This window comes from Orbicella franksi, chromosome 5 (genome assembly GCF_964199315.1).
Source record: "Orbicella franksi chromosome 5, jaOrbFran1.1, whole genome shotgun sequence".
Lineage (NCBI taxonomy): Eukaryota > Metazoa > Cnidaria > Anthozoa > Scleractinia > Merulinidae > Orbicella > Orbicella franksi.
Genome location: NC_138149.1, coordinates 12,850,225 through 12,914,900, shown reverse-complemented (window position 1 = coordinate 12,914,900; position 64,676 = coordinate 12,850,225). Strand labels below are relative to the sequence as shown.

General features: G+C 38.4%; 5 protein-coding genes across 7 annotated transcripts; 2 read left to right on the top strand and 3 right to left on the bottom strand.

Moving 5' to 3' along the window:
* The first annotated feature begins 4,266 nt into the window (after positions 1–4,266).
* Positions 4,267–11,834, top strand: LOC145488499 (calaxin-like). The gene is made up of 7 exons (XM_081467379.1): positions 4,267–4,550; positions 5,825–5,959; positions 6,788–6,892; positions 7,670–7,755; positions 8,512–8,577; positions 8,841–8,945; positions 10,148–11,834. The coding sequence occupies exons 1-7, from the start codon at positions 4,484–4,486 to the stop codon at positions 10,193–10,195; spliced, it is 612 nt and encodes a 203-aa protein (XP_081323505.1). The 5' UTR covers positions 4,267–4,483; the 3' UTR covers positions 10,196–11,834.
* Positions 11,835–11,926: 92 nt separating this feature from the next.
* LOC145488500 (uncharacterized) lies at positions 11,927–16,962 on the bottom strand. The gene is made up of 5 exons (XM_081467380.1): positions 16,837–16,962; positions 15,932–16,046; positions 14,992–15,108; positions 14,041–14,119; positions 11,927–13,203 (listed from the first exon to the last, which is right to left on the bottom strand). Exons 1-5 carry the CDS (start codon positions 16,920–16,922, stop codon positions 13,112–13,114), a joined length of 489 nt encoding a protein of 162 aa, XP_081323506.1. The 5' UTR covers positions 16,923–16,962; the 3' UTR covers positions 11,927–13,111.
* A 98-nt stretch (positions 16,963–17,060) lies between these two features.
* LOC145488497 (glycylpeptide N-tetradecanoyltransferase 1-like) lies at positions 17,061–32,368 on the top strand. 2 transcript variants are annotated; one of them, XM_081467376.1, is made up of 12 exons: positions 17,061–17,445; positions 21,578–21,702; positions 22,416–22,507; positions 23,694–23,810; positions 24,586–24,756; positions 25,386–25,494; positions 26,922–26,993; positions 27,376–27,414; positions 27,589–27,648; positions 28,837–29,004; positions 29,737–29,874; positions 30,514–32,368. In XM_081467376.1, exons 1-12 carry the CDS (start codon positions 17,061–17,063, stop codon positions 30,532–30,534), a joined length of 1,497 nt encoding a protein of 498 aa, XP_081323502.1. In that variant the 3' UTR covers positions 30,535–32,368. The 2 variants fall into 2 exon arrangements, with proteins under 2 accessions (XP_081323502.1, XP_081323501.1); XM_081467375.1 differs by lacking the exon at positions 30,514–32,368 and having other exon boundaries at positions 29,737–30,459.
* Positions 32,369–33,795: 1,427 nt separating this feature from the next.
* Positions 33,796–42,463, bottom strand: LOC145488498 (uncharacterized). 2 transcript variants are annotated; one of them, XM_081467377.1, is made up of 3 exons: positions 41,989–42,463; positions 38,020–38,702; positions 33,796–36,675 (listed from the first exon to the last, which is right to left on the bottom strand). In XM_081467377.1, the coding sequence occupies exons 2-3, from the start codon at positions 38,534–38,536 to the stop codon at positions 35,870–35,872; spliced, it is 1,323 nt and encodes a 440-aa protein (XP_081323503.1). In that variant the 5' UTR covers positions 38,537–38,702; positions 41,989–42,463; the 3' UTR covers positions 33,796–35,869. The 2 variants fall into 2 exon arrangements, with proteins under 2 accessions (XP_081323503.1, XP_081323504.1); XM_081467378.1 differs by lacking the exon at positions 41,989–42,463 and having other exon boundaries at positions 38,020–40,352.
* A 6,659-nt stretch (positions 42,464–49,122) lies between these two features.
* Positions 49,123–50,446, bottom strand: LOC145488745 (carbohydrate sulfotransferase 5-like). The gene is made up of 2 exons (XM_081467665.1): positions 50,313–50,446; positions 49,123–50,228 (listed from the first exon to the last, which is right to left on the bottom strand). Exons 1-2 carry the CDS (start codon positions 50,444–50,446, stop codon positions 49,268–49,270), a joined length of 1,095 nt encoding a protein of 364 aa, XP_081323791.1. The 3' UTR covers positions 49,123–49,267.
* Positions 50,447–64,676: the final 14,230 nt, after the last annotated feature.

Sequence of the window (64,676 nt, the reverse complement as noted above, 5' to 3'; positions counted from 1 at the left end):
TAATAAAGTTTCAACCTTACTTGGAAACACTGCAGACTTTTTTTTCGCATACGGTAAGCGAAAACTGCTTTTTCAGCCGTTCGAAGTTGGCTGGTTAAGCCCAAAATTGGCGGCCATCTTGGCGCGGCCAAAACAGCCTAGTGACGTCACTGGTTGTATTACTCTCATGCCGCGCTGAAAAGTTAGAGTGATTATGGGAGAAGAGAATACTGTTCGAAGCCCCCCCAAAAAACATCTTAATGACATCTCAGAGCTGTAAAGCAGATAATAACAGTAGCCTTAGACATGAAGAGGTCAAGAGTAGATCCTGGGGCTTTTCAGTCCATTTAATTGGATATTTGCAGGATAGTTTATGTAAGCAAGCAAACGAGTGGGAGTTGTTAGATCGCAAAATGATCGGGACTCTTGGCGAAATGGCCAGCACTCAATTAAACAATATCTACACTCATAAAGTAAAAAAGACATGAAAACAAGAGAAAGCGGCTTTTGAAAATATTATCCGGAGTTCTGCTGCACGAATCGCAGCAACAACGCTTCGAGTTTTCGAGTCGCTTCGCTTCGAGGAAACCGGACGCTTTGTGAGTTTCACCGCGGACGAGATTGTGTCACAGTGACCTTTAGTCCAGTTGTATCTGCTACATCCTACAAGTTATCACAACAACAACAATTTAGGAAACCCTGTTCTTTTATATGAGGGAGCGAATTTAAACTATAAAGGTAAACTAAGCTGCCATAACCCTACAGGTTTGTTTTTAGGAAACGAGAGAAAGCGTGACAATGTCGGCCCCGAAAGGTCATATATGCAAATTGGTTCAAATTCTGTTTAATAAACCTTCGAAAGGAGTGTAAACTAGTGACGTTTTAACGAATTGCTTTGAACTTGGATACTATTAAATGAAGATCATAGACATAAGTATGTCCTAAAGAACTCAAAGTAATCCATCGGCCGTGAAATATTGCAATTGGGAGATACGTGCCAAAGAGAAGCGAAATTCCCGCTTTGTTTACACTGATACGTATGCGGCGATATGGCAAACCCCGCTGCGGATCACAATTTTCAAAGATACATTTTGTCTACCACAAGAACTCTCACTTATTAGTATCATAAAAAGATGCCCTCTGTGTGCAAAGAAGCACTCGACTCAAAGCTTGTGGACCGTTAATAACTTCGTGATTGTGCGGATGGCTGATGCGCTTGCGGCTTGTAATGCAGTAAAGTTGCCGAGGATATATTCGAACCTTGTTAATAGACCTTAGATCAACGTGAGAATCCAAATTTCAGAACCAGGCTGGAAACAGACGACGAAATATCGTGTTTAGGCTTCAGGACGTGATATAAAAGTTGCCACACTCGTCTTCGAAATATCCAATCGAGTACTCAAGATGTTCGAAAAGTATACTGAGCTGTTCTAATCTGTAGCATTTATTTTGGTGAATCTACACTCTTTGGCGCCCTCCAACGTTTATGATGTGTATTTCCTGTCAAGGCTGGACAGAAATTACAAGGTAGAGAGCTAGCAGGTATGACAATATGAAGAATAAACTTGCATAAATCAAGTGAAAACAAGAGAGAATCTATAGCGCTTCTCTCGTGAATACAACCAGTGACGTCACAAGGTCCTTAAACTCGGTTCCAGAGCCCGGACACAGTTTTGCTCCAAAACGTCGATTTCAGTAGCTAAAAAAAACACTTTCCGTTAGGATTTGACAGAAATAAAGTTCACCATTATTTTAAGCACGTTTGAAACTATAAACTGGGCAAATAAAAGAGAGTACGAAAATTTCGTTTCAGTGGCACTTTAAGCCTTCCTTTTTGTTTTCAACGGAGTAGACTGCAACCTTTTGTGCGGTAACAATAGTTTTTTTATGTGACAGTAGGCCGATCATATATAGCAATTGTGATTCATAGTACTATGCTCAAGCTGTGATGAATCTAGCATTAGTACTTGATTTAAATTTTGCCTGCCATGCATCTATGCTGAATAGAAAACTATATTGCTTACTTACTCTATCTACTCTGCAACTGAGAGGATCTTTTTAGGCATTTAGTCTGGAACAGATTTTCTCGGTATTGTACAGGGTAAGGGGTTAATATGGCCCAGCTGCACACCCCGCCTAATTTTTTAGCGAGTACCACCCTCCCCTCCATGATACGTTTCGGAATTGCCATGTCCCTAGACTAAATTTCTTACTATAGACCGTCTGTTAGCAGCAGGCTATATTAACACACACATGCTTGACATGCTTACACATACTATGGCATATTAGTAACTGATTCTGTATATTAGCAATTCTACTGAATAATCTAAGACAATAGATTGTTATGCAACGTAAAAACATCCAAATTTTCAATGTACTGATCACAGGCGGCCCAAGCTCAAGATGCGAGGAGTTATTATTTATTTATTTTTTTAATCTTAATGTGAACGTTCAGCGCGTGAAACGTGACATATTCACCGCCGACATCTATTATTACATAGCCACCGAGTTTGGTTACACGAAACGTGACCTTCGCCTTGCAGCATATGGTGGTGTTGTGTTACAACGGTTTGAATTTATAAAGGTTTGTATGGGGAAAAACGGTAATCGACATTAGAGCTGAAATTTAGATATTTTTGCAATAAAAATGACTTACCTCAATGCCTTGTTGTCTTTTCTATTGTCATCTCGCTTCTCAGCTCGATCCGAAGCCTCTTAACCGAGTTATCGCTTTTTGGTTTTCCTCTACTAAGAAAGAGTAAAGGCTACACAGTCGATTCTGGACTGACCCCCGCTCGAAGCGAAAAAAAAACAACACTGAAATCCCGCCAGCCGCCCCAATTCCTCCGCAGAATCATAGTACAGGGTTAAGCGCTCCTTTTCAGTTAAATTCCATGCCAAATTCATCTCCACGGCGCATGCTACAAAGCTCTAAATCGAAGAAAGCTGCCGGGACCACCCATGGCCACGGTCGAACAAATTGACCCTGACCGGGGGAAGGGAGTGCACAGTTCTCAATAAGCCAGGTACTTTGCTCCACGGTCCCCTAGGGACTGATTGGCTTGTCATAACAACCAGGAATGCTCCGTCGGCGGCCTGGATTAAAATCTACCCAGGGGACCGTCGAGCAAAGTACCTGGCTTGTCGAGAACTGTGCGCTCCCTTCCCCTGGTCAGGGTTAATTTGTTAGCCCGGCGTTCCGCTCGGGTTTCTAATGTGTCCATGGTTGGTCCCGGCAGCATGATCACTGATTCTGGATGGTTAGCTTTCTTCGATTCAGAGCTTTGTATCGTGAGCTGTAGAGATGAATTTGACTTGGGATTTAACTAAAAGGGAGCGCTTAACCCTGTACTATAATTCTGCGGAGGAATTGGGGCGGCTGGCGGGATTTCAGTGTTGTTTTTTTTCGCTTCGAGCGGGGGTCAGTCCAGAATCGACTGTGTAGCCTTTACTCTTTCTTAGTAGAGGAAAACCAAAAAGCGATAACTCGGTTAAGAGGCTTCGGATCGAGCTGAGAAGCGAGATGACAATAGAAAAGACAACAAGGCATTGAGGTAAGTCATTTTTATTGCAAAAATATCAAAATTTCAGCTATAATGTCGATTACCGTTTTTCCCCATACAAACCTTCATAAATTCAAACCGTTGTAACACAACACCACCATATGCTGCAAGGCGAAGGTCACGTTTCGCGTAACAAAACTCGGTGGTTATGTAATTGTAGATGTCGGCGGTAAATATGTCACGTTTCACGCGCTGAACGTTCGCACTCCTCGCATCGTGAGCTTGGGCAGCCTGTGGTAACGGCTACATGTTTAAAACACGAATTCAACGCGCACGCCATTTTACTAAATTATGTGAAGCTTATCTGATTTCTTTTAATATGTAACGAAGTGATTGGAAATCGTTATTTTGAAAAAAAAATGATTGAGTAATTCGATTATTCGCTCTTGATTTCTATTTAAACTGAATAGTCTCTCCGTCTAGGCTGGCAACAGTGTCCAGCACGCTGCTAACAGCAATACTTTGAAGTATGAATGCTACCTCTGTTTATCCAGTGATGTTACAAGAATGGTAACACAGTAATGCCCAATTATCAGTTAACCAGTTGCGGTCATTCTTTTTATAATAACAGGTCACCATAGCAATGATATAACCTGTTAAAAACACCCTTGATTTTAGCTTTAAGCGCTTACAATTCAAAAACGAGTTTGGTGACCCCCATTTTGAGTTATCGAATCGTGATAAGCATGATAAGATGCAATTTTTCTACAAAATTAAAAAAAAAAAAACTGTGAAGAATGTTAAGAGCCACCTTAACTTTTCGAAAATTTTTCACAACCGAAGAATTATTAGGAAATGGGAAAGAACTGGGTCATAGTTTGGCAACTGCGTGAGGTCTGGGCCCTAGGTACGTCACAAATACATAGCAACCACGTTGACCTTCTTCAATAATAAAGAAAGTAGGCTGTTGTTGGGTTGTAAAACATCTTAAACGCAGAGAAATGGCAAGCATCACGGCAAGAAGAAATCTGGACAAGAAAGCTGAAGAACTATTCAAAGAGACGCACTGTAAGTATTACAAGCGACTTTTGTTTCGCGTCTTCTCTGACTTCGATTGCTCGCGCCATTTTTCGAAACACCAACATCGATCGATGATTCGAGCTCATCTATGTCCATGTTTATGGGAGCTTCGTGGTATTTTTTGTATTACTGCCTCGTTTGTTTGAAAGGTCTTCCTAAAAGTTCTCTTTTAAATCGATCAGTTGAAGTTTTCGATTACAAGTTCGAGAACATGACAGCCGATAATTTGGCTCACATGGTGTACAGTAGCTGTGTGATGTAAGCTTATAATAAGCTTAAAATTGTCTCCTTTGGAGGCGGAGAGAGGACTGCCGATTTCTCTTCCATTTCTTTTAGTGTTTACAGTGATAATTGTTCTTATAGATTTCTCCACGGAAGTTGGTAGAAATGCATGATGAAGCTCAAAATGCGTTCCCAACTTGATTAATTGGCTCGTAAAGTCGTATGCAGAAGCTGCATGTTGTGCCCTACCGAATCTTCAAAACTTTGAAATGGTGTAGTGGAACCATTGGTTCAATGAATATTTTTTATAAGAAAAATTCCTGGTATAATGAACAACATTGAACTTCAGCCTGGTGAATTAAGTTAAAGTATCCAGGATGGAAAGGAACTCTGGGCCTGTAAAATGCAACTCACAATAAAAAATTAACACGAAGCCCAATGCAAAACTAAAAATCTACCCCAATATGTAGCAAACACATGTCATAACGTTATCGAATTCAAAATTTGAAACAGATTAACAGGGATGGAAATCCTTTTATCCTATTACCCTTTCATTATGATTGTAAAATGCTTTAATTTTTCTGTCATGGGGTTAAAGGATGGTTTGGTGCATGTGGCACTTGTGCTGTTTAACATTTGCAAGCTGCATACTACATTTTAGACAGGCCTATATAGCGCTCTGGTTAGCCTGAATATCACTCAGGTTAGCCTGAATAGTGGTCAGCAGGTTAGCTGTTTATGGTTAGCTGTTGGTGATGGAAATGGGAATGCGATATTAGTTAAGAAGTCTGCTGAGTCACAGTTCCCAGCATAATTTGTGCGTTGCTCATCCTTTTTTTCAAGGTGCATACTGTGTTGATCTTCAATTTGTTATCATAGTTATGATTAATTAATGGCAGTGAAAAAGGCAATGGTTACAGTTTCAATTGCTTGATTTTGAACAGCACAGTAAACCTGTTTTTTGTTCAGTGTTACAAATCATTACCTCTCATTTGGGCTGTTGTGAAAACTGATCAAGGTAATTTCAATTTTAATTTCAGTCACAAAAGATGAGGTAGCAAGCTTGTTAAGAATGTTTGAAGACCATGCCAAGCACGAAAAGATTGACAGGGGCACATTTAGAGATATATTGTATTACAATTTTGGACTGACAGAAGACATTCTCATGGACAGAGGTTAGTTCTTGATAGAGTAACATTAAGTGTCTCCTTCTAGGACAAGCCATACATGTGATTTATTAACCTCTATTTTCCTATTATGGGTGGCATGCTGGTCTTAAATGGATTGAGCGGTACCGGCCCTCCCTATTTTGGGTAAAAAAAAATAGCAGAAGGAAGAATAGTCGGCAGGGCAAGCAAACCCCCAAACCCAACCCCCCTTCCCCCACCCCCCTAGCTCAAGGTCTGGATCCACCAGTGGTATCACAGCAGCTGATCATTTATGTTTACAGCTTTCAAAATAAATGAAACAGATTATGCTATTGTTTGAGGATAAACTGTGATCATGCAAAAAAGATGTCAGAAGCAACAAACAAACACTAAGAGCCAGTCAAGCTGAAGACAAGTTACCAACATCAGCTAATGTAATTGCACTGAATTTAAATAATTTATTTATAAAAAGTTCAATATAATTTATTTAGTACAATACTATTAAAATATGAATCTAGACATGACAACTATACACATACATTACTTTCACCAATGGGATCAGGCAGAAGGGTCTTAGTCTATTTTTGACCAGTTAACAATAATTAGCATGGAAGTCACATTGATAAGAAAACTGCACTACTCACAGTAAAATCACTAGACATATTATTTTATATCTAGAAAGGAGTCTAGGAATTAGCTCACATAATTGATCAGTATTATTCTAGCAACAATAGCGCTGAGTCATTTCTGTTTTAATTTAGTCAAGCATGTGTTGCAAAGTGAATGTCAGTAGTTACTATGGCAACAATTTATAGTTTAATATAGCTGAATAAAAATGTCTCTTTTTGTTGACAGTGTTCAAAGTGTTTGATGAAGATAACGACAGCAATATTAATATGAAGGAATGGGTTTGTGGCTTCTCAAAGTTTCTTAGGGGAACAAATAAAGAAAAAATGGATTGTGAGTACTTGATTTAAGATAATGATATAATTATTGTTTGTTGAAACATACTTAGCTGACAGGAGTAGATTGTCTGGGTTTAAGTGCAAATAGATACTGGTAATTTTAACTGTCTAGTGTCTTTTTATGGAAACATTCTTTTCTACCAATGAATTACCACTGATTTCATTGATTGAAACAAAGCATGTGTAGACAGACTACTATTATTTATAAAAATACACAATTTATTTCATATAGTTTTACTTGGAATATTTGTGAATAATTTATAAGTTTAGCATGATTATTGCCAGTTTTGTACACTGGAATGCAAGGAAACTATACATTCAATAATTATCTGCAAATTATACTCTCTGCAAAGATATTGAGTAAGAGTCCACACCAATGGTTTGAATCCAGTTGAAGAAAAAAAGAAAGAAGGAGGGGAGGGAAGAAAGAGATGAAGGGAAGGAAGGGAGGATGGACAGATGAATGAATGGACAGAGGGACAGACAGACAGACAGACAGACAGACAGATTTACTGACACAGACAGGTAGACGGACAGACTGACAGATAGATAGACATACAAACATACATGTACTGACTGACAAACAAACAGATGGGCATGCAGACTGACAGGCAGACTGACAGACAGACTGACTGACTGACTGATAGTGTTTCACCAACACCAGTTAGGCAATTATCTTTGAACAGTGGTTTAAGATGATATTTTTTTCCCGGACAAGGGTTTATTAACTCTAGTCTGACAATCTTTAATTTGTTATTTTTCCTTCGTTTAGTTTGCTTTAACGTTTATGACCTCAATGGTAATGGTTATATACTAAGGGAAGAAATCCATCACATGCTAAAAGACTGCATGGTCAAGGTAAGTTAATATTAATTGCTTATCTATCAGATGCTATTTATAGCTTGTACATGGAACATGTTAAGAGCTTAAAGGGCAGCTTCGACTAGAAATAATTAAAGTATGGTTATCATGTGATTTCATTAGTGATCAAACTAAAAGAAAATGGTAACTGGAGAATTGCCAAGCCTCTTATATTATTGAAGAATTTAGACAACATCCTCAAAGATCTTGGTCAAGAATCTTCAGGATCTTTTTTGATTTTTGACAGCATCTTTAAAGACCTTGACCAAGATCCTTAACTTTGTAAGGACTGTAAAGGATCTTCAATGATTTTACTCAACCGTCTTGCCAAGATCTCCAATTATGGAGGATTCTTGCAAAGATGTTCATTCCAAGATGAGTACTTGTAAGATCTTTTGAGGATGATCTTTGGAAGATCCTAAGCTTATCTTAAAAGAACTTTTAATTTATTTAGTACAATAATGCAGGTCCTACAAAAGGTGTTGTAAGATCCTCAAAGATCCAGGGTTTTTACTAAAGAAATAAGAGCTAAAAAATTGAGAGGGTTTGGATGGAAATTTATAATTTCAATCATTACGTTAATTTCAATGCCATTTTAAAACTTACAATATTTTGCAGTACAGCCATAGCTCTAATAGACCTAATACTATCTGCAGTTGCAATGGGTGATTAGGATTTTGTGAGTGAGGTAATTTACAGCATCAATATATGTAAGTGTGACTAAGATGGGATCTGTTTGGTCTTTCCCCATAGTCATCCACAGAAGAAGATGCAGAGGAAAATGTGAAAGAACTTGTTGAGATAGTCATAAAGAAAATGGTGAATTTTTAGTCTATATATCATTTGGTTAAATTATTGTTAGACTTGTAAAATGAAACCTGCACTAGGGCACTTGCTTATTTTGAACAGTTTTGTTTGCCTCAACAAAAAGCTCATAAATAATTTATAATTATTTATATTTAGTTTCACTTTATACTGGTATATTACCCTGCTCAATGCAAGCATTGCTTAATATGGGCAATGAATACTTTTGTGTGAAACAAGTTACATATTCTCATATAATTTAGTTTATTCTGATTCAGGACTTTGATCATGACGGAAAGCTTTCGCCATTGGATTACACCACTGCTGTCACAAAAGAAAACCTCCTGCTGCAAGCATTTGGAAAATGTCTGCCGGGCCGTCAGGTATGTCTACCCCTGCTATTGTAAGAAGATCGTGTCTCTTAATTGAGGTAGAAAACTAACTTTGTTTTCATGTGAAAAAGAAAAAGAAAACTAAAAAAACAATGGACAGGTAAAAAAGTTGGAACAGGATGTCAAAGGTTAATTTAGCTGTCAAGCTACCAGTAGTTACAGTTTGGGGGGTGGGAGGGGGGTACTCAAAAATTTTTTATATAGAGAGACTCTGTCCTAAGTTCAAAACCGTTACCCGTTTTAACACATTTTTGACAGGAAAGATTTAACTTATTGCATAGAAAATGGTAGTGCCACCTAAACTTACCGTAAAATTACTGCATCTTTTCCCCAAACTGTCCACTAGAGCAACCCTGTCATAATTTATCAATTGTCTAATTTTTTTTGACTCAGCTATTAGGTGCATTTGTTTGAGATATTTTGAATGGCCCATTTAAATGCCTTAATGCCAGTTTTCCTTACCTTCAGTACATTTATTGTGAAATCTCCCACCTTTGTTATACCTTTGCTTCTACAGTAGCTGGAAAGAGGTTCCCATTTTGGACAAAGGCTCTCTATAGAGTATACAAAAAAGTACCTCCCAAGCCCCTGGGGTCACTCAGAGAGAAATGTAAAACACTCTTGACTTGTCTGAGCAATTCTTCGCTTATTTAATGACTGTTTGAATTTGAATGATTGTCAGAAATTCTGAAATCCAGTTGCCCTTTCCCTTGTAAAATAAGGACCAGGACCTTGGTGGGATCCCGCCACGATCTTGGCGGGAATCCCGCCAAGATCCCAGCGAGATTTTGGCCACCGGGATTTTTATTCCCAGTAGGATCCTGGCAAGATTCTCACCGGGACGCAAAATTCATGGTGGCCAAAATCTCACTTGGATCCTGGCGCGAATCTCGCAAAGACTCTCGCCGGAAAGCAAAACTCCCAGTGGCCAAAATCTCGCCGGGATCCTACCATGAATCCTGCCAGGAAAACGGGGCACCGCGGTGGGATCCCAGCGAAAGCCAGGAAATTTGGCAGGATCCCAGTACCTATTTTACAAGGGTAAGAAGCTTTGAAGCCAACAGACACCAACTGAGCACAAACAAGTTAGCACAAACACATTTATACAACATTTACTGAGATTTCCAGTCATGGAACATAAGTGAACATAATATTGGACCAAAATTAATTTTCTTTTAATTGTTCTCCTCCAGGAAGTGGATACATTTACGGACAAGTACATAAAAACTAGACAGTCCTGACTGATCCACCAACACAAGGTTGCTATAATTTCTACTCAGATAAACGACTTCATTCTTTTCTACGTTATGAACAACAGTATTGTTAGTCACAATCTGGCGATGCATGGCGTCAGTATCAGCTGACATCAGAATTGAACTGTGCACTAAGTGTAAAATATATTTAGGTATCCAGTTGTAAATAAGAAGTGAGTGGTTGGACACGATGTACGTGTTGTTTGATACTGTAAAATAAATACCGTCAGAAGGCCCATTTCAGATGAATAAAAATATAGGCAACTGAATTTCTGATCGTAGTCATTGTTGTCATTTATTATTTTGATCAAGATCATGAGAAGTTAAACAAAAGGCAGAAAACAACCTAACTGTGCTTCCCAGTCAACGCTTTACTTGCCAATTCAAGTCATTTTGGGGAACCTTGGCCACCAGGGGCCAATTTCTCGAAAGCCCCGGAAACTTTCTGGGCACATAAAGCCACTTTTATTTAATAATCTGATTTAAAACCATGCAGAGGGGTGTGTACGTCTGAAACGTCTTGTATGAAGGGAACCTCTGTTCATGTTACGAATATATGGATAAAACAGCTCTGTAATCAAAAGATTTAACCTTTTGCTATGGCTTTGCGGGTGCAGAAACTTTGCGTGACCTTCGAGAAGCAGGCCCCAGGTTTGGTCCGTATTCCTCTTTTGACTGCCTTCTGCCATGGCCGAGCCACTCTCTATAGCTATGGGGGCTTCAAAGAAGCTGGCGATGACTGGACACTTAAATACTATACCAGCATTTACTGGCACACTTCGAACAGATGAAAGGTAAAGTTTTCTCTGCTGCATGTTCTCTGTTGTGGGGTTCTGAAACATCTATCTCCCATCAGTCTAGACAAAGATACACTACTTTAAGAAAAGGTCTACTCTCAGACAATTTCAACAAAACGTTTTCAGTCAGAATGTTTTACAGCTATCAGTGAGAAAAAACTTGCAACTTCTCAGCTGACAGCAGAACTCAATGTTGCGACTGCTGGGGTCACCAGTGCGACCAATTCTTTTTACTTGCGACTTACTTTTCACGCTGTTCACTGAAATACTTTTACTGGCAACTAAATCTGAAAACTTAGGGACCAGCTGACACCAAGGTTTTTTCCTGAAAGTCTAGCCCTGTGACAGCTAAAATTTTATCTGATTCCAATCAGCTATCGGTTGACCCCATCCAAACCTTCTTTCAATCAACTTTTTCAACAACAAGAGTTCAATGGAATAATGCTTTGCTAACAAAAAGAATTTTAAAAATTGTAACAGATCTGAGGAGAATACTGCAGAGTAAAATGACAGAAAAAACAAGGCATTGCTTTGTAGCACAATTTTGTGCCAAGTCTGGAATTCTTGAAAGAGCATGGAAATCTACAACTTAGTTTTCTTGATCTGGAAAAGTGTGTTAAAGTAAACATTAAGCAGGTAAAATGGTGCAGAGACTGGACTTTTTTGCAACCAGAAGTGCATGATTCCTAACCGAAATCTTTGCCAGCTGGTTACATTTCAAGTAAATTTTGTCCTAGTCAGAATGTTCAATCACAGAATCTTGAGATCTACATTGTATCTCCAAGCTAATACCTCTCTCACTCTTGACTTGTGTCTGCATTGTATCAGGGTTACTGTGAATTTGCAGTGGATCTTGGTTGCATTTTGGGAACATCTCCTAGATGTGTGGGATATGTGTGTACCGATATCAACATGCTAGAAGAAAATTCAGTCTGTATTTATTTGTTCCGCAAGTCAAAGTAATTATTATTGTACAAATTGGTGCATAACTATTTTAATCATAGAAAAATAACTACACTATTCCTTTCCATTTTGTAATCTAACACAGAGTAACTAACTTATTAAAGTTTCAGACAAATTGTTCATCATGTCATTAGTGATCTACTGGTATTAACAGACACTTGATTCCTTTAGTATTAATAAAGCATGTCTCTATAATTTTGCAAGACATACAGTGAACCCCATTAACAGAGCCTTAGCTGTAGCAAGAACAGATGATGTCTGGAATATAAGTTCAAAAATCAGTAGCACTTGATAATTGAGTGCAAAGTGTATGAACTGGAACCAACACCTCTGTCCATACAAAAAGATGTATAGTTTGTAAAACTAGCTTTAACTGCATTTACCATACAAGAAATGTTTGCATTACAATAAAAGTGCATAGAACTTTCGCACATTCTAACAAAAAATGACACTACCTCAATGCTAGGACAGACAAAATATGCCAAAAATGTAAATATACTATGAAATTGTCAACCTCAACCTTTTGTGGGTGCAACTGCAGCTGAGCATATTTAAGCTGAAGTGGAATGCAGGAAATGTCTTTAAGATGCAATCATTAATACTAAATAAGAAACGCTCTGAAGATAAAAAATCTGAATATCTTTACTGTTAATCTTTAAGATTTTGTATATATATGTAGCAGTGACTTACTTAACAGTACCTATATTCTGGCAAGTTTAGAGTCAAGATGGACAGACTAATTATATTAATTTTTGGGGGTCTATTTTTGGCGCTGTTATAAACAAAAATGAGTCTTAACAACTTTGCAACTTTCTTTAGAGTTAAATTACTATGCCTTGCATATCTAAAGTTCAAGTCCTAATGATTGTGTTTTGGCTGCCATTAAATATCACAATTATGATGACAACCTCGAGCTAACGTGTACTCTGAGCTGATCGGTTCTTTGATTTTGATGTTACCAGAATCCTTTAACATGAGAAATTAGATTGTGATTGACATAAGCACATTAAGGCAATGTGTTACAATTGCTCTTAGCCAGTGAATCAATCATTATTTCTAATCGACAGGGGCTCTTTATTATGCATGTTTATCTAGTTTTGCAATTAATGCTCTACTCTTTCACCAGAACATTTTCATGCCTCAGTTAATATTTGTTGCAATTAGCCGAGGTGTACTGTGTGCAGATCTTATCATCTGTTTTTTCACTGTATTTTGGTAATTTGTCAAGTCCAGCACCTGTAAACAAATAAAACATTCATATTTTATAAATAAGTGTCACAATATTATTATGTTATCAGATAAATATTTAACTTAAAACAAGGACATGCAAAAAATTCCTAAGTCAGCCATTACGATGTACATTTAACATTTAAATCAGTATCCAAACCCCAGACTCGTACCCAGTTGCTATTTACTGATTTCAAAGAGAAAGCGGTCTGGATCAAGTGGAGCATGTGGGGAGTTATGGGAAAAGGCGGAAGAAAAATAGTGACGCTATGTTTTCTTCGACCCTTCCAATGACACCTTGCGCACCTTAATCCAACCTACTATCCAATGTTCTCTCCCCAAAACACGTAAATAGCGACTGGGTACAAGTCTCCCCAAACCCTTGGCAATTTAAATGTGGAGTATTTCAGTATTTGCTACCCTGGACAGGATACTAGAGGAAGTCCATAGCACGAGTCAACTATCGCACAGTAAATTGAGAGTGACTAATCAACCTAATTGTTTCAATCAGTATAAATCTACTAGTCGTTCAAACCTTAGTCTAAATCCTAGCTTCAAGGACACTTAAATAAAAACCACCATTTTGTTAAGAACTGCACTGTCACTGCTACTAGGCTATTCACTATCTACAACAGAATTACTAGACAGAGAGTAGGATATCCTCTAAGAGAAGAGCATTTGTGATAGATTGCTAGTACTGAAGGCAATTAATAATTATATCATTTAACATCATTTAATTTACATAATTGTACCAATTGATTGGTTGCAAAATGATGTCAAAAGTAAAATGAGAGTATTCATGTTCATGTTCAATTAGCATTCGGCAAGCACACTTTTATGTATTACCTGTGATCAAGTTATGAAGATTACAGTAGTTTGTGCCATAGTCCAGAAAAGCATACCACGTTTCAGAAGTCGAATAGCCCTGGAATAAAATTTGCATTTATTTAATTTGTTATAATTGTGCCTTTAACTCAAATTGAGAAATAAATTAAAACAGTTTTTATCAAAATAATGATTCAACATTGATTTATTTTTTGCAATGTACATTATATAAGTGTACATTGAGCACGTCACATACAATTTTAAGCACAAAATTATGCATTCTGAGAATTCAAAACTCTGACTCCAGCATTCACCACAGCAACGATTAATTTGTTCACGGTTTGGTCTCCACATAATTAATGAACAGGCAAAGTTTGAGAATATCATCTTTTGTATGGCTCGAGTCCTTGCATCTTTACCTGGATTTATTACCAATTCGACTGGCAGCCTTATAATCCTTAGAACTTTACATGGTAGTTTGTTGCAACAAACACTGAAACTAACGCTGCCAATTTAAACTAGATTCAAAACCAAAAATTTAACCAGGAAAATTAATTATGTTGACCATAGCCATCCTTTTTTCATCCTTTTTTCTTCTGAGACTCAAGAGTTTTGTAGGTTCCAGTTGCAACATTCCATTACTTGTTATACTACTTCAGTACTGATCATCTCTGTGCTGAGTGGTTTTTGTATGTTTGATCACAAAATTTGAAGATTCCTAGTAAGATCTTATCACTTAATTGTTGCTCTAGAAAGAAACATTTGATTTGATCTCAAAATCTAGGAAGCATCTTTCTGTATGGGGAGTCACAAAGTCTAATTTTCTGTGTTTAATGTTTTTCAGAGGCTAAAATCAGTCTAAAAAAGTATCGTGACACTAGTCTCATGACCCCAAAATTAAAAGCAGTGTGACCTGAACTCTATATTAAGCTGTCATCAAAGAAACAATTCAAGCCTGCAAGATGTCAATACCTGCACCATGCAAATCTCACTTCCATTTTTGCCAAATGTAAATGTGAGGTCATCTTTATAGTGTTTCACTGGTGTGGTATGGGTTGCGAAAATCTGATATTCAGTCACATTTTTCAGCTGAGTAGGAAAATATATTTAACAATCAGTAAATTAATTTGAATATTGTTATGAAGCAGGGGGACTCCTGGGAATTCTTGTGCCTGGATATATCCCTCTAGATGTACCCAGTCACAAAAAAATAGTTGAAGGCAGCACTGAGCTTGAGTATCCCATCACACCAGAGCTTATCCCTGGGGGAATTCCCATATAAAAAGAACAGGGGTGCTCCAAGAACTCCTAAGAGGTACCAAGATCCTGTTTTGTGGGCATGGCTTGAATTATCTTCGATCCTAAGAGGTGCCAATTCTAAAACAACACATTATCTCCTGTCATGTATTCTCGCCTCAATACCCTAAAAGGTGCTGCAAAAGCCCCCACTGTAGAACTTTTGAGGCTGAACAACCTAGGCTGTAAGAGGTACCAAAACTGTATTTTTAATCCCTAAAAGGTATGACGAGCACCCCCGTCCTTTTTATGTGGGAGTCCTCTGCCCCACCCCCTCCCACCCCCCAATCCGTGGAGCTTATCCTGTGCATGGTAAACATAGCATAATATGACAAGCTGTATTTCTATCCTGCCTCCCCTCAACTCCCCGCCTCCCTTCCTTCCCTAACCTAGATAGTACATATGGTAAAAAAAATATATTTGCAGGGCCACCCTGCTGACCCACCACTGACTGGCTTTGTGTGTCTGTGTTTTCAAATACTGTGTGTGCCTAATTTGCATTGAAAGAAGATACATCCAGACCTGAACTTTTGTCATCAGAGTATCAGTCCCTTATAAATCGAAAAAACATCACTGACAGTTATGGATAAAGATTTACTTTAATCAGTTGTCCTACCGTATACAGACATTTTTCACCAGGTTGACCGTCTGGACAGTTGTCATGTGATGTCCATTTGTGAATTTGATCCACAATAGCAGTTTTCACTTTATCACAATTCACTGCCCAAATCCTAAAACAAGATAATACAAGAGTTTTTCTTTCCCTAAAGCAAGACAAGAAGCATTTCTTCTTCCTTCATTCCATGTGGTATTCTAATCAAAGTCACCAAACATTTCAATTCAGTGTACCTCCAACAACATATTACAGTTCCCACAGGGCATCTAGAAATTGCGAGAGGGCAGACAATCTGTTTGATTTTCTTGTGAGGGGCACTTAGTAATTATATTACTGCCTTATAGGGTTTTCTTGCAAGTACCATGTTGAGCCCAGAATGCAAGTTTAGTTGTTACCTCTGCAGTACCACAGAAGGAACACAAAATTCTGGATGGATAAAGGGAGGGAGGAGGGGGAGGGGTTCAAAAGGCCCAAGATATTCTGGAGAGGGAGGGGATGGATAGTTAGATTTCTCAACCTTCCACTGTGATTGGGAAAAAGGCAGGAATCCCAACCTTTTCAAATCAAGATATTTGCAAGGGTTTGATTTATATTTATTACAACTTTATTTGCATAACAAAGATATAAATATCTACATGCAAATAGTGTGGCCAGCAGGGAAGGTCAGAACTTAATCCTCACGTTTTGGGTGCAGCTCTCTCCAATGATGAAGGTAACGTAGCAATATAGGATGAAAAGCATTCAGCCACAATGCTAAACAAACGGCATTCAATGAAATACATGAACTGAAGAGCAAAGTGTATCGCGTGAGCTATGCATGCATGAAAAACCAATGCAATTTAATTGCGTTACGTAACCTAATTGCAAGACTTGTATTTTCTTTCTATTCATTATGTAAATCTTACCAGTCTATTTTGCAAGACGCATGGAGTGGTCCTTGAATGGGTGTTGCAAAGTAAACCGCAACCAAGAGGACGAAAATACCTTTCATTTTCGCTCGTGAAGTGGAACAGACGACTGGAATTCACAAGACTCAACTGACGTTGTGACAGATTCACATGACATCATCACTATTTGGGCATGATGGGAAGGAATTGCTTGAGTGGAGACTGGGTCAGACACATGTGTCATGCTAAAGATGGCGGACGGCATTGGCAGGGACGAATCGCCAGAACAAATTGAGTCTCTAGACGAGCATAGAGGCGACAAGGAAGTCCCAGATCGCGAAATTAATGGCGATATCGAAGAAGAGCCTGCGAAAGGAAGCCTTCAACCAGCGTCTGGGGGCTCTAAGAAGAAAAAGAAGAAGAAGAAAAAGGGCGAAGTAGGAAGTGAAACTTCACCGGAGTCTTTACCTAGTTCGGCAGTAAACTTGCAAAGCTTACGGCAGCTGCAGAATTTACAGAAGAGTTTCGAACTTTTGCGAGCCGGGGAAGCGAAAGCCCCCAGGACGACAGAGGAGGCTTTGAAGAAGACATATCAATTTTGGGATACTCAACCAGTTCCCAAACTAGGTGGGTTTCGTTAGGTTTTGTTTCAACTCGTTTGCAGCTGGATTCCGAGTAATAATTGGATTTGATTTGTTGTTTTATTGATTAGCCTCTGCGCACATGCCTCATGTATAAGGAAGATGAGAGGTCAAGTCAATGCATGACACCCTTTTTGTATTCCAGACATGGTTTGTTTTTTTTTCCTTTTCGCGGACTTTAATTGGCTTTTTATTTTCTGTTTTGTTGCTAAGAACGTTTTTGACTGAAAGTTTGCTCGATCACAAATTACTAATTAAAATGTAGCTACCAAGTAGATCAGTTTTGAGATCATTGTTTTTCAAAAGCTTCCCTAGTGTCACAGTATCAATTCACATGGAACGAACATTGTTCAGTAATGTTGTTGAAAATAACTTTTTCCTTGTTGCCCACGTGGATGTGTACAATACAGTTTAGAGAAAGTTTATGGAATGGAGAACTTTACAGTTTCATTAAAACAGGTGATTGATTTTTCTTATTCAGCTTACAGAAAAAAATAACGCTAGTCTGTTGACAAACTTTTATTTCTTCCTATGAGTTATTTTTTTCAAGCGTGCAAGCAATGCAAGAAAATTAAACGAAAGGAAAAGGAAAATTGATTTGAATCTCAAGATTATTGTTTCCAGAGGAATAAAATGTGTCCTGGTATCCTAGGAGAATAATATAACAATAATTTTGTAATTATAGCCCAAAGCAGAGAAGATTATTTTGAGGGTCCCCTATACCTCTTCTGAAAACAGTTTCACGCAAAAGTAATTGGCATTTTCATGCATCATGAAAAATTCAAAAAACAGCTTCACATTCACAGAAAAAAGTAAGCAATCACGTTTCACGCGAAAATGCAAAGGCTAAATCAAATTCTAAATGCAAATTCTATTCATGTTTCACAAAACATACAAATACAATCATTACAAAAATGTATCTGGCAATACTGAAATGTACCACAGTAGATATAGCTGCACATGGCCATGTTTTGATAATTTCAGACTCTCTCGTCGTCAGCATGTCTAGATCTTTTGTGGATTGGGTATTATGCATGTACAGTGCAACCCCGTTAATACGGACACCAAGGGGACATGAACAGGTGATGACATGACAGGTTACAGGAACACTATCTATAAAGGTTGACAATGCAGACTGCAGCTAGGTCATGCACGAGGTCACCAAGCAATAAAGATGACAATATGAATAAAATATGCAAATGCTACCTTCGTGAAGACAAAAGAAAGAATCCAAAAGACATATTACACTTTGTTGACATATTTCAGTTATGACATCGAAGCGATGGCTGAGCAGACATCATTTAAGGCTGGATAGAGTGTGGATACTGACAGATTAACTCACCTTTTCCGCAGAACCCTCCATTTTCTGTCTTTTCTCGATCGGAATTGCGTGATACCCTGCGTGTGTGACACAGCGTGACAGACTAGATTCTAGGCCCTCCTGGTTCACTGTTGCTGTGGTTAGTTCTCAGTCTTCCATCCTCACACGTGTCGAGAGATGTCGAGAAAGGCAGGCCGTCACGCTTTTTACATCCAGTTTGGTGTAGTTTACGAGCTTTTATGAGACAAATCTCCAAAAATGTGAAAAATTATTCCCACGAAAGTCGATGGTTCACAAATCACGCGAAAGTAAATGCATTTTTCATGGATCACGAAAAAATAGAAAACCAGTTTCCTGAGGACGGAAAAATACAGATTCACGAATCACGGGAAAAAAATCCTCATTCATGCTTCACGCAAAGAAAAAACGCCCATTCACGCGTCACGAAAAAAGTAAAGGGGACCCTCTATTTTATATGATATTCCAGGGAGACCTGTATCCCAAGGATAATGTTATTATATTACAAGCTTGCAAGTAACAGTCGGTCATCGGACAATTGTCTGGTAAATTTGAAGTTTTGACAGGTAAAAGCTTAGCCTGGTTGGACACTCTGACCGGGCATTTCTGCTAAAATGAAAAATATTTTAACTGGAAATTTGTGGCGGAATATGGGACAAGTTATTTTGTTATACTGCCACGCAATACTAGGCCAAAAAGCTTTGTTGTCGGTTTTGTTTTTATTCCAATTCTGAGAATTTTCTCACGTGCAGTGCGCCATCTCGAATGTTATGTCGAATTGTAAACACATCACATCAGCGACACTATTCCTGCGTGCTAATTTACGCATTTTGCGGTGGCGTTGTGAAAGATTGTGAAGCCCCATTTAGTCTGAATTACGTTCGTCTGAAAAACTACTTAAAACTGAGGTCTTATGTAATTACTCGTTGTTTGTTACCACCAAGTGTTGTGGAATTAATTTTCAGTTGTAATACATTGACCCGATTAAAATATTATGGAAATTGAATACACGGCCCACATACTCACGTTTGTTTTATCCTAATGCAATCAATTTCAAGAACTTTGAAACCTCTAAAATGTAACCAAATGTTTTTCTAGTCTGTATGATCAAAACTCAGTTTAATTGTTAACACTTTATAGTATTTTATGTCTGTCAGTGTGGTTCAAATATAGTTTACCACAGACACGTTTTTGTGAAAAGCGTGAATGTACAAATTAGTCACGCTTTATAGTCACGAACACCTCCAATTCCACATTTTAAATAATTACGCAAATTTTTTATTCAATTGACCCTGAAAGCTTTCAGAGGAAACTTGCTTTCAGAAAAAGTCGAAGAATTCATTTCAGCCAATTTTCAAGTCTCTGAATGTTATTGTGACGTTTTATACTGACAAGCTGTCCACACAGGAGATTGCTTCATCGCTTTTCCCGTTTTCCCTAGATGTTGTGGGAAACTTGTTACGTTGGAAACGCTTGTGTGACTAGGGATATAAAAGTTTGTAAATTTGTCAATTTTCAACAGGTAAAATAATACCAGACGTAATGTGAAGGTCCCCTTGCTGGTGCTAGTACCGATTTTACACTTAGTTGACTTTTAAGCTATTCGAATTTGCAACCAATATTTTGGCGAAGAGTTTACACTGAAATACCAAAATGTCTCAAATGTCTCTTTTTAATTTCTAACGACAAACAATTTTTTTTGTCCGACCAGACTGGCTCTTTGTCAGGTCAAAACTTGTCTTTGTCCTGCAAATGATCTGCCTATAGACAAAAATTATTTGCAGGCTTGATATTATATTCCTGGTAGAACTCTATCCCAATGAGAATGTATTTTACCCTATCTCAGGAGGAGTTTTTTGCCCTGAGAATATTCTATCCCAAAGAAAATACATTGTATCCCAAGGAGAATACATTGTATCCCAAGTAGAAATATACATTGTATCCCAAGTAGAAATATATATTGTATCCCAAGGAGAATACATTGTATCCCAAGTAGAAATATACATTGTATCCCAAGGAGAAAAGGAATTAGCACATTATCACAGGGAATACATTGTATCTCAAGGAGAATAGATTGTGTTCCAAGGAGAATAGATTGTATCCCAAGGAGAATATATTGTATCCCAAGTAGAAATATACATTGTATCCCAAGTAGAAATATATATTGTATCCCAAGGAGAATACATTGTATCCCAAGTAGAAATATACATTGTATCCCAAGGAGAATACATTGTATCCCAAGTAGAAATATACATTATATCCTAAGGAGAATACATTGTATCCCAAGTAGAATATGTTGTACCAAGGAGAATACATTGTATCCCAAGTAGAATATGTTGTACCAAGGAGAATACATTGTATCCCAAGTAGAAATATACATTGTACCCCAAGGAGAATACATTGTATCCCAAGTAGAATATGTTGTACCAAGGAGAATACATTGTATATCCAGGGGAATGATTCAAGTTCAAGTTCATTTTGTTTACACTTATTGCAAATGCTGTAAAAAAATGTCTTTAAGAACGAAATTAGATTAAACTAGAAAAAAAGTGTTTAGTGGCCAAAGGAGCAACGCTTTCAAGTTGACAACTATCACAATAAACATGTTGAGGAGGATAATGCAATATGCATCCCAAGCTAAATTGAATCACAAAGGAAATTATAGTATTTTAAATGTGTGCAAAATGCATATCCCCTATACAATATTTGAATTAGTATCAATCATATTTAACTAATTAATAATGTTGTTGTAATTAATATACATTTTGTGTTGTGTTAGATGAAGATGTTAATGAGTGTGGCTGTATTGAAGATGACAAGCCCATTGAAGAGCTCAGGAGAGAGCCTTACACTCTCCCCCAGGGGTTTGTGTGGGATACCCTGGATATCAGTGATGAAAAAGTGGTTTGTACAGCTCTGTTTTTACTTATTTCTACGTTTATAATGTGGTAAAGATCATAGTTACGTCAATACACTCCTGAAATGGCTTTGCAAGAAACCACTGTCTGTAGGTAATTGCGCTATCAGGTATTTTAGGCACCATTTCCTCTAGGCATGTCTCAGAGAGAGAACTGGCCATCCAACTTCGTTCCCAGGGAGGTTAAGTGGAGTGTCAATCACAATCTGAGAACTTCAAAGCTAAGAAAAACTTTGCCTTGATGTTTCAACTGGTACTCATTATTTTAACTTGAGGTTTATATTTTAATGCAAAACTTGGACTCGAAACAACAACTTGAACTCATGAAATGGTCAGACTCTGGATCTCACAGGTGTTTAAGAACATTAAGAAAACAACCCTGAGAAAATATGTGCGCTGATTGGTGAAAAATTCAGTAATTCAATAGGAACACAGAATGAGCATGAGCTGGTGACGTAATGATGGCATAAGCAGTTCTCTTTGTTCCTATCAAGTTATAGAAACACTTGTGGAAGTTTGGGAGAGCTTGAAAAAGCTGTGGAAACATTTACCTGCCGGTTTGTGTTCCCACAACATTTCTTGGTCTCCCAAACTTCCACTGGTGTTTCTATGACTCGATGGAAACACGATACATATTTTCTATTTCTTAAGTGTTTAATTTATTTGTTTAAATTTTTTTATATATTTGTTTTTGTTGCAGTTAAAGGAGCTTTATACGTTACTGAATGAAAACTATGTGGAAGATGATGACAATATGTTTAGATTTGATTATTCCCCGGAATTTCTTTTGTGGTGAGTGCTGAATGTCGCAATTTCTTTTGGTTATTAATAATTATGAATCAAAATATATTGCCATGAGTAAATTGTGAATGCTTTAAAAGTGCAAAGCTAGGGATATAGACCATGTGCATATTATGACATTGTAAATTTTGAGGCTTTGTCTACATGCACAATTAACAATTATTCCACAAGTGTGCATTGGATATAAGAAGATAGATACATGTACATACTTCTTACTAACCAAGTTCGAGGTCCATACTGTAAGTTAGGGACCAAGGTTTTTCCTCTTCAATTAATGGCCCAAGCGCAAGGTACAGGAGAGTACATGTACGGCCCGCTAAATTGACCAATCACAGCGTGCATACTAACTGGGAGATATAATAATAGAAAATGATGTGCATAGTCTCAGGCTGGCTATAATCATCTGATATTCAACAAGTGTGAATGGAATATTTATTGTCGTATAAAAAATATCCCCAAACTATAGAAAAATCAAAATCAAAATACCCCAAAAATTATACAATCATATATTTAGGTTAAAACCATATTTTAGAGCATGGTGTACATGTACAGTAGTTGCACATGAATATACCATGATGACTAAGCCAATGAAATCTCTTGAATTGCATTTATCCAGTTTTTAACATTTTTCCATTATCTTGATTAAGCTTCTTGGGTAATTATTTCAAATTCATAAACATTTTCGCAACCCATGTTTCCCTTGTCTCCATGATTTTCTAAATTAAAATGAGTTTCTCTTGTGCTATTCATTTACATTCAATTACTGTAATTCCCTTTTTATGAGGGAGAGGGGGTGGATTTATTTAACTGTGATAATTTTGTGGCGGCACCTATTCAACCTGACATGCTTGGTGGAATTAAAGGGCAGTTATTAATTAATTTACAGAAATTAGCACCCCTCAGTTACATGATACTGTTTGTTCAGTTAAGGATACTCAACTCTTTTAACAAGTTTGACTTTCAATGATTTTTATTCTTGACAATGATGTTGGATACATCAAAATGTCAAATTACGTTACTCCTTATATTTCTTGTTAAACGCTTTAACAAGCAACTGCTGACCATTCGATCACTTAGTGTTATGTACATGTTAATAATTGATAATTTATAAAATGCCATAGATAATATATTTATTTATATATTTTAATAAATCTGAATGCTTTGTTACACCTTGCAGGGCTCTCAAGCCTCCTGGCTGGAAGCTTCAGTGGCACTGTGGTGTACGTGTGGCAAGTAACAAGAAGCTTGTGGGTTTCATAAGCGCTATCCCAGCTCACATCAGGGTCTATGATCAGTGAGTATGGGATTGGAAAATGTGTTATGTTTAGGACTGTTATAAAACCAAAAAATTACATAGTACCATTAAGATGCTAATGTAAGTATTTAAGGATGCACACTTACTCATGTGGTGAAAAACTCTCAGGGTTGATTAAAACTGTATTGATGGTACATTGTTCTGGCTTTTATTGAAAATTCTCCTTCGCAATTTCCATATTATATTTTATTGCCAAATGAGGCTTAATGCACCAATGAATCTACACAGCAAAATAGAGCATTGTTAAGTATTTTGGAGAAGAAGTACATGTACATGTATTGGATTATAACAATGGAAGTTTATTTCAATTCATCAAATTAGACGGCCAAGAAGTCTGCAACTGCCAATTTTGAAGTTTGGAATCTCTTTCTTAACATTATTTTTCTGTTTTATTAGTTGATATTCATCTTAATTTGGCAGGTTTTATTACTTTGGTTTATTTTTTCTCTGTCAAATTGTCCCTTTATTTTTAAATAGTGCTTACTCTAGGTTGTGTTTTCATCGTACAAAATTTTTGGAACTTTGGGTGAACTGACAGTTCTGTTCTACAATCGATCTATTCTGAGCAACAAAAAATAATTTTGTGTCGTAAAAAAGCCTTGAATGTCCTTCAATTTTGTTGTTCTAAATCTGTACTTGTAAACCATGGTTACTGGTAATCAGAGAGTGTTGTAGTTTTGTAGAAGATCTCAAGTGTGTCTGACTAATGCAACCCATTTGGTTACAAATTTGCACTCTCTCTCCCTCTCTCAAGGACTGTCCTGATGGTTGAAATTAACTTCCTTTGTGTTCACAAGAAACTTCGATCAAAAAGGGTAGCCCCTGTATTGATACGAGAGATCACAAGGAGGGTGAACTTGGAAGGAATCTTCCAGGCTGTTTACACTGCTGGCGTAGTGCTGCCCAAACCTGTGGCTTGTTGCCGGTGAGTACAACATTCTGAACTCCACATTAAATGGTTACTTAATCTAATTACCTAAATCACATTGTATTGCACTGCATGATGCAAAGAACTGCACATCACTATGCTCTTACTAATAAATGCTGGGAATGTGACTCCACCTGTAACAGGGATGCAGCTAAGGGCAGGCTGCTGGCTAACTTCACCTGCCTGGGCTGAAGAAAACTGATTGAAGTTGCTCATGACGGTTTTTAGAATTTTTTTCCTTGGGTAAACTTTGAAGCTGCCAAGGCCAGAAAAGCCAGCAGGGCTAGTTAATGAGCTGGCTTACATATAAGTAGTGCTTTTTTAGCTACATCCCTGTAGTAAAATGGTGTTGAACAGGCAATTGGCTTTTCACCTCCTGATTGGCTGTATTCTTCAGGCCATGTTATAAATTTTCATTTTGAAGCTGCCACATCATTTTGAAATATTCTTGCTGCCTCCTGAGCTTTCAAAAATCAGTCGCAAGAATCTTACGTCCCACAGTCTTTTGTGCTGTGTTCAATTCATTGTCAAAAATACGGTAGCATCTACAGTTATGTCTTACACTCTACATACATGTACATAATGTACATGTACATGTTCTGTAATTCTTTTGGTTTTTTTTTTAGGTACTGGCATCGGTCTCTTAACCCTAAGAAACTTGTAGATGTCAAGTTTTCTCATCTTAGTCGGAACATGACCATGCAGAGGACAGTGAAACTCTACAGATTGCCTGATGTGAGTCATTCAAGCAGAGATTTTTCATTACTGTTATGTAGCTAAGAAAACAGTCTCCCAGCTAAGATTTTCATTGAGCCGGTCACCATTTTTTTGTTTGTTTGTTTGTTTGTTTGCGGGAGATCTGGAACAAAATTTTCGTCCTCAATCTTTTGCAACACCTTGAATGCTGGCTATCAAGCTGTGTGTTTACAAGATAACACTGACTCAGTACACGGAAAGAGAACACGCTAAACAAGTGCTCAAAACAAGATTTTATTTCAATTACTTTACTTGTTATAGTGGCACCAATACTCAAGGTAGTAAGGAATTTATTCCAAACGTTTCATTCAGATGGTTCAATATGGTTCAGATATCAAATGATTGTAGGCGCGTAACCTAAAAACCGTTCATTGTCCTTTACTGAGTGATAGCCTGCCAAAGTCCAACCAGTGATCACCTCTTTGTCAGCTGGCGAATTTCACCTGCAGCTGGTGCTTAGCAACAAACCTGGCAATGCTGTTTTCTTCTGTCTAGATGACAGTACCCAAGTTTCAATAATGACCAACCTAGCTTTTTCAATAGACCTGTCAATGCTTGTTCGCAACTTCAAAGCACAATAATTGTTTATCAAAAACTCTAAATGCATGTTGTAAATTATAGAATCATCAAATCACTTAATAACCGAGGGCTTTTTACATTCCTGCAAGAGACTGATAAATTTCTATTACTTGTGAAGCCCTCGCAACATCATGAAGAGACTAGTAGGACTAATCTAAATGATGCTACAACATGAATTACACTCTATGTCATGTAATTCAAGCCTACTACAAGCATGCAGCTATCATGTATGGCTCTAAAAATGTCAGAAAATGTTTTAATTGAAATTTTTTAAAACATGATAAATAGAATGAATGAGAGAAAATCACATCAGCCTTAGCTGGTTTTCATATGGCTCGTCTGTCCAGGTCCAATCAGAGTTTAGAATTGTTGGCTGTTTTTTTAGGAGGGAGGAAAACTGGAGAACCCAGTAAAAAACCCTCCGAACAAGCCAAGAACCAACATCAAAATCGAGCCACATATGACACTGGGCTGGAATCAAGCCTGGGCCACATTGGTGGGAGGCAAGCCCTCCACTACTGCCCCATCCCTGCTCCAAATGTTGGAAAACCTGAGGACAATGGTAGCCTTATAAACCCTTAGCCCATAAAGTAATCAGTTGGTGGTACAGGACGTTACAGTGTGTCCTCTAAATCGGGAATTAGAGAGGTTGATAAGTTATCTGAGTTACATCCATCACAATGGAAACAAGCTGAATATGTGATCTGGTAGTTTCTGTTTGGGTTGACTCCTGTTGTGGGAACTTTGAAATTCTTTATTTTCTCAGCTTAGTTGTTGCCAAGTGGCTAGGAGTGATGAAGTGAATTTAATGTTTGATTATTTCACAGGCCACAAAGACTCAGCGCATTTTTGTACTTACAGCTGAGGATATGTCTTCTGCCTTTCAAAAGACAACAGAGGTAATGATTGTCTTAAGAACAACTTTTGATCAAACTGTATTTCTAAAAATTTTAGATATTAATTGATATATACACTGTAAATTGGTTCATTAACAAATTAAAGTGGGCATTTTATTCATCTGAGCTATTGGCAGTAGATGGCATCACAAATTGTCGATGTCACCTTTTTCTGTTGCCCATTGAATAGATTAATGACAATTGCAATTTACTTCTGAGATCTGAGCATGCAGGGCCTTCATAAAAAGTTCAGGCACATTATAAAGCTTCGTCTTTCCTCCAACTTACTCATGATGTAGACGTTAATGATGAACGGTTTTTTCTGTCACAGTTGTTGTAAAATTAATTATTTCTTTTCTTTTCTCTTTCATTTTATGCTGAGTAGTATTTGAAGAAGTTCAGCTTGGCACCGGAGTTCTCTGAGGTAATGACTCCATGACATCCTAAACAAATATTTTGTCGGTGAACCCGAGATTTATAGCAGAACATCAGCCTTGTCCTTGCATGATCTCTTTTTCTTGCTTGTAAAGTCCGTGACTGATTCCTCAATTCCTTTTATCACAATTGAGAGTGACTGAGATTTTTGCTTCCCTTGCAGGAGGAATTTAAACATTGGTTCACGCCACGCGAAGGCATTGTGGACTCTTTTGTTATCAAGGTACGTTTTGTTTCGAAGGCACCTTTTTGAGCCACGCGTGCTAGTAAATAAGTGGAAATGACACGGACATGAGGCACCTGGGCACTCAATCTCGTTTCCAAGGTTTCTCTTCCCAGGAAGAAGATAGACCCTGGGAACAAGGTTGCTATAGGCACTTACAAATTTGCGTGTGGGTTGTCAAGTGGTCTCACTGTATTTAACAAAACATAAAGTGTGCAGTGATATATTTAACCGTAAAGATGAGTTATCTGTTATTTAGGCGCATTTTTTTCAGAGTTCTTCAAGTCACCAGTACTTTGAATTAGCAAGTTGGTTTTATTTTCAATTGGTGAATGCAGTTGAATTGAAGGGTTAGAGTTTATACAGTGAGCTGTGATACAGTTACTCTCCTTTTCACATTCACTTTTTTCTTCTTTTTTTTTTCCGTTGGAGAGGGAATGCTTTTATTAAGCTGAAATGTGCACCATATTTGGACCAATCTGACTTACCAAAGTAACAATAATCTGAAAATGTACACATAATTAATTATTATCGAAAATTTTTTATGTATCATAATTAGCGATTATTCCATGAGCATGCGTTGGATATAAGCTGGTAGATAGCCAAAGAGGCGTGTAGCGCTGAGTTGAATATAATCATATCATAAAACGCTCTTAAAATAGGGAAAACTAAAATAAAATAGAAATGAGAACGCAGTCACGCGTACACTTACCATATTCGTAGAGCATGGTATGATGGCACATAACCCATGATGGCTAAGCCAATGAAAACTCTTGAATTGCATTATCCAATGATCCAGTTTTTAATAATTTCTATTTTTCAATCATCTTTACAAAGAAACTTGATAGTTTGGGTGCAACCAATTACGTATATTTAGTATAAATCTACTAGCATTCTATCACGAATGCCATTATTTTACTGGTTAATGCTACTCGCTATCTATTCTGTGACAGATTGCGAGTAGCCTAGCAGTGTGCGTTTGGTAACAAACTGACGGCCGCTTCTTTTCATTTTCGAAGTGTCTGTGAAGAGGGTTTAGATAAAGTTTTGAACGACTAGTAGATTTATACTTAAAAAGATTATTCGTTCTCGATTTCTATGCGTGATAGTTGACTCGGGCTGTGCCCTCGTTAACTATCAGGCGATAGTTAAATGGACAATTGTTAAATGGACATTTTGTGTTCACAGGACGAGGAAGGCCAAGTCACTGACATGATTAGTTTCTACACATTGCCATCAACAGTGATGCACCATCCCGTACACAAACAGCTCAAGGCAGCTTACTCATTTTACAATGTCTGTCACAAGACTCCGCTCATTGATCTCATGCAGGATGCTTTGATTTTGGCAAAACAGGTGAGCAGTAGGCCAACAGGCTGCTGTTTGTTGCTACCCTTTGTGGGCGGTAGCCTGCGAACAGGCTCCTGGCAAGGACGGAAAAAAGCAATTGGCGAGTGCGAAACAGATGAATGAGCGAAGCGATCGGGGCGGGACAGGGCTCACCCGGGAGCCTGTTTGAAGACTATGTGGGTGGTGGACTGAGGAACTGTGTCAGGCGTGGATTTTAGCCAAGTTTAGACATTGCAAGAAAATGGCCAACAAACTGAGTGAAATATAAAAGAACCATAACAAATGCAAAAGAAGGTACAGATGGCCAAAAATGGGAGAAGATTAAAACGGATGGCAATGTGGGTTGTTAAAAAAAGTGTTTGGCTGAACAGTGTCGAAAGTTAATCTCGCTTGTTTGTCGGCTTTAATTACAACGCCTGTGAGACATATTTGTTTGTAATGAAGATATGGTTTTGTCATTTAGATCCACAGAGGTCATTTCTTCTCGAGTATTTGGCAAAACTTAATAAAATATGCTAACTCAGCCGTGACACAGTCACTTTAAGGGTAGGACAGTGGATTGTAGCAAGTGCCAAGACCTTTCAAATTAAACCCTCCGCAGCTTTTTGTGTGCTACTGTTTACAATGTATTATGCTGGACAATGTGGTTCTATGTTATAAGTCTTTGAATGAAACCTTGTTGTGTCACCATTCAGATCAAATCTATTGAGCATTACAGGGTTGTCGTTTGACTTGCAGCGTGGCTTTGATGTGTTCAATGCCTTGGATCTGATGGAAAATAAAGAATTCTTAGAAAAGTTGAAGTTCGGCATCGGCGATGGAAATCTGCAGTACTACCTGTACAACTGGAAGTGTCCGTTCATGGAACCTGCAAAAGTGAGTCAAATAGCACTGGAGTCTATTCTGCACGCCTGTAATGCACGGCAATATGCGAGTCTCCAACGAGAGTTTTTGAGCTTTTAATTTGTGGGGTGGGATAGGCCGGAAGAAATCTGAGATTAAAGGGGGCGGAAACTCTACGGATTGTGGGGAATTCGAGAAGCAGAGAAAGATAATAATACCGAAAAAGCACCTGAAGGACGGACTTGCCAAGGAAAAAGCAATAACCGGAGTAAAGGGTATGGGAAGCGGGAAGTTAAGATCTCCCTGCCCCCCCCTCCAACCCCCCCTAGATCTCCATGTACCCCTCCCTCCTTGACTCCCCTAACTAAATGCCCCTTGCAACATGTCCTTAGCTTTAAATACTTGTTCTAGTTTGTTTTTGTTTTTGTTTTTGTTTTTGTTTTTGTTTTTGTTTTTGTTTTTGTTTTTGTTTTTGTTTTTGTTTTTGTTTTTGTTTTTGTTTTTGTTTTTGTTTTTGTTTTTTTTTTTCTTGAGAGTGATCTGTTTCACTTTGTTAGCTGAGAGCCAAGCTCAGTCTGTTGTTGGGGTTTCTTACTACGCAGATTTTCATGATTTTATTTTGAAGGAAAAAAAATTAACAAAGTCGTAACAGTGTTGTAATTCTGTCGCTAGGTTGGACTTGTTCTGCAGTAAATATGTTCTGAATCAACGCGACGTCTACATTTGACTGTCAGGAAATATAAACTTGAAGAATTATATCATAACATCCAAGGCTAACTGGATAATGAAGGACATTCCATGAAGAAAGTCACGAAGTAGGAGCTTGCTCGACGCAGGCCGTGCTGTGTTACTGTATTTCGACCCTAGTAATATGCCGGCTGGTGATTCAGAATGGACTTCAAGAAAACTGTATTGAATAGTAAAAATACGCTGCATCTAGGAACAAGGGAAGTATAACAGACCAAGGCGGACATTTTAAACAAAGAAAACCGTGTGGCTATGTGCGTTTATTACTTTCAATTTTTTTTTTAGATTGGAGCGATTTCAATTGAGTGTCATAAAACTAAAACCAAAGTTATGTCTCTGGCTAATCACAGTTGCACAGCCAATCCAGTGAACCAATCAAACGCGTTGCAAATACATGTGGCCGAAGCAAAGCGTGGGAAAACGCGTGCGAGCGAGTCACAATTGGTTTTGGTTGTACTCAGTTGCGATTGGATTGCAAAGTGGCGGGAGTTTTTTAAGCCAATCGCTTGGCGTAGTGACGCAAAACCAAAGCAAATGCCAATTGCATTCGACAGTCAAATGAAAACCGCTCTATTGGTGTAAAGGTATAAGATAGTTTTTTTTTTTTTTTTGCTTTTGTTTCGGTGACATCTAGGTGCTGTGTAGATTGTGATATAGGTTTTTAAAATTGAGTGTAAAGGTTTCGAATGAAAAGTGATGTACGATGAGCATTTTACGTTTACGGAAGGTGCTAGGCTATGCTGTGTTGTGGAGCTCAGATTTCTCGTTTTGTTATCAAAACTCAAAATTAGGTACGTAAACAAACAGAGAAATAGGGATGGTCAGAATTAGCCAAGGTAATGCAAAATTTCCGACGTCAAGAACAGCTGTCTCCAGCAGAAATCAAATTTAGGTTCATGTATTCTCTAGCGAGGATTTTTGTTATTACGCGAGTAAAACATTTTAAAGCTCAGATTCAGTACTTAAATAGGGAGCTTAAGCTAACCACGACGACTGCAACGAGAACGTCACCAAGCAAAAGGTTTAATGAGCAAAACAGTGGCTGTGTACATGGCCTACAAGTCTTTGTTCATTTCTTAGCTGTCCTCTGCAAAACAACAACGTGAAATAACCAAGTTCTGCGTCGTCTGAGGAACGCGGATGACGACGACTAATTTCTCGTATTTCCATTTGGAATTGAATGCTGTTACTGCATATTTAGCCTGAGCACGTTTTTAGAGCCATAGGCGTACTGAACAGATCTAGGCAATCGCGAATTTCGCTGATAAAATGTAAATGTATTTTTGACTAGGCGTCGTCCTCGTTGTTGCTTAAGCTCCCTATTAAAAAGAAAGGTAACACTCGCTTAAGGTAGCGTGACCTACTATGAGTTTGCGTGTCCTATTGTGACCAAGTGCGAGTCAACGTGACTTACTCTGGCTTAGCTTAACCAGTTGTGATTTTGCCCTGTTGTGATTTAAGCTACTGTTACTTACATGTGTACGTAGCGTGACATATTGTCTGTGGCTTTGTGTGATGTACTGTGACATAGCGTGAGTTACTGAGGTTAGTGGTTCTTTGGCTAAGCGTCACATCGGTTGTGGCTTAGCTTGTCATCGGCTGTGGCTAAGCGTGACATCGGCGTGGGTTAGCGTGACATCGGCTGTGGCTTTGCGTGACCTAGTCTCCTTCGAAATGCATCGTAATCGAGCTAACAAATTTACTCGACAGACATGCACTGACACAGAAACTGAGGACAAATCGTTCACATGCTAATTAATAAACGCTAGAAAAAAGAAAGAACACGCTATTTTAGGTGTCTGTAGAATATGAAAATGATTGATCCCTTCGACTTCGTCAATCTCTAAGGGAAAAGCCACGCTCGTATGGATCGTTTTCACTCACGTGGCCAGCAGCCATGCAAAAATATTGAAACAAAAGAAAGTGTTTAACATAAGAAAAGAGTTCGACTCCTACGGGGTTGGTTTGGTTCACCAACATGGCCGCCGTTTCATTGTTTTGGGACACCAATATGGCTGCCGTGACGTCATGCGAAAACACTATAACAGAAAAGAAGAGAAGACGAAAGTGTGGACCACATATATATGATATTGGCCGGCTGGGAGGTCCGTGTAGCGAAAAACTGTGACCGAGGTCTTCAAATTCTGATCGAGGCCGCAGGCTGAGGGCAGCATTTTCAAGTACGAGGTCACAGTTTTTCACTACGCGAACCGATGACAGACCCTGGGAACTAGGTTGAATCCCGGCCGCGCTTTCAGAGCGGTAAAACGTAATAAGCATTCGCGAGTTTTGGCTGCGCGCCAGGCTCCCAAAATCGAAGAAATGGCGGGAATTTCGTTCATCTTTTAAACAAAAGAAGTTACGAACTTTCTTTAATTTGCTTTTGTCATTTTTCTGGTAGGCAGCAACATTCTAGCGTCACTAATGGAAAACTGGTGTATTGTTTTCCTGGGGAATCAATTTTTTTCAGACAAACTTAACCTAAAGAAGGTTTCCGAACCCTGCATTTACCCGCGGTGGACACAGTTTTCCCACAAACACACTTTACATATTGCATCCAGATAAGCTTACATACATATAAGCAAGAGAGCCTCTCGGCAGGCAGGGGGGAAGACTTGTTCTCCTAAATTAACATTGAAATGCCGAAAAAAATTCGTGCTTGCTCAAGTATAAATAAATCAACCGAACGACATCCTCGCGTACCTTGGTACATGCCGCCGCTCTTTCCGACCATTGCGAAACCATTGCAACTTGCATTATTACCTGAGCCCGAAAGTGGGGCTAGGGATGCACAGAAAGCTCCGCAGTACGTTTTTCCGCCATGAAGGCCGCGCTAAGTACCAATCGGATTGCAAAATTCGTTACCATGCCTCTTAGAAAAGAAACTCAAGTATTCGCGCGTGAAGTGCGTAATTAAATAATGTAAATAACTCTGAATAATTTGCTTGCGGACAAGAGACAGGAGGAATGATTTTTTTTTCCTCACACGGTTGTGTTGTAGCAAATTATTCGCTGACAAAAGTAACGCGCCCCTCCACGTTCAGGTATTCTTTTAACCTGGTACCCAATTCTGACCGCGTTTATCTGGTCAATGTTGTGTTTCACGTATTCATGGCGGCAATTTCAAAATGGTATTTGAGTCTTATGGAGCTGCCAATTCCGTCAAGAAGCAAGGTATGTGCAATTTCATTTTACAGAACTGTTATTATTAAACACTTGCAATTAGGACGCAAATTGGCAGCGGAAGCCGTTGTCGCGGTACAATTTGAGCAATTTGCGAACGCCGACACATCGTGTCGACTCGACGTCTTTCCGACTTTGCTTGTTTTATAATACTAATGATGAGATATATTGACTAAGAATCGTTCAAAGCTCCTAGAAATAGAACGTAACGATAGAAAGCAACACCAGATACAGCTTCGTGAAATTTATTTCGTGATTTCGACATTATTTATCGGCAGAAAGTCCAAACAAACTCTTACTTTCTAAATTGTCTTATATGCAAAATTTAAACTTAGGACTTTCGGAGAAAAAGAGCCATCATAATAAATAATTAATGCTTACCTTGTTCGGTTCATATTAGGGAATGTTGGTGCCGGGTTTTAATTTTGTTTCTTTTTCAAGTTTATGGATCTCGTCTGTTATCAAATTACCTTGCAAAAAAAATGGACAAATATAACAACCGAACACGGCTAGTTCTCATGCTATGCACGCACTCGAAACTGAAAATATTCAAGGCCTTTAAAGCCGTGGATGAGTACATTGGTTCCTGAAGAACATATTTGCTGGGTGACTTATTGTGGGTGGAAAATTTGCCGACGAAAAAATTGCCCACAATATGGGAAAACTAGAAATGAGTAGTTCGTTTAGTGTGATCGTCCGGGTGAGTGCAGTTCTGAAAAGGACTATTGCTGGTGACCGTCACGTTTCGACGTGATTGGTCAGTATAGCCATGATGGTAGTGGCTGAAAGACTCGTGTAAAGTTTGTCATCAGTCATTGGTGGGTTTCGATCCGTCTATTGTTGGCCAAATAGGTCGGTTTTTAGTCCGTGTATTGTTAAGTCGGTCTGTTAGAAGTCCGTTTGTCGGTTTCGTTTCCGTCATGGATAAGTCGTTTGTAAGGCGCCGGTAGTTGTTGACAAGATCAAATGCTCCGACTGCCAGGCTTCCTACTTTGGTGAGACTGGCAGAAACCTTAACACGAGACTGACTGAACATAAACGAGCCACGAGAAATGGTAATGCCAACAATCACATTGCTGTACATCATCAACTGACAAACCACAGCATTGTCTGGGACTCTGCTCAGTGCTTAACCTACAGTACAAACAATTTTCAACCACTGACTCTGGAAAGCTGGTACACTAACTTAGAACAAACGCCTGTTAACAGATGTCAACAACTACCGGCGCCTTAATTACAAATGACTTATCCAAGGCGGAAACGAAACCGACAAACGGACTTCTAACAGACCGACTTAACAATACAAGGACTAAAAACCGACCTATTTGGCCAACAATAGACGGATCGAAACCCACCAATGACTGATGACAAACTTTACACGAGTCTTTCAGCCAATACCATCATGGCTATACTGACCAATCACGTTCAACGGACCAGACTTATAACATCATCGACTGTCAAACACTATTCACTTGACTCTGAAGATGACCTCTGCTCAGGTTGTCGAAACGTCAGTCACCAGCAACAGTTCTTTTCAGAACTACACTCACCCGGACGATCACACTATACGAACTACTGATACTCCTGGGTTCAAACCATTTACTATGAAACTAGAAATGACTTGAAAAAAAAACAACAAAACACAACAAAATGAAAACAAATCTTGCGGGTATCCTGGACTTAAATCTAAGCACATAATCTAGTATCAAATTTTATTAATGGTACTTTTTAAGTGGGTAGCGTCCTTGAAAAATTAGAATTTATCTTCTGGAATGTCCTTGAAAAGTCCTAGAAATTTAACTCCAAAAATAAGTTCGCAGCCTGATTTCAGTAACATGTATGTGTTTTATTTCTGTTGCGTTGATTGTAGTACACCTTTTCATGTTTGGTTAATTAATCTTAGTTATCTCAATACTGAGTAATTATAAACAGTCGATTGCTCGGGCTAAAACCCAGAAGAGCTAATGCCCGAAAAGTCGGCTTTCAAAAACTTGGCAGGGCGGGCATTCAAGTTCACATGGGTTAATTTTCACCTTTCTGTCGATGCAACACAGCAATTTCTTTACAATTCAATCTTGTTATTTATGACCTTCCTCGGTTATCGCAAACACGATGTAGTTCTATTCCATCCACCAATAGCTCTTGTAAAACAGAAATCACTAAATTCAGCTGACTGGAGACAATGTTCCCTCAGGGTTGGTTCCAGTACCAGTCCGACTAAACCGGCGACTAAGACGCCGGTACTGGGTCCGACCGAAAGAAAAGCGCGCGAAAAAGCCTTGCCTTTGACATCTTCGCTGCCTACCGCCATGAGAAAGGTGTTCAGGTACAAACTTCCCGCCAAAAGACCCACAATAAATATCAACAATAACACAACCCATACACTGTGAAGAAAGCGATACCATGAGGCAAAAGTTAAAAAGATAAACAAGCTCAAAAGCACTGTCGATAAAGTCCAAGTTTTCGTTATAACCGGCGTGCATTTGGAGTTCAACAGGAGCAGAAGAGTTATGTAGGATCTGCCGATGAATTCGCCGATCATAAACGCGCATGCGTAGTAAACAAAATGGTTCCTCGGGTCGAAAGGTGAGTTAGGGAAGGCCAGTGATGTGACGACGCCATTAAGGGTCAAAAACTCGGCGAAATATCCGAAGAAACATGCTATCATTAGCGGAAGATTTCGCCAGATTAAAGTTCTTTTTTCACTCCACATTGACTTTCCTTCCTCTTGTTCAGTCTTTAGATTAAGTGAAGTGTAAGCCACATCTTTGTGCGTTGTAGCGTCCTGTGCAGGTTTAAACTGCCTCTTTTCCAAGACAGCGTAAAAAGGAAAGATCACTACAGGCACCCAGGAGATGATAAGAAGAGTTGTTTCTGGAGGCACGCAAATTATGGTTGTCATTGCTGTGAAAAGGAAGGAGAAAGTTCATGATTTTATTATCATTTGAAATAAATAGTTGAATAGTTAAATCGCGTTCACGAGATGCTAGTCGTTTCTTGTTAGAGTTTGAAAATCGTGCTCACTTCCACAGAGGTACATAGTCTGGTAGCGGCTTAGAGGACGAATTTGAAAAATAAAACAGAGAAACAATAGGCAAGAAGACAAACTTTATATCAGTCATTCTTCAGAAATTTTTCAGTGCAGTGGTACCTAAAAATAGCCGACGGCACGCCTCAAATGATGGATTCTGGTGCATTTCAAGTTTTCGCTTTCATCATTTTCGCAGTTTTGTAGCGATATAAATTACATTACACTATGAATACGTAGCAATGGATGGCGCGAGATATAAAAATCTGAAGAAAATGTTTTACAAATGATCTTTTAACATCGATATTTCTTTTTTCTTTACTTTAAATTTTACTCGAGTTGTTGATTGATCAAACTTAAAGTGTTTAAATTTTTAGTTCCAGACTGAGGTCTTGAGGGTCCGTCTGCCCAGGAACTCATTTCGCCACAAGTCTCGCACTGAGAAAGATGTCACACTTCTGTTGTGCCACTACGCAACCAAACTGATTAAAGTTTACGGTCACTCTGGATTTCCATCTTCGTTTCCAATGTCTTTCCTCACTTAGTCATGCGTGGGGACTGGTAGGGACTTTATAACGCCACCTGCTAAATCACTGACGCGCTGCATCGACCCGCGAAATTCAGTATGTTTGGTTCGAAAACAGTAAGGTGGAAAATAAAAACACTATTAACAGAGCCCTGATCACGAGAATTGCATTGATCATCGATAGAGATGGCGAGTACAATAAAACAAAAAGATGGCAAGTTGACTGGAATTTGTAGGTCCTGATGTGCTTTTAAATTAGTCGAATGGAAAATCATTCTCGGCTTTTATCCTTAAAAGATAGCCAGATTCCTTGAGCAATATGCCAATTTTTGTTAAGCAGTTCAGTTTAAAGTCATGATATTAATTGAAACTTTTTCCGCTATGTGTGTGCTGATGCGAAACGGTTTAAAACCTAACAGATAAAAATATATGGTCAAAAAAAATTTATGCTTTTTTTTTACCTTGAAACGATAAAAACTAAACCGACCACCATGACTTACAACTGATCATGAACGATGATAATGTCTTTATGGCGCCAAACCGCGCACAACTTGAGCAGCTCAATCAAAAATTATGGGCAAGTTTCGTGCGTCAATAGAATGCAAAATATTTCAGCCATGACCGTACAATCTGAATTAGGCTTTTGGCGTCAAGATTTCGTTTAAAATCTCAACTTTTGTCAGTTATTTCTTACCTGCATAGTACAGAGGCCCAATGACAAATCCTATCCCTGTGCCCGTAGCATAAGAACTCATTGCGGCGTCGCTGTAAAGCGCTGTCATCGCCACGAACGTCACTTCTCCAATGGCTATTCCGGTTGAGACAACAATCACACCTGTTACACGAAGAACCACATGTTCGACCAAGGCGTATAGCAACACACCGGTGATACTCAGGAACACTATTGGTACCAAGAGAACTTCCTGCGCCAGCTTGAGAACGAAATATGGGAGAATGGAAGTGATGAAGGAGAAAGGTAGCGAGGCAGAGATTAAAACAACTGGAGTGGGAACCAACGTTTCTTCCAAGATGTCTTGAGATGCTGAAATTCCGATAGAGAAGAAAATTTGTAGGATGAAGCCAAACACGCCAAAGACATATGTATGAATCGTTTGCTCTCCTTCTTTAGAAGAGAACGCCTTTCTCTTGTTCGCTTGATCGCTCTGGAGATCCGTGGAGGACGAATCCAATGTTTCTGTGCCAAAATCCATCGTCGAAACTTTCTACGGTTTTCAGTTTATAATTCGCAATATTATTAATGAGTCTTCTTCAAGGTGTTTTTATCTTGTCGATCAGAACGAGATATTTTTCACCATCTTTGTAGCATCTGTCCAACACTGCAACCTCAAGCAATTTAATCCAGATTGGAGAATGCACCTGGAATATTAATTACGATTAGTATTTTTCACTGCACCTCTTTTCGTTCAGCGCCTCGAAGGCCCGACACTTCACAGCTATTGTGATCACTTGTTTAACGCTTCATTTGTTTATCCGCTGTTGCGTTCTACCGGTTATTTACGATTACGTTCACGGTACAATGCTTCCCTTCACCAAACACTTGATCACAATCTTTTCAAAAACACATGCTATAGGATTTCACTGAATTTCCATAGAAAAAGAGAGCTGATATCTTACGAATATTTCAGCACACTAAGATTTCCAATTACATATTATCTACCGTTGCTAGCCAGATCAAGACTATACCATTTCATTTCAGTTCAACGTACGACCCTGTGAGAATCACCTTAAATTTAGGTTTAAATGCTGATAACTCAGAAAGGAGTTGGGTAACCCACATTTGTGATCGCGCTGTTTCTTGTACACATTCTTTTGCGTCACGGAAATGCATGGCCCGGCCACAACTTCTGTATCATTGATTGAGAGTTGTTTGATAGCGTTTTTATTGCATTAACTGAAAAGGAGTGGTATCATCGATCACAACACAGGAGATAGAACCGGCATTATTTCTCACACAGCAAGATAATGTTGCACTTTTATTTGTCTTCATTTGCAAACCCTGGACGAAACTGCCGTTAAGTTAGCGAAAATGGTTCTACCAGAGTGATTTAGTCGGCAAAGGATTCTACACTGTGGCTTTCCTTGAAAATCGGAGAGCGTGTTTCTTATAAGTATGATTTCATTTAGAAGAAGCTGAAATGGTTACTTCTGATTTCTAATATCTCAGGCCGGTTGTTTTTTTTGTCCTCTGGCACGGAAATGGGGGACTTTGGCTGCCTCGTGCCCAGTCAACTGCGCGATAATAAAAGCGCTTTCTTGCTCACTCCCGGTCTCCGGATCCCAATCGCTCTTTGGGCTCAGGAAAAAAAAAGCCTGTGGAGAATGTAGAGGCTTTGAGTCCCTTACCCTGTAACTGTTAAGAATATTAACGCTATGGCTATCAATTTTTGAGGATGTAAAGCAGGTCCAAAAAACGTTATAAATTCTGAACAGGCGCCATCTTGGATTTATCAGGGGATCTTATGATTTTTACAAAACGTTCGCAAACCGTCAAAAATGGTCAAACCATCAAAACTATGATCAAGGTCATGGCCTCTTGTCAAAACTGATAACAAAAGCTAAAATTATCTTTAGAAATGAAGTTACTACAAGAAAGTAAAGAGAAATTCATTTAATTCAACGGAATTAAATTCGAAATTTGAAAAACATGCCTGTCAAAGTAAGGTTGCCATGAGACATCCAGATCTTCGACCAATAGACCCGGCCTATTCATAAATGGCTGCTATTTAAAAACCCTTTTGTAATTATTAAAGTTTACCCAACTAACCTCGTTTTTGAGTTGATAATTCAAAAGAACTTTCACTCTCAAACGAGGTCAGTTGGGTTAATTTAAACTGATGCATACAAAATAATATTAAAATGGCGGCCATTTATGAGTAGGGTCTATAGTATGTCCCACCAAAGTCTTGCCAGATAAATTTTGGAAAAAGTCAGTCAATCAGTGAAGTTCAGTTCTTCAATGCTTTCAAAGGTTCAACCATTTAAAGTAAATAAGGAGCGGAAAAGTCACCCCCCCCCCCCTCCTTCTGAACAATATGTTAAGTTTTGGATTATAATTCATCTTTTTGCTGGTCAATTCGTGATCATTAAATCTTGCTTTCTCGTCACTCGGATCGTAAATGATTATTATTTGGTTCAGTTCTCACCAGGAACGTCTCGAGTTTAGTCGACGTTTTAAGGCTGCATGTCAACTGATAAGTAACTTGCTGTACACGAAAAATCATTTTCTCATTTCATATGTGTACAGCTTATAAGCTGATCGACAGGCCATTAGGCTGAAACGATTACGAGTCAATAGAAACGCTTAGATGTCACGCTGTATAAAATTGAAACTAGTGCGGTTTCAAAATTGGAAAACATAACCCTATCTGACTCTCGTGTTTGATGATCGCATATTTAGGAAGTTGAATTGTTTGAATACAGTGGAATGCCGTTAATCCGGTCAGCAACGCACCACAAAATTCCGGCCGTATTAACGGGGTTCTTTAAATAAGAAAATGCGAACGACGGCAAGGTTTTGAGTTTCAAGAACAAAACGTCTCCCAGAGCCTCCCCCACCCGTGACATCAAGAAACCGCCTTACAGAGAACTCCTACGGCGTAAAAGAAAAACAAAAATTAACATCTTTGACCATTTTCTTTCAGACGGTTTATTTAATTTAGTGTACTTAGTAAAAGAAATTGAGATTTAAAAGACAGCAGTTATTTTTAAAATTCATTGCATAAATATTTTGCCCGTTTTCCTGTCTTTACATCATTTTATTTCCGCTTTTAGTTTCGATGATTCGTGCTTAGTGTGAATTCTGAACATCATGACTACATCACTGTTGTCTCATTGTTAGTATTTTTCTTTTGTTCTGTAGCTTGAGTTCACGCATTTAATATTGTTTAGGTTTAAAACTCTACAGCGGCGACTGTTTTTGACATCACTTCACGAGTGACGATGATTTGTGTCCATTGCCTTTAGTAGAGTTCTATTTAATTGTTTCGTTTCGTTTCGTTTTTTAATACATATATTACTACCGCGTATGTTATTTCAAGACATGATAGAATAAAATAATACAAATGACTGAAAAAACGAAAGCTCATATAGGAATAGATTCCAAAATAAAACTAAACGTTAGAATAGAATAAACCCAACCAACAAACTACATAGTACACGTAATGTGTAACTGCAATTAAGAAGAAGGCGCTAATTTGTATAACTTTATCTGTACCTGTTTTTGTTTACACCGCCTCGGGTTGTTAATGTCTTTTCGATCCTTCAAAAGGAAAGTGCTGCGAATTGTTATTTATGCAATTCGAGCACGAAAATTCAGTCATATTGAGTGGTGGAATGTTTGCCGTCTTTGTTTCCCTCGATGTGCAACGACCAGTTATTACTGATATTCAAAGGCGAAATTTGTGAAAGATTAATTTTTTTTTTTTCCCAATTAATTACGCGCACTCCTAAGTTGACTGCTCGAGCCCACCATCAGCTACGCATCAAAAATTAACCGCTTGAAATGTATATCCTTGTCTGAGCAGCATGCTGCTCACGGCTTCTAGGAAAATCCTTAAATCCTACTTTTTGTTTTTAAATTAGCCATCAAAGTGACCATCAACGGCGTTCTGTATGATATAAAATCATGTGAGATTGTACCTACCTTTCGTCATAATTTCATCAATATTAACCACCGATGGCGCAGTATCTAAAGTGCAAAGGAAATCTGCAGGAGATGGATGAATGGCCGGCCTTCTTTTAGTTTCAGCTTCTTTCTTTAGTACAACGAAACTAATAAAGAACAAACTGCTAGGTTTCAAACGCCCGAGCTGAATAAAACGTGGACGGTGATCTAAACCCAATTATGCGAGTGAAATAAGCTGAATATAGTGTAACTCGATTTTTGATTGGTTTTCCTCATGGCTCATTGACTTTCGTGATTAGCAACAGTGATATAGTTTTCTGTTTAGCCTTGGGCTACAAAAATGCAATTGAACTCTTTCCAGTGCCTGGCAACGGCGACTGCTTTCACAAGAACTCACAGCAGCCACCATCTGAAAGAGTTGTTCGCTAGTCAGTATTTCTTTTTAGACACCCCTCTGTATAAATCAAAGATTTGGTGAAAGCTGTTTGTTGACCAAAAACTCTATCAGAGCAGACAAAAATCCAGCGTGTAGATCCAATTCCACACCAGGACAGCCAGTGATTAATATAATCTAATGATGTATGTAGATACACGAAAGAGTGTGTGAACCAGTATTTCTAAACATGCTAAGCTTTAGTACAAGTGGACGACGAGAACTTGAGAATGGGATTTGAACAACTGGTTAAGTTGTGTACATAACTGTGATTCATGCCTTTAAATCTATCTCCACAGTTCAAACATATGATCTTTCATATAATATTCACTTGTGTCTTCACCATCTACGGGTATATTACGAACTCATAACGTGACGTGCTCCCAGTTGGCTTGATAGCTCAGTTGGTAGAGCACTGCACCGGTATCGCAGAGGTCATGGGTTCGAATACCGCTCAAACCGGAATTTTTTTCAATCTTTAATTTCACAGCTGCTTAAGTTCTGTGTACAACTGCGGTGATCAGTCATGTCTTCATATCTTTCTCCCCAGTTCATATATATGATCTTTCATATATTCACTTATATCTCCACCATCTATGGGTATATTACGAACTCATAACGTCACCTGCTCCCAGTTGCAATTAGCTTAATAGCTCAGTTGGTAGAGTACTGCACCGGTATCGCAGAGGTTACGGTTTCAAATTTTATACAAGCCTAAATTTTTTTTCAGGCTTTAATTTCACAGCTGCTTAAGTTGTGTGTATATCTTCGATGGTCAATCATGTCTTCATATCTTTTTCCCCAGTTCAAATATATGATCTTTCATATATTCACCTAAATTTTTACCATCTACGGGTATATTTTCGCACCCAGAAAGCCATAGCAAAATCTCGAAGCTTATGATTACAGAACTGTTTTATTCACGTATTCTTAATATGAACAGAGGCTCCCTTCATACAAGAAGTTTCAGGCGTATACACCTCTCCGTTTTTAGATACAGATGAACTAAAAATGGCTTTTCGGGCCCGAAAAGTTTCCGGGGCTTTCGAGAAACGGGCTCCTGCTCCCAGTTGTTTTCAAGACCACAGCATGGATTCGAATCCCGTTTAAGTCTGTTTTTTTATTATTATTTATCTTTTTTTCAGGCTTTAATTTCAAAACTGGTGAAGTTGTGTTGATAGTTGCGATGACCTTTGATGTCTTTTTTTCTCTGTCTCTGGCCGCAGTAATATTACCAATTCCCAATTTTACCGGTCCCAGTTGGCTTGATGGCGTTAGCTCAGTCGATAGGGTACAACAGCGGTATCGCATACATGTAGGTCATGGGTTTGAATCCCGTTCAAGCCTAACTTTTTTCAGGCTTTATTTTCACACCTGGTAAAGTTGTGTTAAGATCAAGAAAAGTGATGATCATTTACATGATGTCTTTAAAGCTCTCTCCGCAGTTCAAATATTTAATCAATATAAGCTTTACTCGTATTCTGCTAATATCCAACGTGGGTTTAGCGTGCGAAAAAAAAAAGCTAAAACCAAACCCTCCCCTCCCCCCCCCCCAAAAAAAAAACTGCGGCCTATTGCTTAAATATAGACTGTCGCAAGCGCGATCCCAGACTCTCTCTCCTTTGCTTCTCTTGTCTTTGATGATAGAGAGACCCGGGTCACGGCTGGTCATGTGACCGCCCAGGATCTGGGTGGTAAAAAACTCCGTTTGGTGGCAGGTGCTGTGGTAACACAAAGTATTTACGGCCGTCACGGCTTTATACAAAATTACGTTTTTCACGGCTTTCGACTTGCAAGGTTTCACAACTCTTGCAGGGAAACACGAAGACAGTGCGATAGTTACGTGACGCTACAAATACTATCGCAGGGTACCCACGGGGTACTATTACAAGTCGAGTCTGTTCGGTTTCTTACTTAGTCCACCCGTGCTGGTATAACGGGTTGTAACGGGAACGGTGGCATAGTGTTTTGATTATCGCTGTGGCAAACTTTGTAGGTTCCAAATCCACGCGGAGTAGCTAAAAGCTACACGCTTTATTAGGGTTCGAAGTTGAATTTTGCGATAAAGAATGCTGTATTATTTTCGGCGTCTCCAAATTGGGCAGTCGAATGGAGCACAAATGTACTTTTCGACGGTTAGCACTTGCAAAATATGTCACGTACCGAATCAAGGTGAAATCAGTGGGTCAGTCTCTTTAATCTGTTTTATATACTGAATAATGGGTGGGAGGTTCAGACAATATGGAAAAGCGAAACAGTCTTACTTCGTAGTAAGTTGACAGACTGGGAATTGAAATCAGAATGATATGCTAAACCACAGTTTAGCAGCCAGGGGTTTCACGAGGTTTCACTGAGTTTTGCGGAATTTGACAATGTCACATCCTCGCCACACCACTCAACGTTTAATGATAAAGCTGAGTATTCAGTTAAGGCAATCAAACAACTGTTCAAAAAAGCTGAATGCGGCGGAAAAGATCCCTAGCTACCTCTGTTAGACTATTGGAACACTCCCACCGAAGGCATAAGAGGCAGCCCTGCTCAGAGGCTTACGTCACGCCGAACGCGAACTCTCCTACGAACAGCGTTAAGCCTTCCTCTTCGGGAAGTAATTAAGTGCCCCCTCTACATAAAACTGGAGTGAAAAGGCAAAAGGCCAAGTTTTACCGGGACCGTCAACTGAAGCAGTTGCCCGAACTGGAGACTGGAGTTTATTTTAGCAGACTTTGGATAAACTAAGTTTGTCTTGACACTGAACCCGAAAAAAGTACATTTTTGTAAGTTTTCTTTGTCCAGATTTGAGCTAGTTTTTGTTTATATAGTTTTCTTAAGAAAGGGAGATGTTACGTATATGTCTTGTCCATATTTGCATGAAGTGAACATATGCTTTCTAAGTTGTATGTATCTCACATGAGGTAGGCATTAATTGAGTTGAATTGCATTATAAGGGTGTCTGGTTGTGTCAGCAGAATTAGACGGTGACTTTAGCATGACAAGGCTTGGATACTTGGCCATAGTCGAACACATTTGTCCCATCGATATTTCGGGTTAGAGTATGCTACGTCATTTGGTTGCACTTAGCTCATCCTCTGAGTCCCAGGGACAGATAGTCGGCGAGATAACACGGAACGAAAAAAGTTTAAAAGAGCTATCTCGTTCGTCCTTATAAACGTACGTTTCTTTTCCGACCGATTTCGCCCGCTGAACTTCTTCCAATCCTGGTCGGACTATTTGTCCGGCTATTTGCCCCTGGGTCTCCGGGGGTGCACTTGGGTTTCTCAGCTTTCATAAATTCCACCGGGGTTAGAATTCTTCACGTAATAGATTCTTTGGATGCCCCCCGATAGGAAGCTACTGATTAACAAATGTTGAGAATATTAGCCAAATATTACGGTTCTGTATGTCATGTTTTGGAAAATCTCTCCTTAATTCTGCAGTATACGCTTTTGATAACTTAGTAAAGGGGAGAAAACCTAATATTAGAATACATAGACGAGTTTCTGCGGTCCTTCTAGTAATTAGCAGAGCCCTCCGCCTTTGTTGAGTTACCTGGTCTTTTAGCTTTCGATACATTGCGAAACAGAGAAGAGACCATCAAGTCATAAATCACGTGGTAAAATACCGCGTAGTTCCACGTTTAGTAAAGCGAGAGAAATACCTTCCTTGGGGTCAAATAACAGAGAAAAATCTACTTGACACATATTTGGTTGCTTTCATTATAATACGTCGCTCATATTTTTAAGCGCCCTAAGATTCCTCCTGCCAAAGAGATCATCAGCATCATTTTAAGTCATCACATTCAGTTGAAAGGTGACCTGGAAATAACGCAGTCTCGTCAAGTAAACATTAGAAGGCAAACACCTCGAAAAAATACTGCTTCACTTTCCCAAAATCACGTTAACGTGCACTTATGATGTAACATGCACAGATGAGCAGTATATCCGTCTGACGTCTTAAGTAAATACATCGTCAATATAAACGTAACTCGAAAATGTAAATTCTTGCCAAAATTCTATACGTTTGTGTTTTTCTGTGTTTTATGTTGCATTGTTAGCGGTCATCGATCGCCAAAAAAAAAAAACAAAAAAACCCCTACCCCTTGGGGCCCCACGTACCTATATAGCCCATATAAGGGAGTACCCCGCCCCCCGGGTTCGTATATCTTCCATTGGCTAAGGCCTTCAATAAGGCAGGTTTTAGACTGGAAACCTAGAGCTCGAAGACTTTTTCAGATTCTTAACCAGAGAACTCTTTTACACAAGAGGATTTGCATGCTATACTGAATAGTGCACCATTTTAATGAAACATCAAATGTCACTTAAAGGGTTAAGGTTTATACAATGGAACCTCCGGTTGCGACCACCTCTCGTAAGCGACCACCTCTCCTCAGCGACCAGTTTTCCAAAATACCAAAAGTTTCCAAGTCAAATCACTATATTTGGAACCTCTTGTAGGCGACCACCTCTCGTAAGCGACCGCGACCACATTTAGAGCTGAGAGTTTGAAATTTTCTTTTGTTTTTACCCTCCCTTACGCGACCACTTGACAGATAATAGAGCGTAAATTAATTAAGAAACAGAAAACATGTACCGTGTTTCTGTCGAGTTTTAGTATAAATCTACCAGCGTTCTATCACGAATGCCGTCCTCTGATTGGCTACGCTACTCACGTTCTATTCTGTGACAGATAGTGAGTAGCGTAGCAGCGTACGCTGTGGGCCGCTTCTTTGTGTTTTCGAAGTGTTTGTGAAGAGGATTTAGATGAAAGTTTTGAGCAACTAGTAGATATATACTAAAACAATTATATTATTCGCTCTCGATTTCTATACGTGATAGTTGACGAGGGCGCAGCCAGAGTCAACTATCACGCGATAGAAATCTCGAGCTCATTAACTAATTGTTTAATAGAGACACGAGTGGAAGTTTGGGAGAACGAGAAATGCTATGGGAGCACGAGCCGTAGGCGAGTGTTTCCACAGCTTTTTCGAGTTTTCCCAAACTTTCACGAGTGTTTCTATAATTCGATAGAAACACCGCGACGATGAAAGGGAAACAACTTGTTTACTTTGGTCATCAAAATGTAAATTCTCTTTGCCCGCGCCATCATTACGTCAACAGCTCGTGCTAGTTCTGTGTTTCCATCGAGTTATAGAAACACGATTTTTAACCAATCAGCACGCATATTTTCTCAGGGCTCTTTTCTAATAATAAGTTGTTGTAAGATTATCACATTCCTAGGTAGTACAAGAGACGAAAAATTTCTCAATGGGAAGTACCAGATTTCCTCTCAAAATTGACTTTTCAAATGAATAAAACATTTAAGGTGGCCGAACACAGTTTTCGCGCGCGCTTTTGCTGATGCAGTTCAGCGCGCGCAAAAGAATTGCAAAAAAACAAACATGCCGTCAATAGAGCGATCATTTTATTTACTCACTATCTGTGCTATTTTTCTCTATAATCGAATGCAGTGTATTGATGGCTTTAGTCTTTTATTACCAAGGTATGTTAGAAAAGATAACGATGCAAAGAACCCAGCAATTTTCAGCTTTTTCTGTTACCGAAAGAACCCAGTTAAATGCAGCGCATGCGTAGTAAGTCAAAAAATTGCGATTAAATGAAAAATAGCACTCTCGGAAATACGCCTATTTCTCGAGAACCACTCATTAGAATTTCACGAAATTTGGCACGAAAATACTTTACGAAGTAAGTAACTGGAGTATTGAAAAATAATTGAACATTAAAAAGGAAATTCTAGAAATTCCAGTGGACCTTCAAGAAGGAATAATTAAAGATCTCTGTTAAATTATTATTAAAATAGTGTTAACTTGTGACTATCGTTACAAGCTTGTTGCTCGCATATTATAAAGAAAATCTAATGACGAGATTTTCTGCAAATGAACAAAACCGATTTTAAAGGCCTTTTTATATGTAGTCATGTTGCCATAGCAACGACACATACGTCAGCTTAACTATCAAAAAACCGAAGTTTGTGTTGTTAACTTGACTGCTGCCATTTTTGGCGACCAAAGGATCAAGGCTTTGAGAGAAAATAGTGAATGAAACACAGGTATCAAAAACTGGGTTGAGCCACCTTAAAACATGGGGTAAGTCTCTGCCGTTATCATATGCTAATGAGGCAAAATTTTGACCCAATATGGTCTAAGCTCTCGTAAACGACCACCTCCCGTAAGCGACCACCTTGACTTGACATTTTGGGTGGTCGCTTACAGGAGGTTCAACTGTGTATACAAGAAAAGACGGTAACATTTGCAATTATTAAATAAATGTAACAGGACCCACTTATACAAAATGGCTAGCATCCCTTGACTCATCTTAAAGGAGCTCAGTCACGGTATTTTGAGCTATTTTGGCCACATACAAAATTACCTTTAAATGGTAGGAAACCTGAAAATAACAGTTTAATAAGATAGAAAAACACCAAAGGGATAATGATAAACCATAACGGAACACAAAGATGGCTAAGAATGGAGAAGATTAACACGGATTACAAACGACGAATTTGAAAAATTGAGACTAAACTTTTTAATATGCGCAAACCGTGACTGAGCTCCTTTAAGTATTACTAACTAAAAGCCTGCACGGAGACCATGCTCGGTACCTTGCACAGCGTTTTTCAAATTTAGGGTGTTTTTCACACGATATATCTCTAAAACGTATCCCTAGGTAAGCAACTCGTTGCTTGACCGCAGTTAAAGGTTGAAAAAATTCTAAAATTAGTAGACTAGTAGACCGTAACTATCCTTTTCTATAGCGCTGAAAGAATTTCCCAGCAACGGAAGAGACTAACTTATGGTAAATGCGACTTCCCAGCGATCAAAGAAATATTCAGATTAGATTGCTTATCCAACTATGTCCCAGTTAATGTATAATTCAATTTCTTCATCACTCGTCCGCAGAGGCTTTCAACAATCTGCACATTCCCAGGGCTCATTGTTTTCCTCCAATTAGAAACAACTTGCTTTGATTCACGACTGGTGCTGTAGGGACCTCCCCTGCGACCATTTCGTGATGTTGTTGCCTCGTGCAGCCATTTCTTGATGGTATCTAACATTTCAATTCCAGTGAAATTGTACAGTTTACTTACTGCTGGCAATGGATTCAGAGCAACATCTTCAAACCGGATTAACTTGTACCCATCAGGTAGAAATGTCCTTATCAACCTCCCGATCTTGACATCAGACTCCATTTGATGGCAAATTCTCCCCACATACCATGATAATTCACGTTTAGGCTCATTTGGTCGCCTGAAAAAATTCAGAGACTTTAAAGACTCGACAACTGCTCTTGGATCTCTGACCAAATGAATTATTTTACATTCACTCGCACCGTTGGAAGAACAACTTTGCAAAAAATTCTTGTTCCAATCATCGTGAGAAATTGATATTCTAGGTGTGAGAATTTTCGCAGCAAAGACACTGTAATTATTTTTACAGACGGTTTCAAGTTGTTGTGATGTTAACTTGTGACACACCGCAGATTTTCCATTTTTGACACAAAATGGAGGAGAGTTTAGAACAAGGGAACGTTTACGATCTCCCAGGACAAGGTAACGGATAAAGATGCCATTGGAAAACTTGCAGTTCATCGTGTCTTCGAAAAATTCAAATGCCTTCTTTTGGTAAGATGACGATGAAATATCAAACTCTGAACCGCCAGCTTTGGTTAAACTCTTTTGCAAAGGACCTAATGGCTCAAAAAGGTAGAAAACTCCTGGGTGCTGATTGAAAATTTCGCCCAGAAATGAAGATCCCGATCTTGGATAGGACATTATGATGATATTCACCCTCTTGGGATGTTGCGATGATTGTTCGTTCCTCTTTGAAGTGTTTTGGAGTTCTGATTCAGGAGAAATGGCCTGGAAAATTGTTTTGTTTTTAAAAGCTTGATAAATTGCACCCCGTATTGGGCTCCTGACTGTGTACATGAAAGTTAGAGAGAAGAAGGCTAACCCCATTGAACAGGATATGAACGATTGCTTGGAAGGGAAGCGGATGCGCCATGTGTCTCTCCTAGCTTGTTGATTCATCGTCTGAAGTGCTAGTGGCAGCCTGCAGAATATAAAAAACAGTTGATTCTATCAATCCTGAAAATGTTCAATTACTTTGAAAATACTCTAGTTGATTACCCCTGAGACGTCAACTTAAACTGACCATAGATGTACACAAAAATTAATTGCCTCTAAGCTATGTTACCCAAAACAAAAGCAAAACCAACCTTATGAATAGTTTATCGAATTTGATTCTGAAAAAAAAACTTCCACGGCAAGGTATTTTCAAAAATCGCTTCGTAACCTCAATTGCCCTGAGAAGACGTCGAAAAAATTAAATAATAATAATAATAATAATAATAATAATAATAATAATAATAATAATAATAGCCTCTTCTTCTTTTCTTCTACTTTCGGTTCTAAAACACCTGAAAATTAAAAAAAAAAACATGAAATAATAAACTATGGATTAGTGCTAATGTTAGCTTTCAAATATGGCGCCACATCTAATACGTCTACTACATTTCTTCTATAATTAACCACTGCATTCAGTAACATCGGTAAGAGCTTCTGCTTGAGAGACCGGGGTAGACTCGGAAATGAGGGTTGATCAATTTCCCTAAGGATCCACACACAAATTCTTTATGCAGACTTCTGTAAAATGTCAAAGTTTTAGCTTCATTGATCGTTTTACAGCCGAGTTCTGGATATCAGCCCTATGGGGATCCTGTGAGGTGAGGTTATTTTATTTTAGTATGGCAGCCATGTTATGCGACGTAGTCGTTCGCGCCCGCGCACGCGCCCGCTATCCATGCCGCTAGCCATGTTGACCATGAAAAAAGAATTGCATGGCTTTGTATTTCTACGGATGCACGTGGTTCTGTTTCCTATAGTTATGGTGCTCCGCTAAAATACAATACAATACAATGCAAAGCAATGCAATATAATACAATACAATGCAATGCAATATAATACAATACAATGCAATATAATACAATACAATACAAAGCAATACAATGCAATGCAAGACAAGTCAAGAGAGTACAGTACAGTACAGTATAGAAAGTCAAAACAAGAAGAAAACTGTGTTGCGCAAAGTTTATTAGATAAAGTAACTTTGTAAATATTCATTATTATGAATATTTACTAAGTTTCTTTATTATACAGTACAGTATAGTACAGTACGGTACAGTACGGTTTGGTACAGTAGAGTACAGTAGAGTACAATACAGCACAGTGTATTAAGCTTAGCTTTGTGTGAGGTGTGACATCACGTGTGAAAAAGCACGACACACCAATTAATTTGCAGGTGTTTCAATATCCTTGTGTCACCTCGATCTTATCACGGTTACCTTGAAAATGATGTTCGGAACATCAAAACGTCAGACAATTGTAATTTCAATATTCCACGTAAATTAAAACTAGAACCAAATTTTATAATCTAGTGTAAACATATAAAAAAGTATCGGTCAGGATGATGAAATCAAATCTGAAATAATGACTCGTTATGCTAGAAAGTAAAAACGATAATCATATGATAACGCCAATGCTCAGAGGACAGTATGATAAAAGTATACACATTACATTTTCGTCCACACGAGTCTAGCGTTCGTTTACGGATGTTATACAACTCTCCTCACGTAATTTATACAACAAAGTAGAATTCGTATGAAGACATGATTAATCATCGCAGTTATATAAACAACTTAACGAAGTTGTGAAATTAAAGCCTGTTATTTTTATGCCTAACGGCTAGATTTCTGGCCCTATTAACGGCTAACAGTAATCGCCACTGAGACCGTCTATTCACTCTCATTTCTCGCAATTGGGAAGTTCTTGCTTCGATGATTCAAACAAGACAAACTATTATATTATATTGTATTGTTATACCCATGAGATCCATGGTTAAACCTTTGTTAACAAAAGATCAGCCAATTAGGAAGCAGTCCACAAGGTGTGAGATAAACATAATTATGCAAAGTCCTAAACCACGAGTGAAAATAGCAGGGTGGCAAAAATAAAATCAAAACAAAGCAATATACACGCAATAAAAATTTGACCATATTTCTCAAATTTCGAAGACGGTTATGATTTAGGGTGCGTTCCATTGGGGTGATCTGGATCAGGATCAGTGATCCAAGATCACCCAGATCATAGTTCATCAAAGGAACCGATGAATCCGTGACCAGAGTGGTGGAATATCATTTGTTGGCGTATATAGTCAAGTATAAACTAACAGTGAAGCATCAAATGAACAAAGCAGAGTTTGAGAAGAGAGATGATGAAAGGTCAACGACTGTCTGATGCAATTATGTGCTTCTGATGCATCAGAAATAAAGTGAGAACGATTAGGGAAAATCCCGCGGATGATGTGTTTCTGATGCATCAGAAATGAAGTGGGAACGATTAGGGAAAGTCCCGGCTTTATTTATCTTGAGTAAAACTTCAGAGTAAACTTTATACTAAAAGTTTAGATCAAGAGTAAACTTTATATTTCTTACTATAATCTGATCGGTTGACTTTGATGGTTCATTTCCGAGGGAAAGTCCCGCGGATATGACATATAACAGACTTCCGGTCTTTCCGAGAAATGTGACGCAATCGATTAATTTTTGATTTTATAATGTCCGTAAGCATAATATATAGATTTTGGAATGTTGTTACTAATGAAAATAATCCAACATGTACATGTATGTGTGGTAAACTGCGAGCGATTTTATAGTTTCAGCCCGAAATAGGATTACATCAGCAGATTGAGGTGTAAGATGGTGTGATGATGAAAATAGAGCCATGATTTCAAGGATTTCAGGGGAGCCACCAAAAATGTTGATCACATAACAGAACTGTCTTCTGTGCTTTTTAGTGGCATTTCTTGTTCTTTCTTATTGAGAAAGACAAGACACTGTTATTAATCATTATATTCTTTCTTAGTTAACATGGGGACTCCCGCACAAAAGAAGTTTACAATTTTTTTTGTTGTGGGGTATGACTGAAATGCAGTGGTTACAAAATACGCAGTCCCCAAATCTCTACCAAATGAAATTTCACAAAAATACCAAAATAGTATACACATGTAAAAAGTTTAAAAGGTTTGTTTTCTAACTTGATCACCAAAGATAGTTAGCCATCTTCATTTTTGTATGGAGTCTCCTCCTGCTGAAAGGGTTTGCACCATATCTCAAAGTATAAGTATAAGCAAAATCACTCTGGCATGAACGATAAATATGATATTTTGTTGCTGATCATGAATACTTGCATAGGCTTCTGATAATAATTTTATTATTCAATTCCAAAGTGATTTGTTCTTTTTCTCGACTGAGATCGTGGACTACAGGAGCTGTTATTGGGCACCATTAATTAATTTTGCTATGATTAAATTATACCAAGAATTATAAGTAAGCTATGAGTAAGTTATATTACGTACGTGTATTTTGTCTGCACTACACAACCAAACGCACTCAAAGATTACGAGGCATATCCAAGATATGTTTTGATTGACACATCAATTAATGATAATTTACAGCAAAATGGATAAACAATACATTAATATCCTACATGCACCAAAGCTGGACATGGGGTTATAAGGCAATCATTTAAACAACAGATTGAAATAATTTATAAATTAGAGAACACTATTTGTACAACACTAGGGAACAAATTAACCTTATTGGACATTGCGAATAGCAAGGCTGTCGGTAGAATGTCACAAATTTCTCAACTCTTTCTTACTACAAAAAATACTAATCCTGCAACTTTGCTTAAGACCCAGTTCTCCATTTCGGGCTGGCAAAATATTAATTTATGCCATGCCCAATGCAGGTTATCACAAATTGATTTAAGAGCAACATAAACCAAGCACAATAAATATGGGTTATTGACCAAGTGTGAGGTCAAGATGGCTGGATATTGGCCAAATTCTTTTTTTGCGAGTTTATGGACCGAGAGAGAGTCTCGGTCCATAAACTCGCAAAAACAAGAACAAGGCCAATATCCAGCCTTCTTGACCGAACAAGCTTGGTCAATAAAGGATTTCTTATGTGGCTTTCTGGGAAATTTTTCTTGCGGGACGTGGCGGGTAGTCCCGAGCGAGCAAGATAGCTCTATCTTGCCCGCTCGGGTAGCCAATCAAAGTGCAGGATTTGATTCATCTTGCCTGCTCACAGAGCAAGCCATATAATAAATATCATTTTTAAGCCAAAAAAGCAATTATTTAATTAAACCATGACATGATGAGTAAATTATGTCTAAGAAAAATGATTAACTTAACAGTACACTTTAAATAATTAGTTAATACATGTATCATAGGTGTTTCTTAATAATGTAATACAGTGTATCTGTCACAATGTTGCAGCTATGATATTACTACACACAGTATGGGTTGCAGAACTCAACTTCCAAGTCAGTTTGTTCAATGAACTTAGTGCAGAAATTATTATGGCATCAAGTTGTCTGTAAATATAGAGAAACCAAACAAAGCATTACAATCTTAAGTAGTAAATTATCGAACTCTTTTACATGTATGTACAATGTATGTTCCATTAATATTGGGGATCTCTAACAAGCTGCATCTATGATGATTTAATTTGCTCCCAGTGCATTTTTTTATGGAACTTTTCACACATTAATATCTCTGTCATAATAGTGGTCTCTGTGTTCTACAACAATGAGTACACAAGAACAATACACTCAGTAAGATATTTTTTTACAATAAAAATCAATCCCTATATGCAATCACAAGGACCTTGAATTTATATTTCTTTAGAAATATCTCAAATGGCCATGGTTGCTTTGAAAATCTTTGATGTTTTAATCCAGGCTGCCTATGTGTACACTGTTCGTATATTGACTGACAGGAACAGGGATGTAATCATAGTGCATATAGCTGCTACTTGAACACCACTGAACATACAAAGACATATCAATTATAATTTATAACCAACAGATGACATTCCTTTCATTGATATACAGTGTACTCCATTGCTAGTTGTTTACTGAGTGTCTACAGTAGTGAATCAAATGCTAGGGGATTGTACCAAAACTTTCACAGTGGCAGGCTCTGCCCTGAGATGCAAAGCAAACACATATAACTGTTATGAACTTGGCGACTTGCTTTCGAGAACACATGCAATTTGCTTTAAACAAGAAACTGGAATATTGCAGTACAACAATGTGCACAGTCCCAATCAAAGGGCCATCCAGGCTGAAAATCAGACTTTGTCAGGATAAATACTGATGTTCTTGTTGACTTAATCTGAATGTGCAGTTCCAGAAGATATTCACACCCAACACCCATCCATGGCCAATCATTAAAAATTCCAAAGTAACAGGAGGAGGGAGCCCTTAAAGAAAGAAACCTCTATATGTGGGGTATGAATCTTTTCTTGAAAAAAACAATGTGTGAGAAATCATTAATAATTATTACAAAATACAGTGCAGCTCAGATATATCCGAACCAAAATATACGCGTAATTCGCGTCAGCCCAATACGCGTATACGCGTATGGATATACGCAAATACCGGTATACAGTACATACGCTATACCTGATTAGTATGTATGAGCTAACCTATTGTTTTTTCTTTTCTTAACAAGACATTGTTGTTTTCAATGGCTTGACTGCTTGCCACAGAGCGAGAAAGAGTTTTCTTTATTTTGAATACGCGTATACTGTATACGCGCGTATGCCTTCAGACTAGAGTTATTAGGAAAATGTTGGCTGAAACTAACATTTTGCAATTGGGCACTTGACAGAAAATTAACTGACTGAAACTAATTAAAAGAGAGAGTATTTTGCCGTTAAATCAAATATTTACCGCTTTGTTTTTGTCAAATAGAACCTACACGCTTCAACAATCCCATCTTCATGGAGCAAACACAACCGAATGAACTTTTTTCGACACAAAGTAAACACGGTCAAGTAAGCGCGCGACTTGGAAACGTGTGCCGAAACACAGAACTTTTTCTTGAAGAAAATTAAAAATAACAAAATGTGAGCGGCGCACCATAGAAACTTCAGTAAACAATTCTTTCGTCGTGGAAAGAGTATTTTACCATTTGCAACGGTTTGTGTCAGATATAACCGGAGATATTCTTTTCTCGACAAGGTCTTCGGAACGCTTCAAACAATAAACATTTTCGCAAGCGACTTGCCGACGCATGCCGAAACACAGAACTTTTCCTCGAAGAAAAAATAACTAAACGTGAGCGACGCGCCAGTGAAACTTTGCTAAACAATTATTTGGCTAAAGAAAGAGCATTTACCGTTTGAATGAACGATTTGTGTCAAATATAACCGGAGATATAATTTTTTCGGCAAGGTCTTCGGAACGCTTCAAACGATAACCATCTCGCAAGCGACTTGCCGACGCATGCCTAAACACAGAACTTTTCCTTGAAGAAAAAAAATAACTAACCGTGAGCAGCGCGCCATAGAAACTTTGATAAACTAATATTTAGCTAAAGAAAGAGCATTTTACCGTTTGAATGAACGATTTGTGTCAAATAAGACCGGAGATGTCATTTTTTCAACGAAGATCTTAAGAATGGTTCAGACAATAAACACTTTCCAAACGACTTGCCGACGCGTGCCGAAACACAGAACTTTTCCTTGAAGAAAAAGTAACTAAACGTGAGCGGTGCATCATAGAAACTTTAATAAACAATTTTTTTGTCAAGGAAAGATTATTTTACCATTTGAATGAATGACCTGTGTCAAATATAACCGGAGATATCATTTTTTCGACGAGGATCTTCAGAACGCTTAATTCACACAAACATTTCGCAAACGACTTGCCGACACGTGCCGAAACACAAATCTTATCTTGTAAAAACATTAAGTTCACGTGTTAAAATAGGGAGTTCAAGCGACGGTTTCAATTTTCTTCCCATTTTTGGTAGCTTAAGATCAAGCAAGTGTTAATAAACGGTAGTTTGTCGGTGAATTTGCGAAGTGAATCGAAAACTCGAAATATGATAGCTTTCATTGATCGGCAGGACGTTTTAGAAAACATGCAAATTTCGCTTTGAAGCCTTTTTCATTCCCAGAAATGTAATGTCCTTTGTTTAACAAACACTGCTTCACATAAAGAAACTTGTGGGAATGCATAACAAAGAGACATATACGCGCGTATATACGCGCATATGTGCGCGTATATACGCGTATATGTGCGCGTATTAACATACGCGTACACGCAAAATACGCTCGTATAATACGCGTATGCGTAGTTCGCATATATCTGAGCTGCACTGTAATGTTTAAGAAATATCTTACCTGATAATTCCAACTTTCAGCAAATTTTGTAATCTAGACTGTCTGGCCAGTTCATATATTTGACAAGTTGACACTGGGCATGTTTGTAAATTTGTGTGCTTCAACATCACATTACTATGTAGTTGCATCGGTCAACTAAAAACAACATAATTTGGTTAACTAATATACACTGTACATTACTAGGTTGAAATATTGGTGTAGATCGTTGCACACCAACAGATAGAAACTATTGGCAGCTGAATCATAACAAGTGAAAAACCATCCATGAGACATTTACATGTACATCTAACAGCCCTCCACCTCAGAACCATCACAGATATGATATGATATTTTTAAACTCTCTGAAATTTCAGATTATTCAAAATTAACATGCACGTACATCATTAAGGGCAACCCTAAAACACTGAAACCGGAAACCGTAATCCGGAACCAGAAACCAGAATCCGGAATCCAGATATTATGAATGATGATAGGAATAATTCACTTCAGCAATGTCTAATAAATAAATATGGGGAAAAATTATTTTGCTGTTATTTATTTTCTTGGCTTTACTTCAGCCACAAGCTGTAATTGCTAAAAACTTATTGACTAGTTCTGAACAACCCTTAGCTATACATCTGGCCTTATTGTTCAAAAGCTGGATATAGCTATCCATTGGGTACTAGTCAGGGTTAGTGACTTTTCGGGTGGATAGAGCTGTACATAGTCTGCGAGCAGGCTCTGGTATCTGTCTCTGGTGTCTGAGCAGGCTAAATAAGAGTCTAGTGTTTTTCTGCATTGGCATGTGAGCGAGTGCCTTCGTGGGGCTTTGCCACTCATGCCCACGGCCCAAACAAGAGAGCCTGCTCATAGGCTAAGTTACCCATCTTTTGTTCAACCTGGCCCTGGTGAGAGCACGGTTCTTGTCTAGATCAAATTGCTCTGAACAGACTGGTGAGTAGCACAATAACAACACGCCATTGCAGTGAGTTTCTGGCAGTCTTTTAGCATCTTTTAACAACATGTGGTCCAATCTCTTGGCAAGCGAGAAGCAGACGGAAGTAAGTGTGCAACATTTATATAAATTGTTTTAATATGATGGCCGCCAAGAATATGAACTGCTGATTTGTCACAGTATCAGTGTGGAAATAGTGTTGATCTCGTATCTGTCGGAAAAATCAAATTTTATATTTAGATGAGCCAGGTTAGCCTTTGGACTTCGAAAGTGGGGGCGTGACCGTCAATGTACAGGGGGCTGCCACTGACAGACATCCTGTTCTCTATGACATTTTCTATCTTGTTCAGTACCTACTAGACATACAGGGTAAATTTATACCTCCGGTAAATTGCAGATCACTTGTTAAACAAAATGGCAACAAGAAGATCTTTTAGATCTTATAACCATGTTTGTAAAATTTAACTGTTTTGTTAATACTACAGCCAAAATGCAGTGCACATTCCAAAGCAGTCCTTGATGATTCATTAATTATTGTAAACACATCACTTGATCAACACAAACTGTGTTATAACGTATTGCACCATCACTCTTAGACTTTGTGAAATCTATGATGATACAATGGTCTTAATCTGGAAGTTCTCTCGGGATATGCCATGAATGATACAAAAGGAAACAAGTGTCACGCTATTGATAAACAGCTTTCTTCCTGAAAAGTCAAAATTTAATTTGTTTGTGCTTTGAAGTAGTCACGCAAGTCACACAATCAGAGGGTTTACGCTATCTACGGCTAATTTTAGAACAGTTGTGTTTTTTCTCTTAGCACTAACTTTAACGTTGCAAGTTCTGCCAAGCTCTTGTTTACCTCGGCAAATATTTAATTTTTCTTCAAATCTCTTAACTCGCTGCAATGAAACAACCAAAGAATTCGCTTCATTTGCCTAAACCCACAAGAATACTCACAAAATTGCAAATAAATTAATGACCATCGCTTCTGGCAAAATAAACTTGCAAAGTAAACATGATCTTATTTGTCAAGTAGCGAAAATGAAAGCTGCAACGTCAGCGCATTCCATGGCTGACGTATTACCCTTTTTTAGTGTTTTTAGCGTATTTATTATTTCCCTTCGAATCCCACGCTTTGATAAAACCAAAAGAAACTATATTTTACACACAAATATAGAAAACAATATCCTTAACATTGTCCTTGTATTAATGTTTCAACAGCTTTTGGCAAATAAACATCACAGGCTGCATGATTCAAAATTTGGCCGAGAGGAAGTTTGGGTCTGGTCACTGACAAAAAAAAATAATAAACCATGAGTAGAACATGAACTGCGCTCGGCTCATGGCCACGCGGTTAATTACCAGCAAGCTTATTTTAGACGTTCTCAGGGTGCTTGGAATAAAATAACGACGCACTTTACTAAGATTCTCATAATCATAGCCCTCACTAGAAATAACGGTTGCACTAATTTAAACAGATAGGGAATTTTTGTTCCAAAAAAGGTTAAGTTTGAGGTGCTTTTTACTTGGCTGCTTATTTTTTACAGGCAAAAACCTAAGCAAAACAATTTTCGAGTATTTGAAGAACTTGTTTTCTTTGATTTGTGGATTCCGGTTTTTGGTTCTGGATTCCGGATTCCAGTTTCTGGGTTTTAGGGTTGCCCCATCTTTAACAGTGTGTTTGCTTTACATTCAGTTTACACATGGCTGTTATCCAGCATAGGCAGACTTATAAGTTTGCCTTCAAAAATAAATTCCAAACAACTATTGCATTTTTCATTACCTATTCTTGTGGTGAAATGACTCAAAATCCAAGTACAAGAGTCAAAAGCATAAAACAAACTTACTCAGTAATGCTTTTCTCTTACTGTCTGCATATGCTGTCCATAAACTGGTACTGCCTGGACAATGTACTCATTATTTTTCTGATCACACCTTTTAAAATGTCACTGTTATATAATTTGTCCTGAAAAAGCAATACATGAAATGTTATGCCTTTGGCACTCACCAAATACCTTTACATGATGTACAATGTACACCATATCAACATTCATAATTCTTTTTACGTTCACAGTAGCTTTTTTGTGTCATTTTCCCTCACTTGAAGACAGGACTTCCACATTAGATGATAATTTGCCTCTGGAATCTCTATAAATTCACAGGGAGGATAACAATTAAATTGTGACTAATTTTAGCAAAGGAGGCGTTCAAATGTCAGCTTTTAATGTTAAGTCTATAACTTTACAATACTCTTCATATATATATAACCTCTCAATAATTGCACCTGTAGACAGAAGGTGTGCTGGGGGAAGAGATGTTCTAAACTTTCTGAACTTTTCCCCCTTACCTGTAATAGGATGACTATTATGAACTACAATTCGCAACCAAAACCAACATCAGGTTATGTACATGTATACACATGTTTATTTGGTGTCTTCGGTAATCATTAAAAAAATAAAAATTTAAAGCCCTCTATAAAGTTCATACTCAATAACACTGCTACATGTAGTGCTGTTGCTGGAAATTAATTTAAGTGAAACTGTTGAAACAGCTCTGTCAAAATTGTTTCTAGCAGTTAAGGCAGGATAACAGAATATACACGTAGTGCACAGCAAAGGCCAGAGGTACATGCACATTGGTTATTAGTTAGGATTTGGTGAGCTTCTGTGCTAGGTAAGGTGGAAAATAATGGACTATCAAGAATGAAGGTTCCCGACACATTTTGACAGTACTGAGAGGAATTAATATATAAATTTACAAAAGAAGAAGTTCTTGCCCTGTCCAGTTCTCTGTCATAAAAATATCATTTACATACATTTATTACATATGGTTTGTATTTACAACCGATATAATGCGCACTCTGATTGGCAAATTCTAGTGCATTATTTACGTTTACATGGTATACGTTGATAAAATCATAAAACATCGCGTGTGACTAAAATAAAAAATACAAAATAAAAAAAATGCCTATTTCATAATTATAATTTAAAAATACTTAACTCTAGAACGAATCTAATTCGTTACTTGAAAAAGGTCCTAACACAAAGTAAAAGGAAATTAAGAAAACTATTGCTTTTTTCCTGAAAATTGTAGCAACTGAAAACAATGATTAAACACTCTTGAGAGTGCGTTCTATCACCCTGACGAGATAAAATTTAATGAGAATAGAGAATTCACAAAGCTATATCACAAACGAATCGGTACCGGACAGGACAAAGGAAACAGCCAGGAAGAAACTGAAACTTTCTTCGATGAGCAAAAAAGTATGCATGCACAATAAAGACAACAGTCAGTGACATTCGGTTAATGAGTTGGTTAATAAAAAAAATTAGTATGAAGAAGAGAGCAGAGAGAGAGAGAGAGAGAGAGAGTGGAGAGGGGAGAGTGCTCTCACCAACTAAATTGTGTATATATGTATGTAAAAGTTATTTTTATTACCGAAAAATGGTCAGGGCAAGAACTTCTACTATTACGCTGTTCAATTTACCGAGTTAATTAGTACCATCTCACTTTTTAGGAAGATTTTCATATTAAGTGTAAATACCGCATTGGGGAATAACCTCTTATTAAGAAAATAGGGTCCATGTACCCCCAACCAAAAGCAATGGCACAAATAAAATGAAATAGCAAATCAAAATCAAAGCAGAGCTTTATTTGCAGACAGGATTGCCATGCATAATCGTCTACTCAACATTTTGGACTATATAAACATTTCACCAAACCGAACTAATTGGACAGACAACAAAATAAAACGAGGAAATCTACATTATAAAGACAAGATGCATATCACTACATCTGAGCTCGAGTATCAACAGCAAATCCCTTCTCAATGAAAGGTGACCGAATAAAAGAGAGGATAAAGAAAATTCGTTTAAGCTTGCAGTGTTAAAGTTTAATAATTATTCACGCTCAAATTTGAATATTACTGAGAGTGTATTTTTGCCGACGGCTTAATTTAGTTTTGCAGTCATTTTATTGGCGGTAGCTTTACCAGTCTTCAACCAAATTAACCTCGGAATTCACCCAAGCATTTCGCCAAACCGAATAAATTGAACGAACAAAACGAGATCTCCATACTTTGTAATCACAATATACAAAGATTCACATAGGAACAAAAGTAAATTTAGCAAATCCTGTTCGCTTCGGCTTAAAATGGTTTGTAGACCTTTCTTGGTTTTCAACAACAGAAGAAGAAATTTTAAGTCTACGAAGTGGCAGTGCTAACTAACTCGCCCGGCCGTGTTTACAAATACGGTTTTGGTTAAGCTTATTTTTAGACCTGAGGTTATAAGCTTAAGTTGACGACGAAAATCGACAGAAAACTTAATTTGTTTACAACTTACAGCAACCTCCAAAGCGACCCACGTGTTATTGTTTAGAGACGAGCGAAATTAAAACGATGCAATTTTTAAAATCTATTACAGCATGGCTTCAAATAAGGAAGACTTTTAATGGCTTCCAATTGAAAATAAGCTTATATCGCCGAGGTAACTTGTTAATTTTCATAGCAAACGCAACAACAAAAGTCACTTACCGCAAGTTGGCAATTCAGTTCGGCCAGTGTAAATCTTCCAGGCGGAAACTTGCAGCAAAAGTTGTGAAGACTGAACTGAAGTAATATTTTCGATAGATCAACGAACCAACCACTTCTTTCCGCTGCGTTTACCGTTTTGTAATTTCTCTAAAACACTCGGGCACGTTTGATTTCTCTTGTTCATCACCTGACCAAATCATGTGACTTTTGGAATTTTCTTGCACGGCTGCACACCATCACGTTCGCGCGAATTTTGAACTTGGCCATGGGGAGTTCTGCAATCTTCTGAATCAGTTTGTCGGGTACTTTGGCCTCCTTTCCATAGCCCTCGTTAGCTTTGGTTCACGGCATTGTTCGGTATTATTTCCCCTCCTTTCTCTAGCCCTTGACTCGCTATAATTCGCGGCATTGTTCGGTATTGTTTCGCCTCCTTCCCCAGCGCTGGCTCGCTCAGTCTTTTTCGCGATTTTCTTCGCTACTTCTTTGCCTGTTAATTCTTGCTTTCTGTTTTTTGCCGCAGTGCAACCCTGTCTTAAAAACATTAGATGAACCTCCGTTATCGTTTTTCTTTAAAAGTCCCACCAAGAAAAATGGCATTCTTCCGCTACAAACCGAGGGTGCATGTCTCGTCAACTTATTAGCTGGAGTATGGCCGCCATCTTGCGCAACTCCGTCGTCGTCGTCGTCGTCGTCGTCGTCGCCGTCGTGCGTACGCGCCCACGAGCAATACCGTTAGCCATGATAACCATGAGCAAAATCCTTCATGGGTTTCCTTTTCTTCCCTATATGGATATGGGGCTCCGCTTGGCAGCCCTTCGGGCCGCCGGAGCTCCGCTATGATCGTATGCCATCTTTTGAAGAATTGCGGTCGTTTCGCCCGATGGCCGTTTCGTCCGAAGACGTTTCGCCCGATCTCGGAGTCGATTCGCCCGAAAAAAAGTCGACTCGCCCGGACCAAGAGTCGATTCGCCCGGACTAAGAGTCGATTCGCCCGGACTAATAAAATCCTGGATAATCCTTATGTTTTGTTGGCTTAACTTATCAAACATAAAGCATTTAACGTTTCCTAATCTTTGGCGATGCCAGTTAACCGTTGAGTTCAATTTGTCACGCGTTTATTGTAAACGAACGCTGCCCATGGATACATCTATTTATCACGCCGTCAATAGACACTTCGTTTCTTGCAAACAAACTCTTTCCATAGATAAATCCGTTATTTGTTTTCCCTTTTTGGCGTCTGTAGTATACATAAGCTGAATCGTCTTAGTTGGGATATGAAAGAGCATTGTTGCGTTTAGCGCGTGCAGCACATTCTCATGTAAACACTGGATCGGCATGACGGAAGCAATCCTAACTTTTTGAAAGGGGTTTGTGTGTTTACTTATTAATATTAGGTTTCGCCGAAGCGAACAAGTTAACATAAAGTAAAGTTTAACAGCGCACTCAAAGGCAAACCTACCGCCGCCTTCAAGGCAAGATATTTGAACTCTGGGACCAATACGCGTCCAAAGATAAAACAGCAGAGCA

Bases quoted from the DNA above. Each gene is read 5' to 3' on its own strand.
- LOC145488499 (XM_081467379.1), top strand. From the start codon at position 4,484: ATGGCAAGCATCACGGCAAGAAGAAATCTGGACAAGAAAGCTGAAGAA. The intron at 6,893-7,669 runs GTGAGTACTTGA...TCCTTCGTTTAG, and splicing joins AAATAAAGAAAAAATGGATT to TTTGCTTTAACGTTTATGAC. The intron at 7,756-8,511 runs GTAAGTTAATAT...CTTTCCCCATAG, and splicing joins TAAAAGACTGCATGGTCAAG to TCATCCACAGAAGAAGATGC.
- LOC145488500 (XM_081467380.1), bottom strand. From the start codon at position 16,922: ATGAAAGGTATTTTCGTCCTCTTGGTTGCGGTTTACTTTGCAACACCC. The intron at 15,109-15,931 runs GTAGGACAACTG...TTTCCTACTCAG, and splicing joins GTGAAAAATGTCTGTATACG to CTGAAAAATGTGACTGAATA. The intron at 13,204-14,040 runs GTAATACATAAA...ATTTGTTTACAG, and splicing joins TCTTCATAACTTGATCACAG to GTGCTGGACTTGACAAATTA.
- LOC145488497 (XM_081467375.1), top strand. From the start codon at position 17,061: ATGCTAAAGATGGCGGACGGCATTGGCAGGGACGAATCGCCAGAACAA. The intron at 27,415-27,588 runs GTAATGACTCCA...CTTCCCTTGCAG, and splicing joins TGGCACCGGAGTTCTCTGAG to GAGGAATTTAAACATTGGTT. The intron at 27,649-28,836 runs GTACGTTTTGTT...TTGTGTTCACAG, and splicing joins TGGACTCTTTTGTTATCAAG to GACGAGGAAGGCCAAGTCAC.
- LOC145488498 (XM_081467377.1), bottom strand. From the start codon at position 38,536: ATGGATTTTGGCACAGAAACATTGGATTCGTCCTCCACGGATCTCCAG. The intron at 36,676-38,019 runs GTAAGAAATAAC...TCCTTTTCACAG, and splicing joins TGGGCCTCTGTACTATGCAG to CAATGACAACCATAATTTGC.
- LOC145488745 (XM_081467665.1), bottom strand. From the start codon at position 50,446: ATGAATCAACAAGCTAGGAGAGACACATGGCGCATCCGCTTCCCTTCC. The intron at 50,229-50,312 runs AATTTATCAAGC...AAAGAGGAACGA, and splicing joins AGGAGCCCAATACGGGGTGC to ACAATCATCGCAACATCCCA.